Source organism: Mesoplodon densirostris, chromosome 19, assembly GCF_025265405.1.
Source record: "Mesoplodon densirostris isolate mMesDen1 chromosome 19, mMesDen1 primary haplotype, whole genome shotgun sequence".
Lineage (NCBI taxonomy): Eukaryota > Metazoa > Chordata > Mammalia > Artiodactyla > Ziphiidae > Mesoplodon > Mesoplodon densirostris.
This window is the reverse complement of record NC_082679.1, coordinates 10,506,041-10,578,129: the sequence shown is the minus strand read 5'-3', so window position 1 is coordinate 10,578,129 and position 72,089 is coordinate 10,506,041. Positions and strand designations below refer to the sequence as shown.

General features: G+C 45.9%; 2 protein-coding genes and 1 pseudogene across 6 annotated transcripts in view; 1 reads left to right on the top strand and 2 right to left on the bottom strand.

The window, feature by feature from the left end:
- Window positions 1-22,859, bottom strand: part of ZNF180 (zinc finger protein 180) — a 26,651-nt gene extending 3,792 nt beyond the window's left edge. Inside the window, exons 1-4 of one of the 5 annotated variants that reach the window (XM_060084653.1) lie at window positions 22,621-22,859; window positions 19,622-19,711; window positions 5,897-5,971; window positions 1,093-1,219 (exon numbers count right to left, since the gene is read on the bottom strand). In XM_060084653.1, the coding sequence (XP_059940636.1) occupies window positions 1,093-1,219; window positions 5,897-5,971; window positions 19,622-19,672 (253 nt within the window). In that variant the 5' untranslated portion in view covers window positions 19,673-19,711; window positions 22,621-22,859. Of the gene's footprint in view, window positions 1-1,092; window positions 1,220-5,896; window positions 5,972-19,621; window positions 19,712-21,522; window positions 21,576-22,385; window positions 22,488-22,620 lie in introns of those variants that run through there. The other 4 variants (XM_060084657.1, XM_060084654.1, XM_060084656.1 and 1 more) reach the window with 4 other exon arrangements.
- Window positions 8,728-10,743, top strand: LOC132480516 (tigger transposable element-derived protein 1-like; annotated as a pseudogene).
- Window positions 22,860-32,139: 9,280 nt separating the features above from the next.
- On the bottom strand, window positions 32,140-69,457 carry CEACAM20 (CEA cell adhesion molecule 20). The gene is given in 13 exon segments (XM_060083112.1): window positions 32,140-32,233; window positions 32,442-32,556; window positions 34,969-35,247; window positions 38,498-38,776; window positions 40,224-40,517; window positions 41,308-41,585; window positions 42,125-42,269; window positions 45,150-45,208; window positions 47,046-47,053; window positions 53,442-53,718; window positions 53,720-53,786; window positions 60,498-60,776; window positions 69,316-69,457. Coding segments are annotated over 13 exon segments (2,316 nt in total).
- Between the last annotated feature and the right edge of the window lie 2,632 nt (window positions 69,458-72,089).

Genomic DNA, 72,089 nt, shown 5'->3' with positions numbered 1-72,089 from the left:
AGGGGAATAAAAGCTGACAAGAAAGTATGCAATTATATGTGGATTTGTTTTCAGCTGTGGACCTATAACATGAATTGAGAAAGCAAAAGGATGGGATGAAGCAGTAAGCAGAGAACTACCATAGTCCAATAGCATAACAAGGCATTAATATGAAACTATTTCAATCTTAGTGTCGCTGAATAAAAAGACTTTAGATGTCAAATATCTCCATATTCCAAAATAAGATCCCCTATGCAGAATCTATAGAATTGCAAAACAATTTTGCAATCCTTAGCAAAAAAATAGAGGGTCCTTTCTACCTTCTTTAGTGCTAGATATATGTTCACTGAAATAGAAATTAGTGTGTACATTTCTAGGAATTTCTGGAGGCATGAAACTTGCTAGCACAGTCTGTGTTAGTAAGACAAGGTCAAACTACTTCGTGAACCAGGAAAAAATAACGGGGGCACTGTTATCCCAGGTTCCCTAAATGCCTTAGGGGCTAATATGGCCCCATGAATTCCTTTAGTTCCTAGTGAGAGAGGATGAAGATTAGCTCATAAACAGAAGCCTTGGTGGCTATTAGGCCAGGCAATATAAAGTACACTTGGAAAAAGTGGTGATGTATATAGTCCACCAGGAGTGGGAGATGGAGAAATATGCAGCATGCCCTATGGGGATTTTTCAAACAAATCTTCTATACCTGTAATGACTCCAAATGTCTGTTTCTCACCTGGATATGCATGTTGAGAAACTCTTTTTATATACTTATCTCCTTGTTCCAACTAGGAGACTGCATCTGGTTTGAAAAGCTGATAGGGAAAGATACAGGACTTTGGGTATTTGGGCTGGGGACAAAAGAAAATCACTGCAGAATTTGGTCCCAGTCCTTGGCCTTTAGGAGCCAAGAAGACTGCATGAGCTCAAACCCAAGAATCTGTACCTTTGCTACCCTACAAATTAAAACTAAATCTTCACTGGGGAATAAAAAGCACAAATGCAATCTATGTGTGGCCAAAATCATTCTGGCCTCTGAATTCCCTAGCTCTTGATCAATGGAAATGAGAAATCATTTCAATACATAGACTTCATTAAAGGGGACTGTACTCTTACCCCAAGAGGCTAGGTGCCTGTGGTTCTCCAGGATCACATCTCTGTCCAGGGTCCTCTGGGCAGGGTTCAAAGTGCCTTCTTCCTCCTGAGTGAAGTCCACAGTCACTCTATGGAAGTTCACTCCTTCCTAAAACAGGACACACATTCCTGCTCAGTTGGGTATCATTTCCCTCCAATGTTCACAGAGGAAAGGTTTGACAGGTGGAAGAAAGAAAACCTGATGGCCTGGAAATTGTCCTGAAATGATCAACGTTCAAAGGATTCTAGTCAAGGGATACAGGTACCTTCTAGGTGAGCCCCTTTGGGTTTTGGATGCTGGACCTATTTATATAACCCCAAAGAGGAACACCAGCTAAGAACTGACGTAAACTGTTTTCTCTCTTGTTGACCTTAAAGAAAATGCTTATTCTGATTTTTGCATTGGTGAATATAGAATTCCTACTTAGGAATTCCCTCCAAATTCCCAAGAAACTAACAGAACAGGGTCAGCAAACTTTTTCTCTCAATGGTCAGAGAGCAAATATTTTAGGCTTGGCAAGCCATACGGTCTCTATCTATTACAACTACTCAGCTCTGCTGCTATAGCAAGAAAGCAGCCACAGAAAATATATGAACAAATGGATGTGGCTGTATTACAATAAAACTTTATTTTCAAAAAACAGGTGATGGGCCAGATTTGGCACACAGGCTTTACTGATGCCTGAGACAGAAAATGAAATGTGGGCCTTAATGAAAGGCAGTATGTACAGGTTTAGAGCACTGGATATGGAAAAGAGACGTGGGTTTTCTCATCTATTAAGAGCCTATGTCTGAATTTTTTTAAAAAATGTATCTAATCTGATCATCTGTCTATTAATGGTGAGTTCATTCCATTTCTATTTATTAGGCTTAATGATACCAATTCATTGTGCTGTTGAGTGAATTAATTGTAATGATATATGAAAAGCCATTACCAGAGTTTACTAAAAAAAACAAAGGCTGGGAATTATTATCAGGATGATTAGGTTTGAGAAGCCTCAAAAAATAAGTGACAGCCAATGAAACCTTTATCCTGAACTCTTAAGTCTTCAGAAAACATTTCTATCTTGTCCACACTATGAGCTGCATCATAGGACCTGTCATTACTGCCATGTAAAAGGGGTCTCTTGGACTGCCTCCTCTAAGCAGGAAAGAACCTCCTTCTAAGACTTTTGGGCAGGAATTTTGTTCCAAAAAAGTGCTGGAGGTGATCTGTCCTTACCCGAAGACAGCAAAAACCACAGAAGTCAAATGCCACTTGCCAAGGCTTTTTAAATAGATGGGGTGTTCTTAAGCTGTGGTTCATGCATAGGACACAAAGTCCCTGAATCCCAAGAAACTCCATGCAAAATGCTGCTGTACCTTTTTCTAAGTCGTGGCCCATAAATTTCACTAAAATCTCAAAGGTTTTCACAGTTATCCCAAAATGGGATTCAGAAATATCATTTGTTATTTCTCATTATTCATTTTGTGCCATTTCTTCAGGATGGAAGATCTTACAAGGATGAACTGAGTCAAAGAAAATAATCAGAACCACAATGTTGTTTATAGGTAATAACAATTATGTAAATATTTTTAAGCAGCAGTTTGAAGAAATAGAAAGTTCACCCAGAAGAACCTACAAATATATGTGTTATTCTTTCAGGTCATATTTTTTTAAAGATCTTAATAAAACATTGATCTAATACTTTAAAAAAAAGAAAAAGAAAAAGAAATATCACTTGCAAACTGCCCCCTGTGTTGAACATGGATCTATACGTACTGTTTTTCAACCTCCAGTCCATGCTTCCTTTTAATAAACACTCCCCTTCACTGTTTAATGTAGGTCCCTTTAATATCAAACTTCTTCAAATGTTAAATAAATAATACTAGACTAGATTAGCACCCCCTACTGCACCCCAGGCTATATGTTCTCAAAGCTCCAGGAATTTCTATCGTAAGACTCATCACACTTTCTTATCACTTGCATAATGGTCATCTTTGTCACTAGGCTGTAATCCATGAGGGCAGTAACTCCAGAGCTTAGTATAGTGTTGGTGTATAGTATAGACTAATTATATATTTGGTAAATTATTTCAGTAAGTGAATCAATAGTATATCAGTAGACTCTGTAATATATCAAAATAATCCTGGTTCAAATTCTGATGGAAATCCTCTCCTCTCACCTGAATCTCACAAGGCCCATCACATACCCATTTGAAAAGGTCCTTCAGCCTGTGGATACTGGCTGTTTCTGGACTTCTATCCCTCTTATTCTAGTCTTCCTCTCACCTGTCCCCTACTCCCCAGTCCTCAAAATTTCTTCCCAAACCCTTCAACTGTGCCCTTGGGAACTCTTCTTCTATAATGAAATCCGGAACTTCCCTGGTGGCGCAGTGGTTAAGAATCCGCCTGCCAATGCAGGGGACATGGGTTCGAACCCTGGTCCAGGAAGATCCCACATGCTGTGGAGCAACTAAGCCCGTGTGCCACAACTACTGAGCCTGCTCTCTAGAGCCCACGAGCCACAACTACTGAGCTCACGCGCTGAAGCCCGCACGCTCTAGGGCCCATGCGCTGCAACTACTGAAGCCCGTGCACCTAGAGCCCATGCTCCACAATAGAAGCCACCTCAATGAGAAGCCCGCACACCGCAACTACAGAAAGCCCACATGCAGCAACGAAGACCCAGCACAGCAAAAAAAAAAAAAAAAAAAAAGAAATCCTACATCTTCACCAAATATTCTCTCTACATCCCTGTGTTAATAGAAACCTACACTTCCCCCCTGAGGACTCCCTCCTCTGCAGTCCTCACAGGCTCAGGGTGGTCGTGCTCTCCCATCCCAGGAGTCTCAGCATCAGAGGGGGAGGAGGGTGTGTGTGCTGCCAGTTACCCTGAAACTCATGCCATTTACCTCACTTCTTGGAGCTTTGTTGTACCAACTTCTTGAACACCACCCATGCCCCCAACCACTGAAGATTTATAATACCTAGGATTTATCCGCTAATTCAAGAACTTGTACTGTCTTGTCTTGCACAGTCTATAGCATCCACATGTAGAGTTCTCTGGTAATAATATAAAAATAACTGACTTTCATGAAGCACTTACTGTGTGGTGTCAGGCAGTGTGCTAAGCATGTTGCATAAATTATCACTCACTTAATTCTCACAAGGCCCCTTATGATAGAATACCATTAGCGGCATCATTTTTCAGATGAAGAGCTAGAAGGTCAGAGAAATTAACACGTAGGCCAAAGGTTAGTGACTGGGATGCAACCTCAAGTTTCCCTAACATCACAGACTATGTTCTCAGTCATCAACTCATATGGCCAGCCCAACTCCCAGCCCCTCACTCTTAGTGTGAGACCCCATTATCTTGAAATCACCATAAAGTACTCCACCTCTCAAGTCACACACCCAGAAGCGCTCACTCTTTCATTATGACATCAGAATTCTCCACTTTACTTGCTTAATCACTCCCTTTACTCCTCTCATTCTCTGCTGGTTTGGGGCCTTTACTAAAATATCTACTATCACTATCCTCCAGTCTGTAGTCTTTTCCTTTCTGTTTAGCATCCTCTTTTATCTTTCCCATCTTCATTATTCAGGTGAGAGCCTGTGGATCACTCACCTTAATCTTTCTATTTGATATATTCAAAAATTCTCTTTCACATATTACCCTGACCTATGTGGCTTCCACTGAATATAGCCTGGCTACAAAAACTAAACAAATCTGAATGTCAAATCTGCTCTCCATGGAAAGTAGGTTATGGAACACCACAGGGAAAGAAAACCCACAAAAGCAGCTGGATAGAGTATTATTAACAGTCACTATCGGGAATCCCTCTGCGCTCTCACTGCCGAGGCCCCGGGTTCAATCCCTGGTTGGGGAACTAAGATCCCACAAGCTGTGTGGCACGGCCAATAAACATTTAAATAAATTAATTTTAAAAACAGTCACTATCTCAGAATGAGCTTTTCAGACTGACCAGCAACCCTATTATACCTCCTGGAGCAGCCTGTCTCTCATAATCCAAATTACTATTTTAAGCCTTCTCTAGTCAAACATCTCTCCATTCCAAGTCCCACCCACATGCTCAATAGATAATTTCACCTGACTGTTCACAGAGAAAAACACAAGCCTTCAGATAATCCCTCAACCTCATTTTTCTTATATGAGCCCTTCTTCCTCTAATAGAGTCAATGCATTCACATATGCTCTGAATTAATTCCCCTGGCACTAATCAAGGACTCCGCTTTATCACTTTTGTCTTCTTTTTTAAATTATTTTTTTTAATTTTTATACAATTTTGAAAGGTTACTTTCCATTTACAGTTATTACAACATATTGGCTCTATTCCCTGCATTGTAGAATACATCCTTGAGCCTATCTTACTCCCAATACTTTGAATCTCTCACTCCCCCACCCCTCTACTGCACCCCCCTACACTGGTAACCACTAGTTTGTTCTCTGTATCTGTGAGTTCTGCTTTATAGTTTTATCTCCTCTCTCTCTTGACCGTTAACTTCTTTTCCTTCAATTACTCTTTCCTGCAACCATTTAAACCAAACCAAATCCTTTCAAAACTTTAGGGGATAAAAGACAACAACCCTCAACCTCAGATTTCCTTGCAGTTATCACTCTCTTCAATCTTTTATAGATAACCAACTTTTTGTAAAAAGTTGCCCACTCTTATCTCTATTTCCCCATTTTCTACTCACTTCCCAGCTCACTTCAATGTGGCTTCTGCCACCCACCAGCCATGTACATTTCTCGAGGTGAAGAGAGACGCCCTGTCCAACTCACCTGGGATGCAACGGCCAGTGACCCAGCATCGTCTCTCTCGACCTTGACGATAATCTCCTGAGGAAGGAGACAGTCCTGAGAAGGCAAAGCAGATGAGAAAAAGGAAAATAATCAGGGAGCTAAGTCATGGCTCAAAACTCCCACTGTGAGTTGGCTAGGATCTGACAGGCCATCTGTTTTAACACATCCCACCTACCAAACTTCTGCTCCTTCCCACTGGTAAGCTCAAGGTGAGCATGTGGGGAGAGAGAGGGGACATCTGGAAGAGCAAGAGGCATCAGAAACAGCATGATGTCTTTGTGCATCTTCCAGACCAGCCCAGCTACCAGCTGAACAGAGCTGAGTGACCCCAGACACGATGCAGAAGAAAAGAACTGTCCAGCTGGGCCCTGCCTGAATTCCTGGATCACGGAATTGTAAGGAAATAACACATAATACAGCAAGACCAAAGAATGATAAAGACAAAGATCAACAAATTAACTTCATAAAATGTTTGGCAAAAAGTACCACCGATAAAGGCACCACCAGTAAGAATCTATGCTGTTAAGATTTCCTCCAAATCAGAAAGAAAGAAAAACAGACAAAGGAAAATGCACGTGCAACTCAACTATGAAGAAATAAAATGGCCAGTGAATATACAAAAAGATGCTCATCTCTTTCAATCAGATAAAATCACATCTCTATTTCTATGACACCTCTATACATTAGAGACCATTTAATTCACACCAATAATTCCAATTACAATTCAACAACACATTTTATTCCAGCCTTCCCACTTTCTATATTTGTACCTTCCTTCTCTGGGTCCCATTATCCTATTTATATTTACTTATCTGCTCAAACCCCTGTATGTAACCAATATCCCAACCACATGGACTGTTTCTTCGGCCTGTTGCTAATGACTCCTGCCCTGGTGGTCCACGGGTCAAGAGTTTCATATACTCCTAGTGGAAGTTTAACTTGATACAACCTCCCTGGATTGGCAATATATTTCTTAAAATAACATTTTATTTTGAAGTAGTTTAAGACTCACAAGAATTTACAAAAACAGAACAGAGAGAGTTCCTGTGTACCCTTCACCCTGTTTCTCCCAATGATACTATCACACATAACCACAGTGCATTGTCAAAACCAGGAAACTGATATCAGTTCAACATTTTTAACTCAGGTACCAACTTTACGCAGATTTCATCCATTTTTACATATACTCTTTGCTTTTATTTTTGTTTTTTTAATGGCAATATTTTAAAAATGTAATATCCAGTAAGTCTTCTTGATAGTATTTCCTTAGGAAATGACAGAAAGTACACTTAGGGACTTCCCTGGCGGTCCAGTGGTTAGGACCCAGCGCTTTCACTGCCCTGGCCCAGGTTCAATCCTGGGTCAGGGAACTAAAATCCTGCAAGCCATGTGGAAGGAAGGAAGGAAGGAGGGAAGGAAGGAAGGAAAGAGAGAAAGAAAAGGAAGAAAAAGAGAAAGAAGTAAAGAAAGAACACTTAGATGTATATACAAGAAATCTCATTAAAGAGTTACATTATCATAGCAAAAATGGGAGGGGGGATTAAGTGTCCATCAGTAAGTGCCTGGTTAAATAAATTATGCTTCATCCAGATAACTGAATATTATTCAGCAGCCAAGAGAAGAAAAGATAGATTTGCATGGATTGATGCATATAAAGGACAGAAAGATGTCTATAATATATTGTGGAGTGAAATAATTAAGAACCGTATATAGACCATGAATAAATTTTTATAAAATATAAACATGCCCAGAAAAGTCCGGAAGGACAGTCTCAAAAGCATTAAAAGCAGTTATATTTTGGAAAAGCAGAATTTAGGTGCAGGTTCACAGTCTGTGTTTCAACATGGTATCCATTTTTTAATGACATTTCTTTTCCTTAATTCAGTATTTACCAAACAGCAAAAAATGTTTCCCTCTTGAAAAAATCACTCTGAAACAAGATAATTCCTTTGTGGCTTCCCAAAGTTTTTACTACCGAGTACAATGACTCATCCTGTCAAATGACACTCTGTTCAAGGACAGGCATACTTTTTTTTTTTTTTTTTTGGCCTCGCCACGGCTTGCAGGATCTTAGTTCCCCAACCAGGGATTGAACCCACGCCCTCAGCAGTGAAGGTACAGTCCTAACCACTGGACTGCCAGGGAATTCCCCCAGCATACCTCATTTTATTGCACTTTACTGCTCTTCACAAATATGCATTTTACAAACTGAAGGTTTGTGGCAACCCTACATCAAGCAAGTCTATTGGTGCCATGTTCCCGATAGCATTTGCCCACTTCATGTCTATGTGTCACAGTTTGCTAATTCTCAAAATATTTCAAACTTCTGCATTATTATTATATTTGTCATGGTGATCTGTGATCAGTGAACTTTGATGTTACTATTGTAATTGTTTTGAGGTGTCACAAACTGTGTCCAAATAAGAGGGCAAATTTAACCCATAAATGTTGTGTATATTCTTTTTTTTTTTTTTTTTTTTGCGGTATGCGGGCCTCTCACTGTTGTGGCCTCCCCCGTTGCAGAGCACAGGCTCCGGACGCGCAGGCTCCGGACGCGCAGGCCCAGCGGCCATGGCTCACGGGCCCAGCCGCTCCGCGGCATATGGGATCCTCCCAGACCGGGGCACAAACCCGCATCCCCTGCATCGGCAGGCGGACTCTCAACCACTTGCGCCACCAGGGAGGCCCATTGTTGTGTATATTCTGACTGCTCCACTGACCAGCCCTTCCTCCATCTCTCTCCCTCTCCTCAGGACTCCTTATTCCCTGAGACACAACAATATTTAATTAGGCCAGTTAATAACCCTACAATGGCCTCTAAGTGGTCAAGTGAAAGGAAGAGTCATACATCTCTCACTTTAAATCAAAAGCTAGAAAGGATTAAGCTTAGTGAGGAAGGCATGTCGAAAGTTGAGACAGGCTGAAAACTAGGCCTCTTGCGCCAAACAGTCAGCCAAGGTGTGAATGCAAAGGAAAAGTTCTTGAAGGAAATGAAAAGTGCTACTCCAGTGAACACGCGAATGACAAGAAAGAGAAAGTTTTATTGCTGATATGGAGAAAGTGTAAGTGAACTGGACAGAAGATCAAACCAACCACAACATTCCCTTAAGCCAAAGCCTCCTCCAGAGCAAGGCCCTAACTCTCTTGAATTCTGTGAAGGCTGAGAGAGGTGAAGAAGCTGCAGAAGAAAAGTTTGAAGCCAGCAGAGGTTGGTTCCTGAGGTTTAAGGAAAGAAGCCACCTCCGTAACATAAAAGTGCAAAGTGAAGCAGCAAGTGCTTGATGGAGAAGCTGCAGCAAGTTACCCAGAAGATCTAGCTAAGTAATTCACGAAGGAGGCTACACTAAACAACAGATTTTCAATGTAAACAAAACAGCCTTAGGTTGGAAGAAGATGCCATCTAGGACTTTCACAGCTAGAGAGGAGAAGTCAATGCCTGGCTTCAAAGCTTCAAAGGGCAGACTGACTCTCTGGTTAGGGGCTAAGGCAGCTGGTGACTAAGTTAAAGCCAATGCTCATTTACCACTCTGAAAATTGTAGGGCCCTTAAGAATTATGTTAAATCTACTCTATTTGTGCTCTATAAATGGTAGAACAAAGCTTGGATGACAGCACATCTGTTTACAACATGGTTTACCAAATATTTTAAGCCCGCTGTTGAGACCTATTGCTCAGAAGAAAAGATTCTTTTCAAAATATTACTGCTGGGCTTCCCTGGTGGCGCAGTGGTTGAGAGTCCGCCTGCCGATGCAGGGGACACGGGTTCGTGCCCCAGTCTGGGAGGATCCCACATGCCGCAGAGCGGCTGGGCCCGTGAGCCATGGCCACTGAGCCTGTGCGTCCAGAGCCTGTGCTCCGCAACGGGAGAGGCCACGGCAGTGAGAGGCCCGCGTACCGCAAAAAAAAAAAAAAAAAAAAAAAATTTACTGCTCACCTGAGAGCTCTGATGGAGATGTACAATGAGATTAATGTTTTGATGCCTGCTAGCACAAGATCCATTCTGCAGCCCATGAAGCAAGGAATCATTTCAACTGTCAAGTCTTATTATTTGAGAAATGCATTTCATAAGGTTATAGCTGCCATAGATAGTGATTCCTCTGGTGGATTTGGAGAAAGTCAATTGAAAACCTCCTGGGAAGGATTCACCATTCCAGATGCCATTAAGAACATCCGTGATTCATGGGAAGAGGTCAAAATACCAACATTAACAGGAGTTAATGTTAACACGAGTTCCTGCTAATTAACAGGAGTTTGGATGAAGCTGATTCTAACCGTCATGGATGACTCTGAGGGGTTCAAGATTTCAGTGGAAGACGTAACCGCAGATGAAGTGAAAACAGCAAGAGAACTAGAATTAGAAGTGGAGCCGGAAGATGTGACTGCATTGCTGCAATCTCATGGAAAAACTTAAATGAATGAGGAGTTGTTTCTTATGGATGAGCAGAGGAAGTGGTTTCCTGAGTTGGAATCTATTCCCGGTGAAGATGCTGAGAAGATTGCTGAAATGACAACAAAGGATTTAGAATATGACATAAACGTAGTTGATAAAGCAGCAGCGGGGTTTGAGAGAATTGACTCCAATTTTGAAGGAAGTTCTACTGTGGGTAAATGCTACTCAACAGCACTCCATGCTATGGAAATACTGTTCGAGAAAGAAAGAGTCAATGGATGAGGCAAACTTCATCGTGGTCTTATTTTAAGAAATTGCCACAGCTCCCCGAACCTTCAGCGCCCACCACCCTGATCAGTCAGCAGCCACCAGCAGTGAGGCAGAACCCTCCAGCAGCAACAAGAGTATGACTTGTTGAAGGCTCAGATGATGGTTAGCATTTTTTAGCAACAGGTATTTTTAAATTAAGGTACGTACATTTTTTTTTTTTTTTTTTTTTTGCTGTACGCGGGCCTCTCACTGCTGTGGCCTCTCCCGTCGCGGAGCAGAGGCTCCGGACACACAGGCTCCGCGGCCATGGCTCGCGGGCCCAGCCGCTCCGCGGCATGTGGGATCCTCCAGGATCGGGGCACGAACCCGTGTCCCCTGCACCGGCAGGCGGACTCCCAACCACTGCGCCACCAGGGAAGCCCAAGGTATGTACATTTTTTAGACATAACGCTCTGTCACACTTAAGAGAAAACAGTATAGTGTGAACATAACTTTTATACGCACTGAGAAACCAAAAAATTCACATGACTCGCTTTATTTCGATATTCACTTTACTGCGGTGGTCTGGAACTGAACCCGCAGTATCTCCAGCATATGCCTGTACGCTCTGTTCCTTCTTAAATCTTCAAACACTGAGAAATAAGTACAGTTGACCCATGAACAACATGGGTTTGAACTGCCCGGGTCCACTTATATGTGAATTTCTTTCAATAAGTACAAACAGTACTACCCAACCCTTGGTTGGTTGAATCCATGAATGTGTAACCACAGATGTGGAGGGCCAACTACAGGACTTGAGCATCTGAGGATGTTGGTATACATGGGGACTCCTGGAACCAATCCCTCTCGGATACCGAGGGATGATTTTACTGTTGATTCTTGATTATAACTCAGTTATCATTCAGTCTCAATCATAAACTAAAAGGAGATAAACTACTGTACTTTTCACAGGTGTGCCAATTTCCCTCCCTTATCAACCTAGATAAAATTTCACCATTGCATTAGGAAGGGTCATGAAAAGTGGCTGGCTTAAAGTCAGAAAAGGATTTCTCCAAGCCTAAAAACACCTCTCTATTAATTCCTGGGCAGGTACTGAGGGTAACGCTGAGTATTTAATGAACTGGAGTTGTCGCATTGTAAAGGTGGCCCAATGTGAAAGCTTAACCGCTAATTGCCTGCATTACTGTTGAGTACAAATGCCAGGATGGTTAAACTGCCTTAAAATGGCTGCCTGAGCATTACAAAATAGCTCCAAAGGCCAAGGAACAAAAACATACAAATCTAACTCACAAGGCTAAAATAACAACAACAAAATTAAAGATAGCCCCAAGGAGCCACAAGTTTTGACCCCAAACTGCTAACAGACTCAAATATCATGGAAACTCGGCTACTAAGAGAAATCGCATTCTAAATGTGTGACAACACCAAAGGTGTCTTTTCTTGCTACAAAAGTGGCAGACGTTGAATTCTAACAACTTAAGGGCCAGAAGTTAACTCATCCTATAATCTAAAACTACCTGGGAAATGAGAAGTTTCTCAAGAAAGGAAAACCTAGAAACACTGGACTGTATTTTAAATTATTACATCATCTTTCACGGTTTTTGTTTGTTTTTAACATTTAAGACCATTTAAGAAACAATGCCAAGAACTGAAAAACTTCATGTTTCTAACTCAGGAGGTACTAGTAAAGACAAAACCCCAAAATGCTCCTTATCTGCCACAACTGCTAAAACAATTTTACTTGGGGAATATGGATGCACCTTCTCTTTAATCAAAACTGTTTTCAACATCTTTTGATTTAAAAGTTTTCACAAGGAAAACAAAAGGGAGATCACTTCTGCTCACGGTCATCTCTGCACCAAATGTCCTTCCCTGCCACCAGCCCAGCAGTCAATTCCGCTACTTTGCTTTCATTTCTTTGCATCACACATATATTTATACCTTTTTTAAAAAATCCAACTTCCACTAGAGCGGGCTCCATAAGAGCTGAGCTCTCCTCTCTCCTATTCACCATGGTTTCATTGTGCTTCAATCAGCACAGTCATCACTCAGTGTCCTGGGGGGGTGGTTCCAGGACCCCCACTGATACCGAAATCCACTGATGCTCAAGTCCCTTATATAAAAGTGGCGCAGTGGGCTTCCCTGGTGGCGCAGTGGTTGAGAGTCCGCCTGCCGATGCAGGGGACACGGGTTCGTGCCCTGGTCCGGGAAGATCCCACATGCCGCAGAGCGGCGGGGCCCGTGAGCCATGGCCGCTGAGTCTGTGCGTCCGGAGCCTGTGTTCCACAACGGAAGAGGCCACAACAGTGAGAGGCCCGTGTACCGCAAAAAAAAAAAAAAAAAAAAAAATGGTGCAGTACTTGCAAATAACCAACATATATCCTCCCGTCTACTTTAAATCATCTCCTAGATTACTTATAATACCCCTATTCAATGTCAGTGCTATGTAAATGCCATGCAAATGTGATGGAAATAGTTGCCAGGCAAGCAACAAATTCAAGTTTTGTTTTTTGGAACTTTCTGGAATTAAAAAAAATTTTTTTTGATCCTGGGTTGGTTGAATCTGCAGAACCCTAGGATATGGAGGACCGACTGTACTGACACGTAGTAGCCACTTCATAAACGTGTGTTGACAGTAAAACAACCACACGGAATGTGCTACCTGAGCCTTCACATTGTCCTTTGGTCCCCAAAGGCACCAAGTCTTCGCTGAGTTCAAGTCCCTCCTCTGGTTAGAAGAAAGCTCTGTTGGGCGCCCTTTCTTCTCAGAAAATTCAAAGCATCAGCCTCCAGAACCTACCTCCAACTTACTCTCTCAAACTAAATGCTCAAAAACCATGTTGTCGGGACTTCCCTGGCAATCCAGTGGTTAAGACTCCAACGCTCCCACTGCAGGAGGCCTGGGTTCGATCCCTAGTCAGGGAACTAGGATCCTGCATGCCGCACAGCGCGGCCAAAGAAACAAAACCAAACCACTGTGTTGTCTCAAAAGTATGTGAACACACACACACACACACACACACACACACACACACACACACTCCTTCTATCCACTTCGGATTACCAACCATTTTAGGAATGTCTCCTGTATTTACATCTTAGCTCCTGCGGTTTCCTTCAGGTAATACCTATCATTTGCTAGTGTGTTTAACAACACACAGAGCACTTCAACACAGACTATCTCACACGATTATCTAAACTCTTTTGAAGAAGGGAGTGACATGTCAGTTTTACCCACACAGAAATAAATGGTAGTAAAGTTTCGTAAACTCATTGAAGTCCATGGAGTTCACCAGAGAGGGTCCAAACACTGCCTGATGTGAACTCCTCCCCTTTCCATGGCCCCATCACTCAAAATCTGATCATCCATGCTCCGGAGCAAATGCCACCTCTTCCATGAAGCATTCCCAGATAGCACAAAGTCTTGTCTCTTCTTCCCTTAGTTTCTTAGCTGTTTTTTTTTTTTTTTTTGCGGTACGTGGGCCTCTCACTGTTGCGGCCTCTCCCATTGCGAAGCACAGGCTCCGGACGCGCAGGCTCAGCGGCCATGGCTCACGGGCCCAGCCGCTCCGCGGCATGTGGGATCTTCCCAGACCGGGGCATGAACCCGTGTCCTCTGCATTGGCAGGCGGACTCTCAACCACTGAGCCACCAGGGAAGCCCTCTTAGCTGTTTTTATTGGACCCTAACTGTACCGGTAAAATCATTCTCCTCGGATTAATTCCATGTCTATATACCTGGGTCATGAATCCTAAACTGTAAAGAACTGTATATTTTTCACCTTTGTATTCTCCTCAGTACTGACCAGGAGGACAATGTGAGTTGTCTGAATGTGACAAGGCTAGAGATAAGTACACAGTTTTGGATATATAACTGGAATGAAAAGCCTTTACCCCCACTTCTGTGTGCTCTGGAGCATTTTAATTTTTATTCTTTTTCACTATTTACAATTTATTTTATTCTACAACTTTATTGAGGTATACCTGACAAATAAAAATTGTACATAGTTACGATTTTTTTCATATGGTCAGAACACTTAAGATCAACTCTCAGCAAATTTCGAGGACACAATACAATATTAACTTTAGTCACCATGCTGTACATTAGATTCCCCAGGACTTACTCACCCCACGTAACTGACCCTTTGCAACATCTAACCAACATCTTCCCATTTCCCCCACTGCCTGGCAACCACCACTGTACTCTCTGCTTCTACGAGTTGGACTCTTTTAGGTTCCACACGTAAGTGAGATCATGCAGTATTTGCCTTTCTGTGTCTGGCTTATTTCACTTAGCATAATGTCTTTCTGGAGCATTTTAAAAAGTATCCCTTTTGTTCAACAATCACCTCTCCATGTAATGAAGAAAAGGCTTCCTTTTTCTTTGTGTACTTTACAGAATTGGAATAGGAAGTAGCCTGTTGACTTCCACGTGGAGAAGAGTTACAGGCAAAAGATAACAACCGTTCTCTCTGCGACATGAGTGGAACCATGTGTGACCCAGGGCCGAGGAAGAGAGACAAGCACAGCCCTCATGGAGTGGCCTGTCCCCTTCACAGTGAACCCTTGCTCAAATCAGTCCTAGGACTATTTGCTACTCGCTCTCCTGTAAACAAGAGTTGACCAAACACACCTAACTCAGGGGGCGGGGGGTGGTTCTTGGGGGAAAAAAACAAAGCTTCCAGTCAAATCACAGAATGATTACTGAACTCAATTCTCCAAGCTTTGTATTTGGGAAACTCCTACATCTGTGAGGAGGCTCAGAATATTAACTCTAATAGGCATCGCAGGAGAATTTCCCTCCTTGGTGTGTTAATTTCTCTTATCGCCCACAAGGGATGTCGGGCAGAGTTCACCTTTCAGCTCAAGGGAAGTGATGTACAGGGTCCATTTGGAGGGCACAGAGTTTCTTAATTACTAATTTGAGAGGGAGTAATAGCAACCCCTACTCAAACCAAAAGCTGAAGGTTCCCCTGCCTGATTTTCTCAGAGATCCTCCTGACGGGAGGATCTCGCTAGTTCTCATGCACACGAAAATTCTCTCTCCCATCCCACACCATTATCTATGAAAAATTCTCAACTTTCCTCAAATGGACAGAACAGACCCTCCAGCAAGGGGTCACCAACTCATCAACAACCTGCCCGGCTCTGATGCTGAAACTGACAGGGAAAGAGCGAGGCTCCGCCACCACCCTGGCAGGACCCTGAAGGCAGGCAGGGTTCAGAGTCGCCTCAAGGTCGAGTTACTTCCAGGTATGTAAGTCACTGAAACCTCTCAGGTGATGTCCCAATAGAGTCTCTTCTTGAGTGTCCCTCATTCAAAGCCAAGACTTGGGCTCCCTGGTTGTCTCTCCCTGCCAGGGCTCTGCTTACCGTCTCCAGGCCCAAAGCACCCGTGCGTCTTCTGATAACGATTAAAATGAACTAGAGGCCGTTCAGAGTTGAGAAGTGTGGAAGCCAGCCTCCAAGGTGGCCCCCAGTGACCGCCGCGCCTCCTGGTATTCACAGCCTTATGTAGTCCTTGCCCACCTGGTACCAGGGTGGGTCTGTGCGACCAGCAGACTACAGAGGAAGTGATGGTGTGTCATTCTGAGATCAAACGATAAAAGACACGGTGGCTTCCATCTTGGCTGTGTGCAATTAAGCGTGCAAGCTTCCGCTCCCCCTCCCCCCCTTCCTCTCTCTGTCTCTCATCTCTCTCAGATCATTTGCTCTGGGAGAAACCAGCTGCTGTGTTGTGAGCAGCCCCTCGGGAGAGGTCTACGTGGTGTGGGACTGAGGCCTCCCGCCAACAGCCACGTGAGTGAGCTTGCCAGTGGATCCCCTACCCAGGCAAGCCTTCCAAAGGCAGCAGCCCCAGCCAACAACTTACTGCAGACTCATCAGGGACCCCGAGTGCCAGAAACATCCCGATAAGCTGCTCCCAGATTCCCGACCCTCAGATACTGTGTGAGATAAAAAATGTTGGTTGCTTTAAGCTGCTAAGTTTGAGAGATGCAACCAGAGATAACTAATCCAAGAAGGAAAATGTTTTTGCTTTTTCTATCTAGGTAGCCTTTCCATCTGTGAGAACTAAGGCATCTTTCTCCCCAGCACCTCACACAGGGCCTTACATTGGTTAGCCCATCGATAAATATTTGATGAAAGTAAAAATCATAATGAGTAGATTGCTAATTCAGTTGTATAACATAGAAGATGGTGAAAGGACCATTTTCCCAGAAAACACTTGAAGTTACTAGCTTAAAGTACAGTACCAATGGTCACATCAAAACTCATTTTACCTGTACTTTTGATAAAGATGTGAATGCAAATGTATGTAAATTTATATTTGCCTAACTTCTCTCTCTGAAACTCTTGTGTACGTGTACAAGGAATCATTTATATAAGCAAAAACATTTATAGCAGTGCTGTCTATAACAGCCAAAAACTGAACACTAAATATCCATTAACAGTAAACTCATAAAACCTGTGGCATATTTAGAAGTTGAGATCTGGGCATTAGGGGTACACACTGGTATGAGAATGTCACTGCTCTCAGGCCCTCACAGTGGACAGAGACAGGGAATATATATGTGTATATCTGTGTGTACACACACACACACACAGAGGCACACAACATCTGTATGTATTTCTACATCTACATATACTGAAAACCAGGAGCCACCCCAATACCTCCAATTCCACTGATCACCACCAAGTTCATTCCAAAGTCCTCTCTTTCCACAGCTGACGGCGAGAACCCTGCTTCCCACTGATTGATAGGGACAGAGTAAAGGGACAAAGTAGGTAATTAAATAGTTAATGCTACTAGGGGATTGTAAGTAAAGAAGGAAGTATGGGAGACCTCTGTAAGTTAATGATCACTCAAGAAAACAGGTTTGCTTAACCACAAAACCAAGTGGGCTCGCTTAGCAACAAAACCACGCAACATGAGACATGCCCCCAAAAGCATGAGACATGCCCCCAAACAATGAAACAATGGTGGCATGAGACCCACTGCCTGCCCAGTGAGCTCAGTAAGTTAATGATTCCTAGGACATGCTCCTCTGTGTGCACTAAAAACAAAAAAATGAGGAAAAGGTGGCATTATACTAAAACCTGAGATGATTTACTATTTTTAGCATATGTACTGCCTTTTTTGCTCATTTCTACTGCGCCATGACAGTCCCGGTTTGACCATGTAGGGACAAGAAAACTCCCCTGCCCGACATGGAGGAAGGTCTACTCAAGAGTGAGGAAGATGGGGCTTCCCTGGTGGCGCAGTGGTTGAGAGTCCGCCTGCCGATGCAGGGGACACGGGATCGTGCTCCGGTCTGGGAAGATCCCACATGCCGTGGAGCGGCCGGGCCCGTGAGCCATGGCCACTGAGCCTGCGCGTCCAGAGCCTGTGCTCCGCAACAGGAGAGGCCTCAACAGTGAGAGGCCCGTGTACAGAAAAAAAAAAAAAGAAAAGAACGAGGAATAAGGTGGGCTTTTCCCCCTCCCCACTTTTCCTCTGATTATAAAACTGTAGCCCACTAAATTTGGCGGGCACGGCACCTTCTTGCCTGCCCACCTGTAAGCCTCACAGGCGTCCTGTTCTAATCACTCCTCATCTCTTACTTTGCCTCCTGCTGAACTCTTTCTGCGCTGAGACATAAAGAACTGGAGCTCCAAGAAGCCCCAGCAAAACGCCACCTAGCGGTTTCACCATGACCCTTATTTGATTTGTTTATCTGACTGACCCCCCTATAAGTAACTAATCTCCCACTTCCACCGCCACTGCCTCTCCTACACAGTTCTCCTCGGCCCACCTGGGCTCTGCCGCCCCACACGGGGCCGGCCTCTGCCAAGGGGCCCTCGTCACCCGGCCTGGGCTCTGACTCTGCAGGCCAGGTGGCCTCTTCTCAGGGACTCACTCTCGAGTCACTTGGCCTTGGACTCCGTGTGGATGCCCTCGCCTGAGCTGATACTCCACGTCGAGTCACCCTCACATGCAGATGCCCTCAACCTGCTCAGGCTGTGAAACGCCACAACAGGATGCACCCCACCTCCAACACGGGTGCCCGTCTCACCCGGCTCTGGCTCGGACACCCTAAGCTGGACCACCCCTTGCGTGGACACCCTCACTGCACTTGGGCTGCCCACACCGGGGCATCCCCTCTCTGGATGCTCTTCTCACCTGCGCTGACCCTGTCACCCCAAACCAGAACCTCCTCCTCCGTGTGGACACTTACCTCACCCCACTGGGTCACTGACGCCCTCACACACGGATGCCGTCGTCACCCTGATGAGGCTGTGCCGCCCCACAGCAGGCAGCCCCCCCTCAACTGCAGACGCCTACCTAGCTCTGCCCCACCTAACAGCTTCAGGATTGAACTGTCCAGGAAGGGAAAGGTGAAATTCTAATGAAACATCTTTAAGAAATGAAATGTTCTCAAAGAAAATGCTTTAAATCATTAATTTCCTAACCTTAAAATGTGTTGTACAGAAGTACAAAAGTATAGATAAGTAAATAAAAACATAAAGTCACTGGGAATGTAACTTACAGATAATCTTTGTTAACTGATATATTATAACGTATTTTCTATGCACATGCAAACTACATCCTTTTTTTAATCATTTCAAAATGCTATTTACTTAACGTAGATCATAAATATCTTTTTATCCTAACAATAGCTACAGTGAATTCCATTTCATGGTCTTTTACTAGAACTCATTTAACTCTCCTCTTGCATTGCACGTTCTCAAACATTCTTTCCAATTGCTTATTCTCAAGCAAAGCTGCGAGTCGCTGGCCGGGTAGGGTAAACACTACCCTAACGGCTTTGGATACAGGATGCCAAATTCCTTCCAGAAAGAGTTATTTGGGTTAAGAGGGTGAGGAAATGCAGGGAGCCCCATAAAATGTATAGTGTGTGTTAGAAGCCTGCTGATCGGGAGGGACCAGAAGCCCCCAAAACACTGCAAAGAGAGCTGGACAGTGTCCCAAACCTAGGGGATCAGGCTGTGGGGCATGGGTGGGGACAAGCTCTGGGTCTCCCAAGGGAAGGGAAGCTCTACTCACCTGCGCACTGGCCTTCAGGGGTTCCGGGGGCTTCTCATCCCGCCCTTCCATGCTCTCCTCCAGGCACGGGCAGGGGCCTGAGGTCCTGAGCTGCAAAGGGAGAAGCCCTGAGCACAGCATCTTCGTGCAGGTCCACTGTGGCTCCCCGCTCCCTGGATTAGTCTCTGCTTCCGGGATGCAGTACCCATGGCAACTGTGCTTCTAGAGGCTCCTGCCCAGATAGATTCCTGCCTGAATAGCTGTGCTTGCACCTAGAGTCCCTCAGTTCCTATCCCAGGCCAAGGCTCTGCAGCTCTAGCCTGCAGCTCCTCCACTGTCTGGGGCCTCTGGACCACCTACCTGGAAGCCCAACACATGTCCAAGTGTGGCCTTCCGTCCATCACCAAAACCTGCAGCACGAATCAGTCCCTCCCTATCCCACTGGATCCTGGGACCCCTACAAACACCCAACACATCAAGGACCCCCTGGTGTGCACCCGCTACCCCCAATCTGAATCTGCAGCCCAAAATCAGCACTTCCTCCTAAGGCAAACAGCAGGGCTCTGGGCTTGATGGCTCAAATTCCATGCGTGACTAATTGCATGAAGTTCATGACGTAGCCCCGCCTCTCCCAGGATCCACTGACAAGCCTGACCGACCCTCCAGCACCTGTCCGGTGGATTGCCTCTCACTTCCTGCTCAAACAGCCAAGTGTAAGCACAGAGCTCAGCTGCACCCAGGACCTGGTCCGTCAACCATTCTAGGGTGGGCGGGCTCCTACCAGAAGAGCGCCAGTCCAGATTCTCCCCCACCCCAAATCTTCCTGGGCCCCGAATGTGTAATTCTGATCTGGCCCCTCCACCAACTTGGGTGTCCTCAGGCCTCAGTCGGAAACAAAGCCGACATGGGACCGGGGGCTGCCCGACAAACACCAGCACCTGCCAGCCCCTCCTGGTCCCAGAATGTGAACCTCAGTTGTCTTTGTACCAACTCGATGTTTCTGGGTCAGAGACTAGAACAGCCCCTGGCAAATCCCCCCCTCCGCACGCCATCCCTGCCCCATCTCTCCCTCGTAGCCACCCCTCAGCCCCACTGGATTCTCACTCAAACAGTATAGCGTGAGATCACAATGCAGCTGTACCCTGAACCCGCACCCAAACTGCTTCCCCCACCAACCTCCCCAGGGCCCTGCTTGAGCCGCACCTGCCCAGATTCCTCCCAAACATCTTCCTGGGCAGCTGCAGCTCAGGGAGATCATGTCTCTCCACCAACCTGGGCATCATCAGGCTGTGAGCGGGGCGCCAGGGGCACAAAGACCCCAGCGCCCTCTAATACCCACCTCCAGCTCCTCCTTTCTCATCCAAGTACCTGCTCATGTGCACAGAGGGCACGTGGCACAGCCCTACCCCTCTGCAGCCCAGTATCTGCAGCTACTCCCGCCACCCACCTGGACAGCCTCAGGCAGTACCAGGGTCCTAGGACTGCCCATGTGCCCATTCTGCCCAAATGCCAGTGCGTGTGCAGAGCGCGGCCTTGGCCCTCCCAAGTTCAGAACCCAAAGCTCCAAACTGGGGCCCTCAGGCCTCTACTCCAGCAGCCACCGCACAGGGGCCACCCATCAAGGTTCCCTCCTCCTGCTGGCATACCCACGCACGCAGAGCAGGCTCACACCCAGAATCTGCATCCAGGACCTGGGCCCTCGGCCAGCCTGGGGCACTGTGCAAGTTCCCGCTCCTGAGACAAGAAGCTGCATTTCCCAATCTGTTCCTCAACCTCCCTGGGATGCCTCAAGTACCCACCAGCCCCTGTGAGGGTTCTCAGGTCCCCAGCCTCACTGCCTGCTTACTGCCATAACTTCAGAACACCCAAACAGTAACTGGAACAGAGAACTCCAGAATCAGGCCTACGACCTGGGCACTCACCAGCCTGGGGGTTCTCAAACTCACGACAGAGCAGCTCCTGTGGGAACCAGGTCCTTTTGCTTCCTCCAACCCAAATGTCAACCCCTGGGTGCCACCTAGCATCCAGCCCCTTCCAGGTCCAAATCTGCAGCCCAGACTCTGTTCCTCTACCACCTGGAGCATTCTCACGCCTGCAAGCTAGGCAGCCCAAGCAAAGGTCCTGGGAACACCTAACTTCAAAATCATGCTGGCAGCATCCTACTTCCTTCCCAAACAGCTGTCAATCTGATGGCAGCGGTTGCAGCTTGTCATTCCTGGGCTCCGAATCTGTACCTGCCACCCAGTGTCTTCACCAAACTTGAATGTCATAGGACTCTGCACTCTCCTACGTGGGTCCCAGGATCACTGGTCCAAGTTCCTGCTTTCCATTCAGACATCTCCAACATGTGTAGGAAGCCCTCTGCTTAGAACCTGCCTCTAGGCTCTGGTCTCTCCGTCAACCTAGGAGTCTGCAGTCCATCAGCCAGTCTCACGGCGGGGGGGTCGCTGAAGTAGCGCTGCCTCTCCTAAAACAAGAAACTGCAACTCCCACTTAGTCTGTCCACTACTCAAGGCGCCCGCAAGTCTGCAAAAAGAGTGGTGTCTGCTCCAGGGTCCTAAAGTCAACTACCCAGAATCTCACCTCCCATCTCGTGTTTCCTGCTCAAACACCTGCTCAAGAGTATAGGAATAATGACAGAGCCCCTCTCCTCCGAGAACCAGAATCTGCAAATGGGCACTTCATCAACCCAGTCGTTCTCAGCTCCTCCAGCCTCGGATGAGGGGGAGGCAGGGTTCTCAGGATCTTCCCCCACACCCGTGCATACAGCCTGTCCTCCACCAACCTGGGCATCCCCAGAGCATCCTAAGAGCAACACCCGACCAGGTACCCGCACACGTGCGCAGAGCAGTCCCGTGATCTGCAGCGGCCCTAGTATCACCACCAACTTCTGTGACCCGAAGCTGAAGCACCGCCCACGCAGGTCCCAGATCGCCCACCCACACTCGCCATCCCGGCGGCCCGCCTAGACCCTGCGCATGCGCGCACGAGACACCGGCGCTGCCCCGCCCCTCACCAACCTGGGCGTCCACCGGGTCGAGGGCCAGGCAGGGCCTGTCCCAGCCTCAGTGACCAGCACGGCTCTACGGCAAGACGAGCTCGGTTAAGCAACTCTCTGCCCCGATTCTGCACACGACAGACTCGGGTTAAGCTACTTCTGTCCCCTCCCCTAGTCAGCATCCGCAGGGCCACTGGGCTTAACCTCCGAAGGGCCGAGGTGCGCGGAGAAAACATCCGCGCGCGGGACAATGGCTGCGCTTCTGGCCGAACCCGGAAGTACGTTTGGAGTCGGCGAGCCTGGACTACAATTCCCAGAAGGCTCGGCGGCGCGGGCGGTGATTGGGCGGGGTTCCAGCTCCTCAGGGAAGGTGGACACCCGGACGCGGCAACACAGGAAGAGTTAGGGTTGGGGTCCCGGCTGGGGGCTGAGAGTGTGCGTGTCCGAGTTTTTGCTGGGCGCCGAGACGAGGAGCCAGATCGGAGGCCGAGGCCAAGACACCGATGCGTGGGGAGTGGCTGGCTTGGGAAAGGCCGGCCCTGGGCTCGGCTTGACGTCCAGGAGTGACAGTGAAAACGGGATCCGGAGGGAAACGGCGGGGACGCCCTCCTGGGCGCCTGCTGCCTTTGTCAGGCGCTTTGCGCTCACCATCTCCTTTGGTCCTCGTGGGCAAAGATAGTTGCTACAAACCCGTTATACAGTCCAGGGAGCTCCTGTCAAGCCCTTCAAGAGTCTGAAATGTTTTTGTAGTCGATAATAGTAAAATAGTAAGAATTCTTTTTTTTTAATTGAGGGTTCTTTTCCCCCTACCTATAAGGACTTAAGGATCTGTTCCCCACCTCTTTTCTTTTCGCCTTCATCTCCTGAGCATTTTCCTGGCTCAGTTCCAGTCACGCTGGCCTTTACACTTTCTCCAACAACTCCAGCAGGCTCCCACTTCAGGACCTTAGCCTGTGCTGTTCATGCTGCCTGGCAGGCTCTTCCTCTGAGAATTCCCCCACCGTCTGGTCGTTAGGCGAATGTCACCTCTTGAGGCATTTCCCCCACCAACCATTGTAAACTTGCAAACTCACTCTTCACTCCCCACGTACTCCCTCCTCCCCCCACCGTTATTTGTTTCCCTAAAGAACTTTTCACTAACGTAGAATATATTTTAGATGTTTTGTTGTTGTTGTTTTTGGTTTTGTTTTTGGTCTATTGTCTATCTGCCTTCACCACGAGACCGTGCGCTCCGTAAGGGAAAGGATTTATATCTATTTTGATCACTGCTGTATCCCCAGCACCTAAGGTATCTAGCACATAATAGCTGCTCAACAAATATTCTGTTTTGAATAAAGGTTCCTGCCCCCCCGTTAAACACTTTTAACATCTTATCATCGCGTTAACCAGCACAATCACCCTGTGAGGAAATTGTGATGGTTATTTCCACCCCATCAGGGAGGAGGCTAAAAACTGGAGCCCGGCTATATGAAAACAGGGTATTTTTAAGCTTTTTCTTTTAATGCTGTCAAAGAACTCCTGTAGTTTTCCTCACGTGAATCTGACTTTTAACAACAAAAAATTATTGCTGTTTGAAATGTAATCTCTACCCCGAAGTTTTTTTATTGTGGTTGATTTTTTTAAAACAATATTTATTTTGTATCTGGTTAACCTACTGAAATGTTATGAATTCTTACAGTATTCCATTTGATTCTCCTGGCTTCTACAGTGAGACAGTCATCTACAGATAATACTTTCATCTCTTCCTTAACAGTATTTTAAACCAGATATTCCCTTTTACAGAAGATGAAACTGAAGCCCAATAATATTAAGTACATTACCTTTGATTGTATTGTAAGGGCAGAGCTGGTATTTGAGTTCAGGAAGTCTGACTCTGGAGTCCATGCTCTTAACTTTTACATTATTTTGCCCCTTGCCTACACATCAATATCTTTCCTCTACACAAGCAATGCTAAGTTTGCAAACAAGACAAAGGTTCACATTTATTCATAACAGAAGCAAAAAAAAGTCTTACAAATAAATTTAGTAAGGTGTATAGAGACATTAGAAGAAAGCTTCAGAACTCTGAGAGAGATAAAAGATGTACAAATGCCACATTACAATGGTTGTGTTGTAAAGGTGTCAAATTTTGCAGAATGATCTACAGATTCAGTACAAATAGGACAAAATCACAATGGGGTGCTTTTAGTATTAGCTCATCTTCCTTCTTTTCTGTTCACTTGTTTGTGTGTGTTTACTTCAAGATATTCAGACATTAAAGCATTAGTAATATATAACTTAAAACTGACTGTCTTTTGTTTGGTCTTTTTTTTTTTTCTTTCAAAATGAACAAATGGTAATGTTTACTTCCAGGAGCACCCAAATCCCTGACCTAACCTGAATATTATAGGGACTTTGGAACAGCCACTACTGTGGAACAGGAACTCCTTCTACAAAGATGCCCAACTAACACAGAGATTTCTCTCTCAGTTGTTTGGGAATTGGCTGAGACCCAAGTTTCTTACTGAGGTTCTACTGGCAAGGAGTTGGGTGAGGACTCAACATCTACTGAAGAGCAAGGAGGTTGTAAATTCATTTGCTTTAAAGATAAAGATAAGGGAGAGGGGGAGTGTGACCTGTCCTTAGGATATTCGGGAGGAAAGCTGGGAAGAAGTCCTCAGCAGGAAAAAAAAAAAAAAAAAAAAGGACAGTCCTTTTCCTTTGCTTGATCCTCTACCTCAAATTATAAATGTTGGAGGGACCAGTGCTTAGTTTGTCAGCCCCTAGTCTTCTCTGTGTTATCTAGTCTCTTTGGGATCTGTAGGGGGAAGGGTTAACTCAGCAGGCCTGAGTTGCTCAAACCCTGCACATTCCCCCAAAAAGGCCTATTTCAAAGGACTAGTTCTTGGTCAGCTTCAGGGAACTGAGCTTTTATAATGTTCTATCTGGTAGAAGTGTATTTGCGTGCCTGTACCAGTTTGTCCAGATAGTTATACAATGTGATCTATAGTGAACACACCTCCTTTCCTTCTGGGGGTCGGGAGCTTCAGTGACTGACCCCCTGTAAAATCCGTGGACATTTAAATTCAGGGTGAGCCTTCCTGGTTGGCAACACTTCACATGTGTTGTCACATATTGTGGAAATCCCCATGTGACTCCCCAGAGAAAGGACCCTTGGAAGCTTATGCGTGGTTTCCTCCAGACTCCACTTCATTTGCACCTTTTCCCTTTGCTGATTTTACCCTCTGTCCTTTTGCTGTAATAAGCCATAACAACGAGTATGACAACTTCTAGGTCCTCTGAATCCTTTTAGCAAATCATTGAGCCTGAGGGTGGTCCTGGGGACCCCCGACACAAGATCTCATCTAGCCCCATAACTTCAAATCCCAGTGACAAGCCCTGCTCTATCTAGACTTTTATGAACATTTACCTGCTTGATTCTCCAACCGATGCTTGACATGTCAAATCAAATTCTTGATTTCCCCTCTCTATCCCAAATTCGCTCCTCCCCCATTGTTGCTTCAGAAAGTGGTCTGCCAGCCATCCAGTTGCTCTGGCCAGAAACCTGGGGGTCATCCTTGACTCCTCTTTACCTTTAGCAAATCTCATTCTCACATCTCCATCCTTGAGTCCCTCAGGATTCTAAGCATCTCACGTCTACGCCTCCCCAGGTGCCTCATTCCCATGCTTCATTCTATGTTTTTTCTTGTCATCTCTTAATAGCTCCTGTTCCTTATCCTCTACCACGATTTGAAAAGGCACTGCTTGTCTGACCCGTGCATACATCCCATGCTCTACTCTGGCTGACTCAGACTCACGCTTCTCCCTTGGTTGCTGTGTCCATCAATAGTCTTTGCCCCTGTTTGGGACGCAGCGAATACTATAGCATCCCCTGCTTCTGGGTATCAGAACTTGGCCCTCTAATTCTAGGCTGCTTTTGCCTTGTTTCTATTGCTTTTAAAGAAACATGAGCCAAAAGCTTAAGATTTGGTGGGAGTTAGGGTCCAGAGCCTGAAAAACACATTGAAACAGAATGTCACAAGGTTTACAAAGAGAATGGCTGGAATATAATATGTACGCAATAAATGTCGTTGAATGTATGATTAAGCATGGCTTCTCTAGGATTTCTGGAGAAAAGATCTCTGCTTCTGTTAGATGAAGGGGTTGATTTGGCAGTACATGTTGTGTTCTGGATTCACAAGCACCTATTACACAAAGAGAAAAGGTAAGTTCCATTTCTAGGTGGGCTTTCCTGGGCTACTTGCTGTAGGAACCCAAACTTTCTGGTATTCTCCTTCCTCATCCTTGAAAATTCTGAAGGTCTTCCTCCTTTCTCATTGTATGTCAGTCATGCTGGCACCTCTCCATTCCTGAATGGCGCACACTTCCCCACTGTGGAGGACAGACTCTAAGGTGACCCCCATTATACTCACCTTCTGGTCTTCATGCCCTTATGTAATCTTCCCCTTGAAGGCAAGACCTATGACTTGCATCTACCCATTGGAATACGGCAAAGGTGACAGGATGTACATGCTTACATGTATGTGATTCTGTCCTGTAAGAGCATGACATCTGTCATGGCTTCGAAGAAGCAAGATGCAGTGTTGTGAGCTGCCTATGCAGAGGGCTACTTGGTAAAGTGCAGCCTCCAGCTGACAGCCAGTAAGAAACTGAGGCCCTCTTTATGACAGCTTGCAAGGAGCTGAATGCTTCCAATAACCATATGAGCTTGGACGTGGATCCTTCCCCAGTCAAGCCTCAGATGAGACCTGAGATTGGCCAACACCTTTATTTCAGCCTTGCAGAAGACCCATCTAAGCAGTGCCTAGACTCCTGACCCAGGAAACTGTGAGATAATAAATGTGTGTTATTTTAAGCCACTAAGTCTGTGGTAATCTGTTATACAGCAACAGATGACAAAGACATTCACTTCAGGGCCTTTTCACTTGATGCCCCTCAACTCAGAATGTTCTACTCCAGATGCTTTGCATTGTTTGCTCCTTCTCATCCCTTCAGAATGTAGCAGACACTGAGGGGGCTGACCTGACATTCTTCCCCATATCTTCTCCCTTGCCTGCTTCTATTGAAGAGACTGGGAAGGATAACATCTCATTTTCTCAGCTTTCCTTGCAAGAAGAAATACCATGTGACAGCATTCTGACCCAAGGAGATACAAGAGGAAGTGCATTGGGTAAGATTTCCAGGAAGAGCTTTTGTTCTACTGATAAAAGGAAACAAACGCGACTCCTTTCCCCAGACCCTGATGAAGAGAGGGACCTAGAAGGCTATATTTGTACCAGTTCACAGCTAGTTGGAGAGCTGACAAGTGTCAGCACAATCCATACAATGGCTGGAGTAAGTGTGCTTCTTCTCTGAAAAATCTGAACCTAGAAAACTTTAAATAGTAATAGAGGATGTTGTCATACATAATCTGAAATTATAGAGGAGTAGTGACCAGGAAGCTTGTGTAGGAATTAAATCTGGACCAAAGAGAATGGAACAAATTCATTGATCAGCAAAAATGAGCAACCATAAGAGAGAGAAACTTCCTGATTCCAGTCCCCATGAGGCCCACAAGTAATTTCTGACATTGAGTTATCTGAGATTCCCCACTGTTCTCTCAATTAATCCACACTTTAATTAATCTGAACTGCTTTCAAGGGGGTTCTTTCTCTTTTTAAAAAAATTAATTAATTAATTTATTTATGGCTGTGTTGGGTCTTCGTTTCTGTGCGAGGGCTTTCTCTAGTTGTGACGAGTGGGGGCCACTCCTCATCGTGCAGCGCGGGCCTCTCACTATCACAGCCTCTCTTGTTGTGGAGCACAGGCTCCAGACGCGCAGGCTCAGTAATTGTGGCTCACGGGGCTAGTTGCTCCGCGGCATGTGGGATCTTCCCAGACCAGGGCTCGAACCCGTTTCCCCTGCATCGGCAGGCAGATTCTCAACCACTGCGCCAATAGGGAAGCCCTTTCTTATTAAAAAAAAAACCCTAAGGGGCTTCCCTGGTGGCGCAGTGGTTGAGAGTCCGCCTGCCGCTGCCGGGGACACAGGTTCGTGCCCCAGTCCGGGAAGATCTCACATGCCGCGGAGCATCTGGGCCCATGAGCCATTGCCGCTGAGCCTGTGCGTCCGGAGCCTGTGCTCCGCAACGGGAGAGGCCACAGCAGTGAGAGGCCCGCGTACCGCAAAAAAAAAAAAAAAAAAAAAAGAACCTTAAGATATATAGGGCCTCCCTGGTGGCGCAGTGGTTGAGAGTCCGCCTGCCGATGCAGGGGATACGGGTTCGTGCCCCGGTCTGGGAGGATCCCATATGCCGCGGAGCGGCTGGGCCCGTGAGCCATGGCCGCTGGGCCTGCGCATCCGGAGCCTGTGCTCCGCAACGGGAGAGGCCACAACAGTGAGAGGCCCGCATACCGCAAAAAAAAAAAAAAAAAAAAAAAAGATATATAGACATTCACATCTTTTGAGAATGGTTCATCTGACAGGTAATAGAGCAGAATGGAATGTGATACAATGGAGTGAGATGGATTAAAGAGGAATGAACAAGAAATAGAAGGGTGGGGGGGTGGATTGGGAGTTTAGGATTAGCAGATGCAAACTATTATATATATGTATAACTGAATCACTTTGCTGTACACCAGAAACTAACACAACATTGTACATCAACTATACTTCAGTAAGATCATTTTTTCTAAAAAGTAGAAATAGAAGGGAAGAGAGTGCAATGAAAGGAAATAGAAAACAATGAAGCAGAATTGAATGGAAAGGGAAGGTATGAGGACGGGGAAATGAAGAGATAAGAAAGAAGGAAATGGAAAGAAAATGAAGTGAATGGAAAAGAAATATACAGAATGAGAAGAAATGGAACGTGGTGGGATGAAACAAAAGCCAATCAAATGGAAATGCAAAATGGAAACAAGTAGGGTACTGACTAGAAAGGAGTGGAATAGTAGGAAATAGAATGAATGGAGTGGATTAAATATGTGGCTGGAAAGAACAGGAACGAAATGGGACGGGAAGGAAAAGAATGGAAATGAAATAAAGTGATGGTATGGAAATGGAAAGTGACAGGAATAAAATAGACAGTAATGGAATGTGGAAGAAATGAATGGGGTGGGATTAAAAGGAAAAATAGAAATGAATAAAATGTAATAGGGAGGAGTGGGAAAGAATGGAAAGGAATGAAAGAAGAAAGAGATGAACAGAACACAATGAGATAAAGCAGAGTGGAGTGGGATGGAATGCAAAGGAATGGCATTGAGTGGGGTGGGTGGGAAGTGATGACAAGGATTGGAATGGGAAGAAATAAGAGGAATAAAAGAAATGAAAAGGAAATAAGAGGAATTTTATGGAAAGACATGGAGTGGGGAGGAGTGGAGTGGAATGGAATGGAAAAATAAAACTGGAATGGAGAGGAAATAGCTGGAATTGAGAAGGAAATGAAGTTAAATGGATAGAAAGGAAATGGATGGAGTGAAAATAAATGTAATGGAAATGTGGGATGGAGTAAAATGGAGTGGATTGGAAGGGAATGGAAAGAAATGAACCAGAAAGTGATAGAATGGAAATGGGTGGAATGGGATTGAAAAGAATTTTGAAAGGAAATCTCTTGATAGTTTATCCTACAGATTCTTTAGCAAGGAGGAAAAAGCAAATTAGTGGCAGCTCTCCATCTGTCCAAAGACTCAGTGTGACATAAAAGTACCTCATATTTTGACTCTGTTTTCTTTTGGTAGAGTTGGGACCAAGGGATGCAACGCAAGCTTGGGCGATGGCTTCCTGGAGCCACGAGAATAGTCCCCATGGACTGTGGAAGGTGATTCCTTCTTGAAGTGAACAAAGAGATCAGTTAGGGACCACAGGTACAGTTTGCCTTAGAATCACAGCAACTGAAAAGTGCCAACTTTCACCCTTCAGAGATCCAGAGACAAAGAGATTTGACCCGGTTCTTACAAAGGATCAGAAGCAGAAATAGGTTTAGGACCCAGGACCCTACCCCTGGCCCCGAACTCTTCCTTCTCACCTGGCTACCTCTGCAATCTCTACTCCAAAACTTCCTTTGCACCCCATCACTTGTTAGGCCAGTGCCACTTCATTTGCAATCCAATTCCAAGCACTGGAAGTGGAAGCAGCACAGTATAGGAGCCAGAGTCCTAGAATCTGACCCAGCTCCCTGTGAGGCTTTGAGCCACTTTTGCCTCATTCCTGGCCCTGCAATGCTCAGTGAAGGGTCTAGACAAGATGACTTCTCAGACTTGTCAAATATAACATTCTCAGATTGTATTCCCTTGCAGCTTCTTTAATAAAATCAAGCTGGGCCAACCTACCTCATAGAACTGCTCTGGAGGGTCTAGTGGCAGCACCTGGGGGAAAAGAAAGTAGTGAAGAGGTCATGGGGCTTGGGATAAAGGCCACCCCTGGAAGTTCTTGGAAATAGCTTAGGCCTCAGAGGCAGTTACATCCCTTCTGATTCCCAGAGGGGGTCCAGGTTAGGCATTGTCATGTTGAAGAGAAAGAAGACAAGGAGAAGAGATGAAAAAGCCATGGAAGGTCTTGAGATCCCCAGAGAAAGCAGAGGAGATGCAGAGAGACCCAAGCTGCCACTGGGCATCCTCAAGGGCATATGCCTGAACCCCACCCAACCCCAAGAGGTAGGACTGTAACAGCCCTACTGGGCTGGGAAAGGGCCCGACAGTCGGGGGAACAGAAAGGGTCCCTCTGGAGCATTACCCACCTTTTTGACTTGGATCTGGCCTTGAGTGTCGGGTACATTGGCATACATAGGCATGCACCAGTCTAGAGAAAGTGAATGCCAGCCCAAGGCTGGAGTTAGGAAGAGATAGGAGGGAAGGGGCAATTTGCCCAGGTCACTTCTATCCCCAGGGTGTGGCTGAAACCTTCCTTCCTTTCTCCCCAGGACTCCCCATCACATCTCCAGTGATCTTAACCCAGGAATGTCCTGGAAATCCAGTTCTGGGTTAGATAAGGCTGTTTGATGACACAGATGAGGACAGAAGTCTAAGACTTAGCCCCAGTTGTACCAGGGTCCTCTTTAGCCTGGGTTTATCATATATCCTCCCTGGCCTTGGTTTTCTTCTCTGTAAAACTGAGCTGAAGTGGAGAGTCTCCAGGGGACGTCCACTTCATGAGCCCATCATACCAGAATCGTAGGCCAGACATGACAAAGATGTTTCGTTTTGCCTTTGGTCAATTCCCATCCATCAGTAGCAGGTGACAGAGGCACTGTGTTGACATGGACTTTGAGACTGGTTTTGAGTTTAGCAGGGAGGAGTGTTGTGGATTCTCTCTGTTTATAGCGCTCAATTAACAAAGTTTTCTGAGAGTGTGGAAGAAAATAATGGCAGCACGTTGCCGTATTTGCGTTATGGCTGTTGGAACCAATCTCATCCACTTTCCAGATGGGGACCCGGAGACTCTAAGAGTACAGGGCTTGCCCGTGATGTCAGAGTGACTTGGGGGTAAGCTGGGGGCAGAGGTCTGGGCTCTCTGCACCAGCCTCTTCTCCAGACCTCACTGCTGCCCTGGGCATCAGCTATGGAGTCACTTACTGCGACCGGGCTCTGCAAGGTGACCCTCTTCAGAGGTGGGTGTCGTGACCTCATAGATGCATTCCTCTGTTGTTCTCCTTGAGGGCCTGAAAACCCAAGACCCTCGTTCTTCTGTGCCTCTAGTCCTTGCCCATCTGCACAGGCTCCGCCTATATCCCAGGTACATTTTGGTCCATGTGCCAAACCCTCTCAATTCCCCACGTGCCATGGATGCTGCTCAGCACCGAGGTCAGGAACACTTCTGCCAGTCAGGTCCCCTGTGGGCCACACCCCCTATCCCATTCCTAGGTTTACCCTTTGGCAATTCTGATGTAGAGGAAACAGCCCAGCCCTGCGGCCAGAGCAATGACAGCCGGGATCCCGATGATAATGCCAGCGATGGCCCCTTCAGAGAGGGATGACCCGGGACCTGGGCAAGGAGAGAGAATCAGGACCTGGGCATGACACACCCTCATCCCTGTCCCCAGCCCCATTCCCAAGTTTGTGGCTTTATCTCCACTTGATAATTTGATGAGCACTTGTTTTTCAGCCATTGGGAAGCTGAAGTTTGTGGTAGTAATAGAATCATTTCTGGAGTCAAACAGCCTAAGTTCACATCTCAGCTGGGTGACCTTGGCCATGCCATGCTACTTAACCACTCCGTGTGTCCGTTGGCTCTTCTGTAAACAGAGATAATATGAAGCCTATTCTATATGGATGCTGAAAAGATGAAACATATATGTATTCATGTTCAATATATGCAATGTTCAGTATGTTCGATGTAGGTGAAGTATTTAGACCTACAGGGATCAGTCAATGTTGGTGTGAAGATGTTACTAATTAGGATGATGGATCAAATATGGCCTTCAGGGCTTCCCTGGTGGCGCAGTGGTTGAGAGTCCGCCTGCCGATACAGGGGACACGGGTTTGTGCCCCGGTCCAGGAAGATCCCACGTGCTGTGGAGCGGCTGGGCCCGTGAGCCATGGCCGCTGAGCCTGCACATCCGGAGCCTGTGCTCCGCAACGGGAGAGGCCACAGCAGTGAGAGGCCTGCGTACGGCAAAAAAAAAAAAAAAAAAAAAATGGCCTTCAGAGAGAAAGGGGCTTTGGCAACCAGAGACCTGGCTTTCCCCCGAGTGAGTCACCTTTGACTCTCTGGGGCCCTGTGGACACAGACAAAAGTAACTACTCTTCCTGAGTCTCATTTCCTCATCTGCAAAGTGGGGGAAATGGTACCTACTGCATAAGGATGTTGCAGAGATGAAATGAGACCATGAATGCTCATGCCTGGCACTCAGTGACTGATTAATAAATGGCAGTTGTTATCATGAACACTGGCCTACTGTTTACCCATCCCACTTTTGCCCAGAGCCTTTCTCAAAGGGGTGAAGTCCAGCCACAGGAATTAAGAAGGCAGCCACGCAAGGGTCAGGGGTATGAGGAAAAGATTCTGCTTTGGAGGGGCAGGAGGGGGCTTCCTAGATGCCTTAGGAGTTCTTTGTTTTATTCTCTGAGTATCCATTTCTTTAAATGTTAAACAAGCATAGTAATCTGTAACCCTACAGGCTTTTGAGAAGATTAAATGGGATCCCATGTAAAAGTACCAGCACAGTGCCCGACACTTAGGAGGTGCTTTATAAAAGGCAATGATGGTGATGATGATGATGATGATAGAAGCTGCCATCTACCAAGCTCTAAGCTCCAAGACCCCTTCATACATGATCTAATTCAAACCCTACAACATCCCTGTGAGCATCAAACAAACTCACTGCTTCCTCCTTTGAGCCTCTGTTTCTCACCCATCACATGGTCTTAACAAGACCAGAGCGTTGTTCTGAAGACTGAACGAGGTGATTTGGAAAGCTGTATGGGGCGCTCTACTTTGCAGACAACTAAGAGCACTGCTCCTGTGGGAATCCCCTGGCAGTCCAGGGGTTAGGACTCCTCGCTTCCACTGCAGGGGCCCGGGTTCGATCCCTGGTCGGGGAACTAATATCCTAAGGCCAAACAACAACAGTAACACTGCTCTTGAGATGGCCAGCCGGTTTTTTAAACCCTAGTGATGGGGCTTTAGTCTTTAAGTCTCAATCTCTCCTGAACATTGGAAATACCAACAGGCCTGCCTCATAGCTGACTGGCAAAGAGTACCCAAGAAATGTTTGCTGATAATATATATGGAAAGGCTTGCTTCAGGGTGTGACACTGGCTCAATAAAGAACAGTTTTATTTAGCAAACACAATATGCCAGGCACTGCCATAAGAACTTTACAAATGTTAATTAATCTTCAACAACGCTTTGATGTAAACACAACTAATATGTTTGTGTTACAGACAAGGAATCAGAGGCCCAGAGAGGTTAAGTAGCATGCCCAAGGTCACACAGCATTGGGATGTGAACAGCGACTGGCAAACAGCAACACTGTGTTGTCCTCTCAAGAACTCAAGGCAGAAATACAGGGGCTCTCTGCCAGTCACACCCAGGTTGTTATTAATATAATTCCTGACCCCACCTATCAGCTCACTCCTTCTCTCATTGGTGATCTCCCTGACTCACTGTACTTCTAAACAATTCTGAAAGGTAGGCATCATAAACCCCATTTACAGATAGGAAAACTGAGGCTCAGAGCAGCCTGGAGAGTTTGCCAGGGCACACAGGTAGGAAGTAGAGGTTCTAGAGCCCGAGTGTTAGCAGTTAGGACTCAACGGCTGTGGATTAGGAACCTGCCCTTGCAGGACAGTCATTGCCACACCCCAGCCCACGGTAAGGGAAGATCAGATTGCTGAGGCCAGCATCAGGAAAAGTCACTTGGACCCAAGGAGAAGGTGTACCTGAAAGACTCACCTATCACTCTGACCAGGACTGAGGCAGAGCGGGCCAGGTGGGTGAGAGAGTTAAAAGCTGTGCAGCTGTAAATCCCTTGGTGTTCCCACGTCAGGGCCTCGATGACCAGCTGCTCCCCCGTACAGACACTCGTGGAGGGTTCAAGGGTCCAGTGAAACTCAGCATCCGGCTGGGATTCAGCCCAACACTGCAGGGTCAGGCTGGAGTTGAGCTCCGCCTTGATGGTGCTGACCACCTTGGACGCCGACCCCCTGGTGATGTCCACCCGATCAGGGCCATCTGTGTGCAGATCCCAATGTTATGCACCCACCCTCCACTGGCAGGATGCCCTATTTCATCCCATTCAATTCCACATTGGAAGTTCCGCCTTTTTTTTTTCCTTCTCAATTCTAACTAAGGGAATTCCAGGCTGTAGCCTGGAAAACAAGGGCTCTTCAACTGCTGTTGAAAGGAATCTCAGCAAGAGAAGGAGAAAAAGCTCCCCTTTCCTCCTTAGCTGCCAAGCAAACAGACTGTATTCCACAACATGGAGGGGGGAAAAATTCAAAACAAAACAAAATTAAAATCAAAAACAAAAACTCTGCCATTGCAAAAGTGAATTCTAACAAAGGAGCCTTATAAGACATTCAGGCTTCAGAAATTGTTGCTGTGTCCTGTGAATGTAGCCCCTAACTTCCAAAATGTTTACAATTCTGATGAAATCTCTTAATAACAAACAGCGCGGTGACAATATCTAAATTTACATCTCCATGTATTCACAAAGGTAGAGATGCTTGTGGATTTTCTTTGTTAAGCCAGAAGGGGACCAATGGTACTTGGCTCTCCTCCCACAGACATGAAGGAAACAAAGGAAATGGCTGTTGGATTTCTCATGCAAACCAAGAGTTTGAGTCTTGTCTTATTGAAATTAATGTGAACTACTGGAAAGAAGGAGGCAAAGAGGTTCTAGTTGGGACATTCCAGGAGATGAGGAAAATCTTGCCCTTGTCCCTAAATATCCTTTGAATCTGTTCATTTCTCTCCATCCTAACCCCATGGCCATCAGGATCCCTCATTTGCCCCCAACCTGGTCTCCCCATCCTGGTCTCAAATCCTGCACACAGCAGCTAGAGGTGTCTTCCTAAGTACAAACTTGACACTATCCTTCCCCTGCTCAGAACCTTCCACAGCTCCCTAGGGTCCTTGGGACAAAGCCCATGGCTGATGAACTCATTCACAAGGTCCCTGTAGACCCCTCCAGCCCCACCACTCACCTCTCCACACCTCCCACTTTCAATCCTGGAATAAGATCCTACTTGGATAGGGAGGGTGGGAGGGAGGGAGACGCAAGAGGGAAGAGATATGGGGATATATGTGTAGCTGATCCACTTTGTTATAAAGCAGAAACTAACTCACCATTGTAAAGCAATTATACTCCAAGAAAGATGTTTAAAAAAAAAAAAAAAGATCCGACTTGGATATTCCATTGCATCAGAGTCATCGCATACTCTCTTCCTTCTCTGGAATGCTCTTCTCCTGAGTCTGCTCTACCTAGCTAACTTACGTGTCCTTCGGGTCTCGCGGTAGACACCACCTCTCTTGGTGAGCCTTCCCACATATCTCCCAGACTGGGTGGGGGCTCCCTTTGGGTTCCCCAAATCTCTGGTCCCATGGCAGGACCTATCACACTGTATTTTCTTTGCCTGATGATTGATCTCCCAATCCTGAGTAGGCTGTGAGCTCTGAAAGTCACAGCTCTCATCAAGTGCCTTACTTGTTGCTCAGCATACAGAGAGAACAAAGTAGACATTTTTGGTTTCATGACCAGAGTTGGAAAGAAAGAGGAGAGAGCAAGAAAGGAAGGGAGGGGACTTCCCTGGTGGTCCCGTGGTAAAGAACCCGCCTTGCAATGCCAGTTCCATCCCTGATGGGGGAACTAGGATCCCACATGCCGCGGGGCAGCTGGGCCCACGCGCCACAACTACTGAGCTCACGTGCCTCAACTAGAGAGCCCACATGCTGCAACTACAGAGCCCACGCGCCCCGGAGCCTGCGCGCCAGCACGACAACTAGAGAGAGAAAACCCGCACAACACACCTAGAGAGGCCCACGAGCCGCAAGGAAAGATCCCACATGCTGCAACTAAGACCCAACACGGCCCCCCACCCCGCCAAAAAAAAAGGAAGGAAAAGAAATGTATTTAAGCCATGTCTCTCTATGCCCCTGCTGTTTAATGTGCACATGTAAAGTGGACCCCTACTTTCTCTCCCTGCAGAGACCTCTTCTCCCCCCGTCTTCTCGAGCTCAGTCCACGGCTTCTTCATCCTTGGAGTCGCTCAGGCCAAAAAACCTCTGGAGTCATTCCTGACTCCTCCCTTCCTCTCTTGCTTCAGGTCAATAAGCAGCAGATCCTGTGAGTTTGATATTTAAATATATTCATGGCGGACCACTTCTCATCACCTACAGTTGCCTCTGGCTCAGCCCCGTCATCTCTTGATGGATGACTGTGGCCACCACGAGAGGGTGCCTCACAGACCTCCCATGGTAAGAGTGTGATTGGCCAAGAGCCCAGCTGCTGTAGCCCCAGATTCACTCCCAGGCCTTTCCTGGGATGCATCCTGCCAGTACCTGAGTGTGTCGGGGAAACTAAGGCAGACCACTTCCTGGGAGACATGGGCTCCCCGAGAGTCTTGACGATGTTCCTTAGACTACATGGCAGTCCACACACTCCCATCCAACCCTCTCTCCCTTTCTTCCTCACTCGGAGTCAGGCTTAGATCTCAGTCTGATGGCCCTCCCAGCCTTTTTAGGTTCCCTCCCTACAGGAGCATTCCCTTAATAAAATCCTTGCACGTATCGCCTCATTCTGAGATCTGTCTCCATGGACCCAGACAAACACAACTGTTTCTACTCTATCACCTGGTCCCTCTCCCCTGCTTCCAGCCCCTAGACAAGGGCCAGAGAGACCCTGTGCAAACCCAAGTCTAATCCTATCTCTCCTCTGCTCAGAGCCTTCTGTGGCCCCTAGTGTCCTCACCATGGCCCACAGGACCCTGTGTGGTCTACCCCACTCTCCCAGCTTCTTCTGTTCCCATAATTGACCTCTCTGGTCACCTGGGCCTCCTTGAATTCCTCTGACGTGCCAAGCACAGTCCCATCTCACGTGCTGTTCCCTCCCCTGGAACTCACTTCCCTTGTCTAGCTGCACGGCTCACTCCCGGCCTCCTCCTCCAGAAACACCCCCTCCTCTGGGAAGCCTCCCCTGACCACCCCAGCTAGGACTGCAACACCTCCCCAGTGTCCCAGCCTTGCCTGTCTTTCGTGCCGCCTCTAGTGCCATCTGACACACCAGGAATCTCCCTTGCTTAGCTGTTTATGGTCTGTCTCCCCCACTAGAACGTAAGGTCCATGAGGGTTGTCTTGTCCAGTGCCCAGACATGCCTGGCACAGAGCAGGTATTCAGTAATTATGGAGTGAGTGGCTGGAAGGAAGAACTTAAGCAGGGGAGGGAGAAGGGAGGAGGAGAAGGCCCAGGCTCGGGGCGACTCACAGCTGATGTTCAACTTGAGGGGGTCACTCCGCACCCGGCTGCTCCAGTTCCAGACCTCACACTCATAGGGCCCTGTGTCATTGCGCTGAAGGCCATGGATGACCAGGGTCCTGTTGTCAGCTGACAGCACCAGGTGCTTGCTGGGCAGAAGGAGCTGGCCCCACAGGAACCACTGGACTGCAGCTCCCTTAGGGGTGGCCTGGCAGGTCAGGGCCACCAGGCTGGCGTTCTCTATGAGAGTCTGGTTCGGGGGCATGATGCAAGGCTTGGTCAGCCTTTCTGGAAACACATAGAGAGACAGGATGGGGTCCAGGGTCCCTTTGTCAGTCTCCCACCCATATGGGGCCCGCAGAATTTTCCAGGGATGTGTGTGTATGTTGTGGGTGGTGTGTGTGTGTGTATATGTGTTTTGCATATGACTGTATTGCGTGGGTGGTATATCTAAGTCTTTTGTGTATGAGTGTGTGTTGTGTGACAATTATGTGAATGTGTTATGGGTTTTGTGTGTATGGAGAGTGTGTGGTATGTGGATGTGTTTTGTGTGTGAGTGTGTGCTTTGTGTCTATTTATATGTGTGTGTTGTGTGTATATGTTTTGTGACTGTGAGGTATGGTGGTGTATATATAGGTACTTTGTGTGCAAGTGAGTGTGTATTGTGTGTGTATATATTTTCTGTGTATGAGTATATGTTATGTGTCTGTGGTATGTGTATATATTGTACTGTGTGCATATATGCTTTGTGTATCACTAAATTGTGTGTGTAGTACAGTTATGCATTGTGTGTGTGTTCTGTGTCATTGTGCATGTGTTGACGGTGTTGAATGCATGGTATGTGGGGTGTTTTCTGTGTTGTACATGAGGATGTTGAGTGTCTATGATGTGTGTTGAGTGTCTATGATGTGTGTGTGTGCGTCTATTGTGTGCATATTATATTTTGTGTGTATGTGTTTTATGGGAGAATATGTTGTGTGTCTGTGGTATGTTTGCTCCATATGTGAGATATGTGTCTGTGTTTTGTGTGTGAGTATTGTGTATGTGCTGTGCATATGTGTGAGTGCATGGTATGTACATGTTGTGGGTTTGTGTGTATGGTATGTGTATGTGTTGTGTGTCTGTGATGTGTCATGGACTGTGTGTTTCATGTATTGTGTGTATCTGTTGGGTACGTGTTATATGTATCTTGTGTGTGTGTTTTCTGTGCTTTTGTATGTTGTGTGTGTGTTGTGTGTGAGTTGTATGTGTCTGTGGTGCACATGTGTGAGTGTGCTATGCATGTGAGATTGGTTTTTTTTTTGGCCGCACTGTGCAGCATGCGGGACCTTAGTTCCCTGACCAGGGATCGAACCTGTGCCCCCTGCAGTAGAAGCGTGGAGTATTAACCATGGGACCAACAGGGAAGTCCCCTGCATGTGTGATTGTTATTTGTGTGTGTGTCCCTATGTGTGTATGGGGTCTGTGAGTGTTGTGTTAGTGTTTGCATGTATAGAGAATCGCCTCCCCCACTTCCAGAGAATCAAGTGACAGACGCCCCACAGAGAGCCTACAAGGCCTTGTAGAGGATGTGTCAAGCCAGGACCCAGGTCCTTGCCTGTGGCCAGAGCCACGATCTGCCACCAGCCACATGGGAAATCCCCACTCCACTGGGTCCTCCTCAAACTCTAGGATATTGGTGTAGCTCTGATTCTCAGAGAAACAAAGGAGAGAAATATAGGGAAAAGAGACTCACCAAGGACATGGAATTCAAGAGTAGCCTTGTGGGACAGCTGGGTGGCACTGTTGGACACCAAGCAGCTGTATGTGCCCTCGTGTTCTCTGGACACGGCATAGATGATAAATGTGCTTGCGGTGAGAAACGAGCTCGTGATGGGCTTCGAGTCATTGGGGAAAAACCATAAATAGTCAGCGGGTGGGAGAGACTGAGTTTCTACCGAGAAGGTCACGTTGCTGCCCTCTATCACCTCAACTGCCTGCCCGTTGGGTACACCGGACTCCACCTTGATTTTGACGGGGTCAGGACCATCTGGGAGGACAAGAACAATTGTAGCAGTAATAACAGCATCAGTGACAGCTCTCTTGGGGGGACCTAGACAGTCAATAAATATTAATTTTTCTCTTCTCCCCACTCAAGCTCTGGAAACATTACAAAGGAGATGCAAGAGTCTGACAGTGATGACATGTCAGCTTCATCCCCGGATAAAGCGGGATTGGAAGAAATATCTAAAGCGTGTCAGCAAATGCTCTTTTCTCACCACCACCTAGGCAGTATTTTGGATCAGACATCCGAAAGTTAAGCTCAGTTTTAGGTATGTCAAGTTGGACATTCCCAGGAGAATCCAAGTAGAGACATCAAACAGTTATACATCTGGAACTAAAGCATGGACAAGTCCGCATTCAGATGGTATTTAAAGCTGCGAGACTGGGGACTCCCCTGGTGGCACAGTGGTTGGGAATCCGCCTGCCAATGCGGGAGACACGGGTTCCAGCCCTGGTCCGGGAAGATCCCATATGCTAAGGAGCAGCTAAGCCCGTGCGTCACAACTACTGAGCCCGCGCGCTGCAACTGCTAAAGGTTGCACGCCTACAGCCTGTGCTCTGCAACAGGAGAAGCCACCGCAATGAGAAGCCCGCGCACCGCAACAAAGAGTAGCCCCCGCTCACCGCAACTAGAGAAAGCCCGCGCGCAGCAACGAAGACCCAACACAGCCATAAATTATTTAAATAAATAAATAAACAATAAAGCTGCGAGACTGAATGAGATCACCAAGGAAGTAGGTGCTGGGGAGGGGCTGGGAGAATGGAAAGGGACTCACAGATCACAACCAGGAGGGTGGGGTCGCTGCTTATGACCTGGAGGACACCCCAAACTTCACACTGGTAAGTCCCGGTGTCTTCCCGCTGGACAGGGAAGATGGTGAGGGTCTTGCCATCTGTGGACAGCTGCATGCGCTCATGGAACACCAGGGGCTGATTGTTGGAGAACCAGTAAATGGTAATGTTGACATCTTTGGTGTCACAGTAGAAGGTCACATTTCCCCTGTGCTCTATGGCTGTGCCCTGGCTGACTGAAACGGTGGGCTTGGCCAGCGATTCTACAGAGGAAGAAACAGAGAGAGGGAGACAAGAGGCAGAGACACAGATAAAGGAAGACCAAGCAAGATGTAGTCACAGAGGGACCCAGAGAAACAAGGGTGGATTGGAATTGCACGCAGACACCCTGGAGCTCCATGACTGGGCTCAAATGCTGGATCCACTTCTCATTCTAGGTGTGATCTTGGGCCACTCACTTCCCCTCTCCAAAGCCCATTAAATGGGATGGTACAAATAAAATGGAGGGTCTGGGATATGACACTGGGTCATGCAAAGAAATCAAGCTTGTAACATGGATGACAGCCAGGTCCCCCTACCCACTTCTTAGCCAACCTTCCCCACCCACAGCCATGATAGGCACAGCCCACATCTTTACCACGCCCCCCCCCCACCCCCAGCTTCGACACAAATGATCGGACCAGTTGCTGCTGAGTGAGTGAGCCAATCAGGTTTGTCATGTTGGGATTTGGGGCATGGAACCCTGATGGGCGCTTGAGGTGTGGAGACAGAGATCAGAATGGCAGCCTTGTTTTCTGTGCCCTGAATCTACCATGAGTCTAGGGTGACCAAGGGGTCCCAAATATAGACGGAACAACATCCTTCTCACTTTGGGTGACTTCAAGCAGGTTGGCATCAGGGGTGAGCTGGGCTGCAGCTGGCAGGCTCCACACGGTCAAAAGTGAGGCTGGAGGGGAAAGAGGAGGCATTCAGGGAGGAAGAGGTGTGCTGGGGGTGCCAGTTATGGTCTTCCTAAGTGGAGGGAGGTCTGAGGTCATGGATGGGGCCCTCCACCCCTAGAGGCTTGACTTCTACCCATTACTTATTGGTCGTGTGACTTGAGGCATGTTTTTATCTTCTCTGAGCCTCAATTTCCCCAGCTGTAAAATAGGAATAATATCATCTGCCTCCTAGGATTGTTGTGGGTGGGAATGAACACGGTCAAGCTTTAACTGGGTCTCCTGGGGGTTACTGTGCCCTCCCCAACGATGCCCACTCCGTGGGAGATGCATGGTCGGCCTCCCCCTTCCACGGGGAGGTAAACAAATGCTCAGATTGGTGCAGTCACTTTCCAAGACCAGATAGTAAGTGTCAAAAGCTAACTGGAACCTGGCCTGCCAGCCCTTAAAGACTGCGCTCTCAACGCCGTTCAATTCCTCTGGTCCAGGGATGGGCACAGAGCCAACCCCTGATAAAGGGGAACTTCTCTTATTATCTTCGATGGGAGAAACTAACCTTTCGTACTTCCTCATACTTGCTCTCAGGCAGAGATTTCCCTTGCACAGGGGAAGAAAAGGGAACAAGGTAGTAGGAGCTTCCAGTTTTCCATGTGGCCATTTTGCACACAGTTTTGTGGACACTTAAAGACGGTGGGCATAGATGGGGAGCTTCAGCTCCAGCAGCCATGCCCGTGTGCAGCTGACCTTGACATTCCCCCCTTGCCCTAACCATCAGCCCAATTAACAGAGGCTGGCAGCTATGCCCTTCTCTACCCCTCAAATGACCCCAGTGTAGCCCAAGCACTACCCCATCCCCTGCTCAGTCAGGTTAAGGGCATGGGCTCTTAGTATATTTGGGAGCAAATATGGACTCTGCTGCTTACTTTCTCTATTGTCATGGGCAAGGGGCTTTCTCTTTGTGAGCCTCAGTTTCTTCAACTGCAAAATGGGGAGAATAGTAGAACTTAGTTTATCAGGTTATTGTGAGGTCTGATATCAGATATGACAGTTCATAGTAAGTGTCAGTCACTATTAGTATTATTGTTTGTTTGTTTGTTTGTTGGCTGCACTGTACGGCATGCAGGATCTTAGTTTCCCAACCAGGGATCAAACCCATGCCCCCTGCAGTGGAAGTGCAGAGTCTTAACCACTGGACCACCAGGGAAGTCCCATAGTATTATACTATTGTTATTATCACTATTATTATCATTATTATTTCCTGTGCTTGTATTTCTCTATCTTCAGTGCTATTAGAGGTAAAGCCCATAGGCTCAGAGCCTGACTCCCTGGGTTTTGAATCCCACCTTTGCTGTTTATTTGGGCAAGTGATGTCCTCTGTCTGAGTCTCAGTTTCCCCATTTGTAAAACAAGGGTAATAATAGTTCCCGCCTCATAACTGTCATAGGATAAATGAAAGAATGTGAGTGAAAGCATCAACAGTGGGCCTCATCATACCCATCTGAAAGGGGAAACTTCTCTCTCTGCAAGTCCTCCACCTGGACCCTTTCCCCCGCCCCCTCCCCAGAGGGCCCTGCCTTCTGTCTCTCCAGGAGGAGGCAAATTTCAAAGAAAAACCCACAGATGATGGGGCTGATAAATGTCAGACCCCCGTACCCAGGAGGACTGCAAAGCCCCTGCAGCCTGCCGGGCTCAGCCAGGAAGCTCCGACTGGAGGGAAGAGCTGGTCTCAGGGCCACACAGCAAAGCCAGGCTGAGCCCTCACCTCTGCATGCCACACATTGCAAAATCACGTCTTTGCCTCCAAGATGCTTTTATAAAAGTTGAAGGATAGTTGATTTACAATGTTGTGTTACTGTCTGGTGTACAGCAAAGTGATTCATACACACATACACACACATATACATGTTTATGTATAGTATATATATATATATATATATATATACCCACGCATATACATATATGTATAATATATATACACACATATACGTATATATACACACATATATACATATATATGTATAATATATATACACACGCATATACATATAATATACACACGCATATACATATATATGTATAATATATATATACACACATATACATACATATGTGTTATATATTCTTTTTCAGATTCTTTTCCATTATAGGTTATTACAAGATATTGAATACAGTTCCCTGTGCTATATAGTAGGACCTTGTTGTTTTTGTCTTTTATACATAGTAGTGTGCATCTGTTAATCCCAAGCTCCTAATTTATCTCTCTCCCCCTGCTTTCCCCTTTGGTAACCATAAATTTGTTTTCTACATCTGTGAAGCTGTTTCTGTTTTTTAATCAAAATATTCTAGTTTCTCCCTTTTGCCTTAGATGCCCTTTAAGCATAAATTTCACATCCATCCCCCGTCCTGATGCGTGCCCTGGCCTCTCAGGGCTGGCACATCCTCTCTCTGCCTGTCTTACTCCTATCTCTCTGTTATGCTCCGTTTCTGGGTCTCTGTCTGTCTCTCCTGCCTTGACTCTTCCTGAATCTATTTCTCTCTGTGCGTCTTTGAAGAGTTTTCTTGCTCTTTATCCTTTGTCTCCCTCTCTCCTCTCTGCCTCTCCCTGTTTTTCCCTCTGGTGCAGTTTCTAGTGTTATTTTCACTCTATTTCTGTCTTTCTCTCTGATTCTATCTGGTTCTGTGGTTCCGATTCCATCTCTCTGTACATATGTCATTGTCTTTGCCTCTGTCTCCCTTTGTCAATCTCTTCTGTATTTGTGTTTATTTCTGTCTCTGTCTCTATTTCTGTGTCTCTCTCTGTGTCTCTTTCATGCACATGTACACACACACACACACACACACACCCGCCCCACCCCCCGCGCCCCTCATGAAGGGAGCAGGGTACTCACCTGAGAACAGAATTCCTGCCCAGCGGTGGCCCCATAGGTCAGCGGACCCCATGGGCTCACTTCAGGGCACCAAGCTGACTGTCCCCCCGGCTTGTGCACACAGATGCCGTCCTCACTCCAGCTGCGGCCCCTCCAGCTCCCCTCTCTTCCCCTCTGCCCTGCTGCAAACTCACAGGCACTTGGATGACAGTGGCTCCCCGGACAGACTTTGGCTCCACCTCCACCCTCCACCCAAGGGCTCACTTTCCTCCTCCCAGCACAGAGAGAACAGAAGCCCCGGGAAGCCTGGGGTTTCCCCCAAGGTGGGGAAGGAAAAAAGAAAGCCCCGCCCTCTGGCCCTGGATCCCCTTGAGAATTATGCCCCTTGCCACCCCCAGCCCCCCTCCTCACTGTTTTTTCCAGGATGAGGGAGCAGCCAGGGGGAGGTGGTGTCAGGGTGGGACAATTCAAGAATGTTTAAGGGACCAGGAACTAAGATTATCATTGTCAACAGCTCTAACAATAAAATCAATAATGGTGGCTCCTGGCTGTCAAGAGCTTAACAAAACAGTGCCAAGCTCACTATGAGCGCCTAGAAATATTAAATGAGCTGAAGTGATGCTTGTGAAATGGAATCCTGGTCATAAACAAAGGCTCTGGAGTCAGAAGGGCAGGATGGCACAGAGCAAGCTGGGCGGGGAGAGCCCCAAGGGGTGCCTGACTCAGCCTGTGGGGAGGGGGCAGGGAAGGCTTCCTGGAGGAGGAGACATCTGAGCTGAGACCTGGAGGACATAAAAAAGGCTCAGTATATGACAGTTAATTCTTCTTTTTTAGAAAAAAAAATCCCTTTGGGCAAGACAAGCTGTCGGGAGCATGAAAAAACCCAAGACTGAACGTAATCAACCAGGTCAGGGAACTACCTTTAATCCATTTTTTTTTACCTTTGTTCGTTCATTCATTCATTCATATAACAGATATTCCCCGAACTCTTCCTCTGGGCTGATTCCTGTGCCTAGTAGTGTCAGGACACGGCAGTGACCAAGAAATCCCCAGCCCTGCCCGCACAAACTCAAAGTCCAGCAGGGGAGACAGACCTGTCCCCAGTCAGTGATGACTCAGAGTGGGCAGGGCTGGGGTGGGGGAACCCAGAGTGGGTGCCTGTCCCAGCCTGAGGATCAGAGATGGCTTTCCGGAGGAGGGGGCATCAGAGCTGAGACCTGGAGGATGCAGGGGTGAGCCAGGGGGTATCTCTGGTAGGCAGAGGGAGCGGCATATGAGAAGGTGCTGAGTTGAAGGCACAGAAGGAAATTCAAGTGGTTCCAGAAGAAAGGGAGTGAGAGGGTAGGTGGTTCAAGACAAGGCTGAGAAAACTCTACAGTGATTACACAGGGCATGAGGGGCAGCTTGGCATGGAGGAAAAGAGATCTCGGCTTGCCCAGCTGCCTTGAATTGCTGCCCCTGTTTGGATCTCATTCATGTCACAGGCAGTCACCAAGTATCTGCTCCAACGAAGCATGAGGCTGAGCAAACCGGCTCTGGAGCCAAACTGCAGGGTTTGGAATCCTGGCTCCTCCACTTGCAAACCGTGTGGCCTTGGGCACCTCAGTTCCCCTCTCTGGTGGCCACTTTCCTCAGCTCTAAGGTGGAGATGGTAACAGTTTTACCTCTTCGAAAGCTGTGGCCTGAGTTCTCCATGCCCCAGCTGCGGTTTGTTTAGAAAGTTATGTCACCCCATGTGTGTCAATGTTCTCATCTGCAGACTGGAGATAAACAACAATCTCCCCTCGTAAGAAGCTTGTGAGGATCAAAGGAGTTAACGCTGGGAAAGTACCGGGAACAGCGCCTGGCACAGAGTAAGCGCTCAGTACATGCGAATCCCCTCTAGGTGTTCTGACTGTTGCGGGTTGTAAGACTCACAGCAGCCCCTGTGAGGAAGGTATACACTCAGTCATTCAACACACACTTCCTGAGCACCAATTGCACCTGCTCTAGGCTCTGGGGAGAACGCAGGGGACAAAACAGACAGAAAATACTGCTCTAGTGGGTAAAGAGACAATAAATAATAAGCATAACAAGTACGTAAATTATGTGGGATATTAGAAAATGATACATGCTACGGAAAAATGAAAAGTAGAGTAGGGTAAGCGATAATATTCCATCTCATTTAAGAACACTGAAGCTTACAGAGTTGTGATGACTTGCCTGATTCAGGCCAGGAATTCTGGTCTACCTGGCTCTTAACTTCCATGAGTGCCACCTTCCAAGGTCCCAATGTGGCTTCTGGAGACCTTCAGTCCCATCTCCTCTGTACACCCAGATCCATCAACTCCTGTGACCCCATTACCCCAGCACACTCCCAAACTCCATGGCTCCTGGGCTGAGGGCACCTGGTGTAGACAAGTCGGCATTCAAGGTCTCCACCATCCATCCTGGTCCTCCCCAAAAATCTGAGTCTTCTGATCACCCACCCACTCCTCAGCCAGGCTTCTCTCCCGACTACCTCTGCTCTGTCCTACCCGCCCTGGGGCCCCCTCTCCTCCTCCCCTCCGCCCCACCCAAGAGGACACAGCTGCCATTGGAGTGGGCTTCCTATATCTGCCCCTTCATAAGGAACAAGGTTTTCTCTCCCTAAATCCCCACCTACCCACACCCCTCCCCATGGCAGGTTCTGTCTTTTCCTGCCCCTACAAGAAAGGACTTTCTGTTTCCTTCCCGTCGCACAACTTCCACTTTCTTTCTAACAGGTGAAAATAAACCCAGGTCTTTCCCGCCTCCACACGCTCACCTAACAGTCTCAGCCGGGCAGGCTGGCTCCCGGCTGTGTCTTCCCATGCGCGACTTCTGCTGACCTTCCAACCCATATTGCCACCCTAGGGCTGCCCCCCACCATTCACTCAGCAAAGATTTATGTGTCTCTACTAGTGCCAGGCACTATTTTAGGTGCTTATTGGGAGCTCAGCTCGGTACTCTGTGATGACCTAGATGGGTGGGATGGCAGGGGAGGTTAGGAGGGAGGTCCAAGAGGGAGGTGATATATGTATACATATAGCTGATCACTTCGTTGTATAGCAGAAACTAACAACATTGTAAAGCAACTATACCCCAATAAAAAAATCATAAAAATAGATACAAATACTGTATCAAGTTCCCTGTATAAGTATCACAATGCTTTAAAACCGATCCTTCACTAGGAAAAAAAACAAGCCAATATTGGTTAAATTGAATAGAATGTGGCAACCTGCCAATTCTGAATAGCCACTCCATGAAAACAGGTTAACACAGGGTATTAGAAAGGGGAGAGATATTTACCGGTACAGCGTTCTGGAATCTCTCCGTTTTGATTACAAAAGCAGGCCTCACAATATTGATTTCATATAATATGCATCATTTGCCCAATTTTAAGTTTGTCCTAATTAGATGATAACATGTACTGCTTTTAGCCACGAAATATAGACCTCAGCTTTTAAAGAAATTGCATTTTATGCAAGGATGGGGGAGGGATGGAGGGAGACAAACAATAAGCAAGATACATAATAACTGAATTATCTATGATGTTAGAAAGTGATGGGGATCCCGGCAAGGGAGTCAGAGTGCTGGGGTGGGCATGCCAGACGCAGGACTAAATCGGGTGGTCTGAGTCGGCCTCATACAGTATCGAGAACAACCTGAAGGAGGTGAAAGGGTGAAACACACAGACGTCTAGAGGTTCCTGGGAATTAATTAACTTCTGAAAAAATGGAGGCAGGGTCCCAAGGAGCCATCCCCTGCTTCCTGCATTTAAACAACCATATGAGTTTCTTACTGCTGCCGTAACAAATGATTACAAACTTAGCGGCTGGCAACAACACGAATTCATGATCTCACAGTTTTGAAGGTCAGGAGTCCAGGTTGGCACAGCTGGTTTCTTCAGCTGAAATCAAGCCATCGCTGGCTGGTCTCTTTTGTAGAGGCTGTGGGAAGAATCTGCTCCCAAGCTCACTCAGGTTGTTGGCAGAATCCAATGCCTTGGAGCTGTGAGACCAAGGTCCCCATTTCGCCAGGTATCAGCTGTGGGCCACTCTTAGCCCCTGAGGCTTTTCCCCTGTCCTTGCACATGAAGCCTGCGTCCCAGAGCCAGCAGCACACAACAAATCTCTCCCACGCTCGGACTCTCTCCACTTCCCTTTCCGCCGCACCTCTCCACTGTTTCCAGCTAGAGAAAATTCTCTGCTTTGAAGGGCTCGTGTCATTCAACTGGGCCCACCTGGGTAATCCAGGCTACTCTTCTCCCTATCTTGAAGTCCATAACCTCAATTACACCAGCAAAGTCCCTTTTGCTATGTAACAGGTTCATAACATATTCACAGACTGGGGCATGGGCATCTCTTCTGCCTACCACAGTGATGTGGTGTGAGGGCAGGATATCTACAGTTGAGGCAGCCATATTGAGACCATGAGGTAGCAAGCTGGGGAGGATATTCAACAAACTAAGGATGGAGGGATGAATGGAAGGATTTCACTGAGGCCTGGGACACCTTGTAAAGTAACAGTTATGGGTTTTGCCACTGTGAGCCAGGTTATCTTTTGTTTGCAGTGGAATGCATCCTAACTGGTACCCTGTCCAGTCACCATTGGAAATGTTTATTGGAACTGCTTACCTTGTGATGAAAACCCTGATCATTTAGAAGCCTAGAGTTCATGGGGTTTGTGCCCTTTGTCCTAGAGGATAATAAAACTTGTAAAACTTACTTTGAGAAGAGGCCTACTCAAAATGATTACTCTGTTTAAAAAGAGATTCCTGTCTAGCTCTCATCTATTCTATATGAAGAAACTGAGGCCCAGAGGGAAGAGTGAAGTTTTTCTCCAGGGTCATACAGCTGAACACAACTGGTGCTCAACACATGCTTGTTAAATAACTCTCAAGCCCACCCCCCTGGCTGCTCAGATACCAGTCTCCACTCCCTGCCCCTGACTACCCCCTGTCAATCCCTCTGTGGGCTCCTCTTCCTCCGCTGGAGCCCTGAGTCTGGTGGACCCCAGGACTCACACTCCTTGGCTTTCTACCCTTCTCATTTTATACACTCCCCTCTCAAGACAATCTCATGCACTCCTAAAGCTTAAATCACCACCCCCAGGGGCTTCCCTGGTGGCACAGTGGTTGAGAATCTGCCTGTCAATGCAGGGGACACGGGTTCAAGCCCTGATCTGGGAAGATCTCATATGCTGCGGAGCAACTAGGCCCGTGAGCCACAACTACTGAGCCTGCGCGTCTGGAGCTTGTGCTCCGCAACAAGAGAGGCCACGACAGTGAGAGGCCCATGCACCGCGATGAAGAGTGGCCCCCGCTCGCCACAACTAGAGAAAGCCCTCGCACAGAAATGAAGACCCAACACAGCAAAAAATAAATAAATAAATAAATAAAATAAAAATTAAATTAAAAAAAAAATCACCACCCCCAGTGTGTTGAGTCCCAAACTGACTTCTCCGGTCAACTCCTCTTTCTCAGCTTCACACTCATCTATCTGCTGGATGCTGGATGTCTCCTTAGCACCCCAAGCTCACTATGTCCAACGCTGGCCTTGCTGTCTGTATTTACCATGTCTTTTTTTTTTATATATTCTGATGCTTTGACATCTTGGAGCTTTTGGGGGGTGGGGGAGGACTTGAATCCTGGGAGGACTGCCCCTCCCAGGGCTAGCCAATTCCTAGAGATATTAAATAACTTACTCACAAGCAACTTTTTCAAATGCAAACCAACCAAACCAGAGCCCACACCTGAATCACCTCCTTTATCATCTGTCACACTCCAGGCTACTATCCACCTGCCCTAACCACCCTGGGGCAGGTCCCAGACAAGGAGGGGCAGCCTCTATGCCCCCAGAACCTACTGAGATTACTCCAACTAGCCCATCCTAAACCTGCTTACTCTGTCTCCCCCATTTCTTCCTACAGAAACCGCAGTAAAGAACCTTGCTCACAGTTCCCTCTGCCTCCTGGCTGACCCTGGTGCTTCCCCATGTAGCCCTCATGGTGTAGTGTGCCCCCTCCTTTTGTGAACTGTAACAAACTACCTTGTCAATGGCAATTGTCTCCAGATCTGTTGGCCTTATGGAACCTCAAATTTCCAAATGAACATACTATATATTAAAACAGGGTCTTCCCTCAAAAACTGCTTCTCCTTCTGGCTTCCCATCTCAGAAGGTGGCACTGCTCTCTATCCCATCACTAAGGCCAGAGATGGAGAAGTCTCATCAGTCCTCCCTCCCTTGTGCCTCAGGATGCATCACCTCCATCCCGTCCCTGTGGTCCTCGCCCTGGTTCGTTCTTTATCATCTATCCTCCTGATTGTTACTGAGTCTCCGGAATGGCCTTTTCATTTCCCCCAATCCATCTTCAGCATGACAGGCTAGAGAATATTTAAATGCAAATATTAAAATGCAAATTAAAAAACTACAAATAGAACTACCATATGACCCAGCAATCCCACTACTGGGCATATACCCTGAGAAAACCATAATTCAAAAAGAGTCATGTACCAAAATGTTCATTGCAGCTCTATTTACAATAGCCCGGAGATGGAAACAACCTAAGTGTCCATCATTGGATGAATGGATAAAGAAGATGTGGCACATATATACAATGGAATATTACTCAGCCATAAAAAGAAACGAAACTGAGCTATTTGTAATGAGGTGGATAGACCTAGAGTCTGTCATACAGAGTGAAGTAAGTCAGAAAGAGAAAAACAAATACCATATGCTAACACATATATATGGAATTTAAGAAAAAAAAATGTCATGAAGAACCTAGGGGTAAGACAGGAATAAAGACACAGACCTACTTGAGAATGGACTTGAGGATATGGGGAGGGGGAAGGGTAAGCTGTGACAAAGCGAGAGAGAGTCATGGACATATATACACTACCAAACGTAAGGTAGATAGCTAGTGGGAAGCAGCCGCATAGCACAGGGAGATCAGCTCAGTGCTTTGTGACCGACTGGAGGGGTGGGATATGGAGGGTGGGAGGGAGGGAGACGCAAGAGGGAAGGGATATGGGAACAGATGTATATGTATAACTGATTCACTTTGTTATAAAGCAGAAACTAACACACCATTATGAAGCAATTATACTCCAATAAAGTTGTTAAAAAAAAATGCAAATCTGACCATGTCACTCCTCTATTTAAAACCCTTCCAAAGCTCTCTGGTGCCTTTAGGGGTAAGAACAAATCACCGGCAAGGACTTCAAGACCTTGCATGATACAACCCTGAGTCTCCAGACTCATCTTTCACTCTATTCACCTCTACTCCTATTTTTCTGCGTTTCCATGATCTGTCTTGCTACTTTGTGCCTCTGGACCTTTGCACAAGCTGCTCTCTCCACCTAGAACATTATTATCCCTAACCTTGTCACCTGGTTCTTCCAGATTCATCTTTCAGGTCTTCTTTACCAGGAAGCCTTCCTTGACCCCCAGGCTTGGTCAAGCACCCCTGCTGGGTTTCCTCCAGCCTCCTAGATTCCCCCGTATCAGCCCTGCCCACTCTGGGCTGCCACTGTCTTGGGACAGGTCTGTCTCCTCCACTGGACTAGAAACCCCAGGAGGACAGGACCAGGAATCTGCTTTGTTTTCTGTTGCACACTCCAGATCTAACGCAGTGCTTTGGTGCACAGTCAGCCTCTAAATATTTTCAATTTATTGAATAATTAAGAGTCAATCAAACATCATGCGTTAATTAGCAATGACAACAGCTATCATTTACCATGCTCCTACAATGTGCCAGATACATTTTCAGGTACTGTAAATGTTTGCATTCATTCGACTCTCCACCAAATCCTATAGCGTAGGTTTTATCATTCCCATTTTAACAATAGGGAAACTGAAGCTCCGAGTACAAAAACCACTTCCCCAAGGCCACACGCTCATTAATTCATACATTGAACACATATTTACTGAGGACCTCCTTGGGTGCTGAAAAGAGATCCGTGAGCTAATCTCCCACCCAGTGGAGTTTGTATATTGCTGATGGAGCTAGGGTTTCACGTCCTGCACATGGGGTTTGCAAGCTTTCCTAAATGCCCAGCTGGATCCACTGCTGGGAAGTCGGTAACATGTCTCATAATGGGATGGGGTACCTCTGGCCTGGAGAGACTTAAACAGGACCCCCAACCAATATGAGGTCTTTATGCCAATAATACAAGTCCCCTGCCTTAGGGCACACACCACCAACTTGGCCAACAGAACCAGCTGGGCTTCAGCCCCTGCTTCACTCCTCAGCCACGCCTCTGTGGCATCCCCACCCATCCCTTAGCAAGGCCCTCAACGCACAACTGACCTTGACGAGAATGGGGTTGCCGACGCCGCTGGTGGCTCGGTTCCAGCTCTCACACGGGTAGAGCCCCATGTTGTTCCTCGTGATGTTTTGCAGAGTCAGTGTCCTATGGTCTGAGGACAGCTCCCTGCAGCCTCCAGTGAAGAGATTCTGGCCACTGACTTACCACTGGAGGGCCACAGTGCTCCCTGGGGGGAAGCAGTGCAGGCTGATGGATTCCACATCCTCCACTGGGGCTAAGTTATTGGCTGTGACACTGGGCTGGGGAAGTGTCTCTGCAGGAAAATTAGGAAGAGGTAGAAATGTTGAGTCCTGACAGAGCATAGGCTAACCTGTCCACCCAATCACCTGTCCATACATCTGTCCATAAGTTCATCTGTTTACCCACCAGCTCAGCCATTCATACATCTATCCACCCAGTGGTTCACCCTTCCTTCCTCCCTCCCTCCCTCCCTCCCTTCCATCCTACCCATAAATCCACTGTCCCACTGAGGCAAAAAAGATACAGCTTGAAACCATGTACAAGCCCCTGTGTCCTTGTCCTTTGAAGTAAAAGCCTGACTCAAGAGTTAATGATTGGAGGGACTTCCCTGGTGGCGCAGGGGTTAAGAATCCGCCTGCCAATTCAGGGGACACAAGTTCGATCCCTGGTCAGGGAAGATCCCACATGCCGTGGAGCAACTAAGCCCACGTGCAACAGCTACGAAGCCTGCGCTCTAGAGCACGTGCCGCAACTACTGAGCCCATGAGCCTCAACTACTGAAGCCCACGCGCCTAGAGCCCGTGTTTCGCAACGAGAAGCCACCGCAATGAGAAGCCCGCGAACCACAACGAAGAGTAGCCCCCACTCGCCACAACTAGAGAAAGCCCCATCAACGAAGACCCAACGCAGCTAAAAAAAAAAAAAAAAAAAAAAAGAAAGTAATGATTGAGAAATGTGAGGATGTAGAAACAAAGAATAGCTGTTGACTGGGGAACTGGTAACAAATTAGACTCTCAACAAGCCACACTGCAGAATCACCAAACTCCCAGTTCCCTGAAAGAGATAAAGGCCTGACACACATTCCTACTTTGTTGTTACAGGAAGCAGACTCCACCAGATGAAAACTGCCGGCCGCAAGCACGTAGACCCCAGACTGGTTGAAACCAGAAGGTTGATGATGCTTGAAACTTCACCTTGATGCCAACCAATCGGAGAATTGTCCACGAGCTGATCATGCCCTGCTCCTTGAACACTAGAAAACTCCTCACGACTGTTGCCGAAATCTCGGCTTCTCTGTGCACTGATGCCGAATAGAAATACGGAGACAGAGATTTTGGAGGAAGAAAGAGATGGCTTTATTTTTCTGCCAGGCAGAAGGGAAGACACGGCAGGCTAGCGCCTCAAGAACTGTGCCCCCGCCCCGCCACTCTGGGAATCGGAGAAGATTTTATATGCGGGGCTCGAAGTCAGGGGTGTATGATAAGGATCAAAGTAGTGAAGGTCTTGCATTCTTCTTCTTCTTGCATTATTTCAAAACAGTCACAGCTGGCGTCAGGCAGCCCGGTAACTGGGTCCGTTTGTCTCAGTGTTATAGGTCTGCGACCTTTTTTCTGAAATGCAAATGCTACAAGGGGTGATTTGCTACAAGGGAGTGCAGGATGTAATTCACATAGTGTTAAAGAGTAATAGGTTAGCTTTGTGAATTACAAATCTAGTTGCAGACGCTACACATTAGTAACAGTTTAAAAAAACAACAAAAAACTAGGAGTGATGAACTCTTTCAGGCCCGGTTATGTTTCTTCTCTAGCCTGTTCACCGTTCCCTTTATTTTCCTTGTTCTCAGGGGAGGCAAAACTGCATGTCTATTTTTGCTGCAACACTACCTCCTCCAGGGTGGGACACACAGTTTTGAGGGCATTAGCCCACTGTGGCCCCCTTTGCCTGGCAAAGCAATACAGCTACTCTTTTCTACTTCACCCAAAACTCTTGTCTCCGCATTTCTATTCGGCACCAGTGAACAGAGGCCAGGTTTTGGCAACAGACTGGGCCCAAGGACAGTCTCCTCATGTATAGGCATTAGACAAAAAAACCAAAAGCACCTCCTTGTTTTGCACTGAACGGGATCATGAAGCATGGAGGGGATGGCGTCAGCAACAAGAACATAAATTAGACTTGGATTAAACTTTGTGACACCTGAACAGGGAACCATGACCATAAAAACCTGCAGAGCATGGCCGAGCATGCGCAATAAAAATGCACGGGCTGCAAATGACCACCCTACAACCTTCCACGTGCGGAGCTTGACTAGTCAGGAAAAACTTAAGGGAGAATGGCTCTTAGAGCTCCCGTGCAGTGGCTTCAGGAGCCAGACCCGCAATAGTGGAAGCTGGTGTAACCAGGTGCCATCAATATCCCACCCCATCCTCCCAACAATGAATATCCCACCCCTAACTGAAAACACCTCCACCCATTCAAGGAACTAAAATAAAATAAAAAGGGGGGTCAGAAAGCCCCTTGGGTGTTCCTCACAGGGGAGGACGCCCACATTCTTCTCTCAGTGCGTGCTTTCGCTTCTTAATTAACTGCTTCTTTGTTTCTCTCTATGGCTCAGCCTCTAGGTGTTTTTCCTTTGTACTCCTCAGCCAAATTCTTCTGGAAGAGTAGAACAAAACCCTGGACATCTAGTTCAGCCTCTGCCCAGCACCACCATCCATCTACCTGCTCGGCCGCCCACACATGCTCCTATCCATCTGTTGCCAGAATTGCCACCAGACCCTTGCCCAAAACCCACCTACCCCTCCCTTGAACAGGAACTAACATAATAGCTTTAAGTCACTGGGTCTGGACACAAAGAAAGGAAGCTATAGGAAGAGAAAACCAAAAACCAGATAGAACCAAATAAATTCATCTAAGCGATGTTATTATTTGCAAAGCAGAAATAAAGTCACAGATGTAGAGGACAAACTTATGGTTACCAAGGGGGGAGGGGTTGGGATGAAGTGGGAGATTGAGATTGACATATATACACTACTATGTATAAAACAGATAACTAATGAGAACCTACTTATAGCACAGGGAACTCTACTCAAGGCTCTGTGGTGACCTAAATGGGAAGGAAATCTAAAAATGAGTGGATATATGCATACGTATAACTGGTTCACTTTGCTGTACGGCAGAAACTAACACAACATTGTAAAGCAACTATACTCTGATAAAAATTTAAAAAAACAAAAACAAAAACACAGAACCGGATGAAAGTAAGATGGTGAGGAGTCTGACCTCCAACAGACCCGAGTCTCATTCTATGCTGAATTTACTACATTAGCAAACTAAATGACACACCTACCCCAACAGCCATGACCAGAAGGCATAGATCAAAAAGGGACAGTAAAGGGGTAACACCCCCGTTCCAGGAGAGCCCTGCCTCTTTCCCAGAAAACTACTGCCTATGCCTCCCCATCATTAGTCTCACTCCTCCCAGCACTGTCCTTACTCCTTAAAAGCAAATCCCTCCCACCCTCCCAAGAGGGAGGGGATATGGGGATATATGTATACATATAGCTGATTCACTTTGTTATACAACAGAAACACAACATTGTAAAGCAATTATACTCCAATAAAGATGTTTAAAAAAATAAAATAAAATTCATTTAAAAAAAAGGCAAATCCCTCTCACCATTAAGGTTAAGAAGTTGATTTGTGAACTAAGTTCTGGCTTCTCCAGTCTCTGGCTGTTGGATAAAGCTTGTGCTGCTTCAATCTCAGCTTCGGTTTCCTTTTTTGGCTGTGCAAGCCCAAATGGAAAAAGAATCTTCCCCACTGAGGCGGGGGTCTCAGCCTGGTTAGAGCCCAAGTGGGGGTCCATATGACCTAGTACAGGAACACATCTATTCATTCATTCATTTATTTATTCACCCACCAATCCATCCATTGATCATCCCTTCTATATACTTACTTAATAAATAAACACTTCTGGAATACCAAATACACCCCAGGCTCAGTGCTAAGTGCTTTACAGATATAATCTGATTTAATCCTCACACCTATACTTCAGGAGGGATGGGTTTTAACCCCATTTTACAGGTGATAAAACTGAGCAAGCAATAAGAAGACCTTTCATATATCGAGTACATACTTTGTACTAAATACTTTATACGTGTGACCTTGCTTGACCCTCATAACAACCCTAAGAGATCAGGGCTATTAAAATCGCCTTTTCGTTAATGAGGAAACTGAGGCTCAGAGATGCACCTTTCTTTCATCCGTGATCGACATCACACCCAGGGTGACTTTCCACACAGCTGAGATGCATCCTTTGTGTCTTCGCTGAACCACACGGATGCTGAGATGCGTTGTGAAATGACATTCTTTGACACTCCTAAGTCACAACCACGACATACAAATAAATGAAGGATCTCAGAAGGTGAAAGTGCAATAAGTGAGAAAAAAATTATTTATCCCCAAATGACTCTCATACCAACATTTTTTAAAAATCTGCACCTGGTAAATTCTGGTCTTCTCGTGTGGTACAATGGTCAACCTCACCCCAGAAAGAAGGTGGAGGACAGATAACCGGATGTGATGCCTTCTTGATTTTATATATTTTTAAGAGATCAGAGAGTGCTGTCTCAGAGATGAAACATTTCTGGAAATTTAAAAACACGGAATAAACATGAAATTGGAGGTCAAGCAGAGCAGCCTTGAATCTTAGGGCTGGAATGGCCCTTTCAGACTCTGAAGTTAGATGATTTTGTCACACAAATGGGAAAAGAAAGACCAGACAAATCCCACAAGGGTGGCCTATCTGGTCTATGGCTGGGTGCTGCCCGAGCTGGTTGCCCCGTACCCATTAAGGAAATACATAGTATATAAAAGCTGCACTGCACATCAATATGTATTGTTCTAAAGCAGCATTCATGAAATTTTGTTAAACTAAAAAAGCTGGTTGCAAAACAGTATGCATAGTACACTCTCCTTTTGTAGCAGAAAATGCACGTGTCTTTATTAATTTATAGGAATAGGAACAGGGAAAGAATCTGTCAGATGATATACCAAAGTATGAGCAGTGGTCACCTCTGGAATAGTAGGGTTTTCCTCCATTTTCATTTCCTTTAAAAAAGTATCTCCATTGTCTACTTTTTTTTGCACTGAATATATAGTATGTGTTCAATAAAGAAACAGTCCAGGGAATTCCCTGGTGGTCCAGTGGTTAGGACTCCAAGCTTTCACTGCTGAGGACCCGGGTTCAATCCCTGGTTGGGGAACTAAGATCCCACAAGCTGCACAGTGCGGGCAAAAATAAAATAAAAAAAAGAAAGAGTCCAAATGTAGGATGTAATGTGGCTCTATATTAATTAACATAGATGGATTTTGAAGATTAGAAGATTAAACTTTAAAAACAAATTAAAATGGTAAGTAGAGTATGATACTATTTTTGTTTAAAACTACATATATTTGAATGTAGATGTGAAAATAGGGGGATTATAGGAGCTATGTGGTTGTCTCTGGGAAGCTCCGCTGTCTACTTTACATTTTCTACAAATAATGTGCAATTTACTCAAAATATGAAAAGGTGGCATGTGATTTTTTTTTTTTTTTTTTGCGGTATGCGGGCCTCTCACTGCTGTGGCCTCTCCCGTTGCGGAGCACAGGCTCCGGACGCGCAGGCTCAGTGGCCATGGCTCACAGGCCTAGCCGCTCCACGGCATGTGGGATCTTCCCGGACCGGGGCACAAACCCGTGTCCCCTGCATCGGCAGGCGGACTCTCAACCACTGCGCCACCAGGGAAGCCCGGCATGTGATATTTTTAAAAAGCAGCCCCTACCAATTACAAGTCACTTTGTTGGATTAAGAATGTAAAAACTTATTTTGTATAACATGGGTTAGAGAAATCTTGCTGAATATATCGATAAGTGGAACAGCCAAGAAAAGAATCCTAAAAACAAAAACAAAACAAACAAACAAAACTCTATTAACAAAGTCCTGGGCAAGGAATGATTTCTCTCTTGGTTTCTTTTTCTTTTTTTAATTTTGGAGATTTCACCTTTAACTAATAACCCTCAACCCTGGCTTCATACCTTAGTCCATTTGTGCTGTTATAACAAAACACACACTGGGTGGCTTATAAACAACAGAAATTTATATCTCACAGTTCTGGAGGCTGGAAGTCCAAGATCAGATGGCTGATATAGCCAATATAGCCAATACTCCTGACACTATGAGATACTGGGCAAGATCCTCCCCTTTCTTTTTTCTTTTTTCTTTTTGTTGTTATTAACTCCTTTCTTATCCTTGGTTTCCTTGTTTGTAAAATGAAGGCTCTCTGAAAATTCTTTCAGTTCTGCAAATATATATATATATATATATTTTTTTAACGGTACACGGGCCTTTCACTGTTATGGCCTCTCCCGTTGTGGAGCACAGGCTCCGGACGTGCAGGCTCAGCGGCCATGGCTCACAGGCCTAGCTGCTCCGCGACATGTGGGATCTTCCCGGACCAGGGCAGGAACCCGTGTCCCCTGCATCGGCAGACGGACTCTCAACCACTGCGCCACCAGGGAAGCCCCAGTTCTGCAAATATTTATGCTTTGGGGTCTGGAATTTCTGGGAGATTGGAGTCCTGTGACCTCCACCCGACTTTGGACTTGAGATAGGGCTAGTCTGAAAGTCCCTAAATGGGTACATGGTAAAGGCTCGATAAACACCTGTTAAATACATAAATGATTAATGAACTTGTAGAATGTTAATAATAAGCACCTCATGAGCACTTAGGTGCCAGGCATTGTTCTACGTTCTTAATATGAACTAACTCATTTAATCCTCACAATGACCCAAAGAGATAGATACTATTGTGAGTCCCACTTTGCAGATGAGGGAACTGAGGCACACAGAAAGGTGAAGTAACTTACCCAAAGTCACCCAGCTGAGAAATAGCAGAGTCAGGATTTGAACCCAGGCAGTCTGTAGAGCCCCTGCTCTAAGCTATAAACAGTGGATGAACCAGTGGATGGTTGAGCGGGAGGTACTGTGTGGGTCAGAGGTGGGTCTGTTATGGGGCAGGGAAACCCAGACTCACAGGCCACGTCAACCATGAGGGCTTCACTGAGCCTGGATCCCAGGTGGTTCCTGGCCCCGCAGTGCTGGGTGCCAGGGTTATTTCGTGTGACTGTGGAGATGGTGAGGGCCCTGCCATCCCTGGGGATTGCTGGTCCATCTCCTTCCCGAATCACCTCGAGATTTTGAAACCACCAGACTGTCACATCACTGTTTGGGGAAACGCACGTCAAATTCAAGGAGTCCACGTGCTCCACTGGAGCCAGGTTCTGGGCTGCCATCCAGGGCTGCTGCAGGTTCTCTGGGGAGGAGAAAAGAGGAACAGAGGGTGACAAGTCAGGAGGGGATCTGAAGCTCCAGGAATTATCAGGAGCAGAAAATACCCTGGGGCCTTGGAAACACCCCACTGCTGGCTTTGCCGGTCCCAAGATAAACATGCCTGGTGCCAGCCTCTAATGGAAGCACACACACACTCATAGACACATGACAAGGACTCACCCACTCCACTGCAGTGGCTCTTAAATGTGTGAGGATCCCAATCCTCTCCCCAGAAAACACGCGCACATGTATTTGCATCTAATTTCAGGTGTTGTGGGTCACCCTGAGGACCTGCTTTGGAGGTGAAAACTCCTAACACTTAGATTATAAATGAGTAAAAACCTCTCTCTGGCAATACAGATCAAAAACTTTAAAACATATATACCTTTTGACCTAGTGGTTCCACTTTTTTTTTTTTGCAGTACGCGGGCCTCTCACTGTTGTGGCTTCTCCCGTTGCGGAGCACAGGCTCCGGACGCGCAGGCTCAGCGGCTATGGCTCACAGACCCAGCCACTCTGCGGCATGTGGGATCTTCCCGGACTGGGGCACGAACCCACGTCCCCTGCATCGGCAGGCAGACTCTCAACCACTGCGCCACCAGGGAAACCCGGTTCCACTTTTGAAATGAAAACTTGTACAAAGAATTAGCTATAAAGATATCCTGGGCAGCATTGTTTGTAAAAGGGAAAACTAAAAAGAGTCCATTTCCAATGAGGACTGTATTTTTTAAAATGAGCCACTTCTATAATATCTATAAGAAACTCATTTCAAATATAATCAAATATAATCCTTCTGAAAATAAAAAGATGGGAAAAGATATAACATGCAATTGTTATTCATAAGAAAGCAGGAGTAAGGTACAAACTTCCAATGGTAAAATAAATAAGTACTAAGGATGTAATGTACAACATGATAAACATAATTAACACTGTTGTATGTTACACATGAAAGTAGTAAAGAGAGTAAATCCTAAGAGCTCTCATCACAAGGGGGAAAAAAAGAAAGGAAGATTGGCTATATTAATATCAAATAAAGTTGACTTCAGAGTTAAGAAAATTACCAGGGACAGAGAGGGACATTACAAAATAATAAAAGAGTTGATCCACCAAGAAGACATGGCAACTGTAACTGTGTACACACTAAACAGCAGAGCCGCAAAATATGTGAAGAAAAAGTTCATAGAATTGAAGTGAGAAGTAGATAAATCCACAATTATAATTTGATATTTCAGCACCACTCCCAACAACTGACAGGACACCTAGACAGAAAAATCAGCAAGAATATGGAAGAACTCAATATCATAAGGATCGATATTTGCATATATTGTGAAATGATCACCACAACAGTTCCAAAACTTTTTTTTTCTTGTGATGAGAACTTTTAAAATCTACTTTCTTAGCAACTTTCAAATATGCAATGCAGCATTATTAACTATAGTCACCATGCTGTACATTACATCCCCATGACTTATTTATTTTCGGTTGGAAGTTTGTACCTTTTGACCACCTTCACTCATTTCGCCCACCCCACCCCTCACGTCTGGCAACCACCAATCTGTTTTCTATATCTGTAGCTCAGCTTGAAAAAAATTTTTTTAGATTCTGTGGAGCCCTACATCAAGGACACAGGACCAAAACTCCGGAATTAACCAAGCCCCCATAGCAACCGTTGCCATGGGCTCTCCTAATCTAAACGGGACAGCCCCCGACTCCACAGTAGGTAAAATATTCACCATGTAGCAACCCTGTAGCATCCTGACCAATCATCTAATGCCACCCTGCCAGCAGGAACTGTCTTTGTCTTAAGGCTGTAAAAGTTGGCTTCTAGGGCTTCCCTGGTGGCACAGTGGTTGAGAGTCTGCCTGCCGATGCAGGGGACACGGGTTCGTGCCCCGGTCCGGGAAGATCCCACATGCCGCGGAGCGGCTGGGCCCATGAGCCATGGCCGCTGAGCCTGCGTGTCCGGAGCCTGTGCTCTGCAACGGGAGAGGCCACAGCAGTGAGAGGCCTGCGTACCGCTAAAAAAAAAAAAAAAAAAAAAAAAAAAAAGTTGGCTTCTAGCCCACAAAGGGGGTTGGCTCTCCCTGGTCTATCAGGAAGTGGGCCCGCTGTATTTGCAGCGCCCCTCACTAACTCTGCTCTTCGTTCTCAATAAGCTCACTCTTTTCTAAAATACTTCGTGTTTGGAAATTCTTTTCCAACCCGCGCTCGGACCACAACAGATTCTAGATATAGATGAGATCATATGGTATTTGTCTTTCTCTGTCTGATTTATTTCACTTAGCATAATGCCCTCAAGGTCTATCCACATTGTCACAAATGGCAAGATTTCCTTCTTTTTTATGGCTGAATAATATTCCATATATATCACATTTTCTTTATTCATTCATCCATCGACGGACACAGGTTGTTTCCATATCTCGGCTATTGTAAATAATGCTGCAATGAACACTGGGGTGCATATATCTTTTTGAATTAGTGTTTTGTTTTCCTTGGATAAATACCCAGAAGTGGAATTACTGGATCATATGGTAGTGCTATTTTTAATTTTTTTAGGCACCTCCATATTATTTTCCATAGCGGCTACACCAATTCACATTCCCACCAACAGTGCACAAGGGCTCCTTTTCTCCACATCCTCACTAATGCTTGCTATTTTGCATTAACTTTTCAAACCAGCAATCCTACTCCTAGGAGATTAGCCTGAAGAAACACTTCCAATAATGTGAAAACACATGTGCAGAAGGTTATTTGTTACAACATTGTTTATCATTGCAAAATGTTGGAAACTACCTAAATGCCCAAGCATAGGATAGCTGTTGAATAAATTATGGTACCTCTACACAAGGGAGTACTATGCAGCTATTAAAAAAATGAGGAAGAGCTCTATGAACTGACATGGGGTGATTTCCCAGAAATTCTGTAAAGTGAAAAAAAGCAAAATACAAAGAACATTTATAGTATACTATATGCTGTTTAAGAAAAATGAGACAAAAAGAAACATACACATATCTGCTTATTTTTACAAAAAAATATATATAGGAAAGATAAACCAGAAGACAATGAAGTTGGTTACCCATAAAGGTGGAAAAGGTTTGGGAGGGAGGGACAGTTCTTTGGGTACATCTTTATGTGTAGTGTTGATTTCTGGAATCATGTTACTATTCTACATATTCAAGATATTAAATCAATAAGAATTGGAAAAGGGAGAAATAAAACTGAAAAGAAAACTAAAGCAAATAAACTTAGTTGTATTTCAAATGAATATCAAAATCATACTGAGGAGAAAGAAAGGGAGGAGTGGGGGGAGAGACAACCCAAGTAATTTGTGAATATATTATTTGTCTATATACACACACTTTTTGGCAGAACTGCAAATAAATTCAGAAATCTTTTTAGTAGGACTTTTTTGTAGTGGTATAGGTGAAGCAATTCAAAAATATTTTAGATGTATTATAATAAGAAAATTATTATATTGAACAAATAAGAAAATGTGTTAATATTGTTGGGAGCCAGCGTTCTCACTGTGGAAGAAGAAACATACAAATATGGGATGGGGGAAGGTAAGAAGGAACCTGGAATTTGAGGTATTGTTGTAAACTCATGATTTTGAAAATATGCATAATTTTGTGTATATGTATGCATAAGTGCACTTGTATATAATGTATGTGTATAGGTGTGTATATGTGTATGTATGTGTGTGTACATGCATATATTTCCTAGCTCTGTTCTCCGAAATGTCCTAGAAAGAAAGACATCCCAGTAGTAATGAGTACACCCTGATGCCATTCTCCACTAAAAGGAACCAGGGCTCCTCCCCGCAAAATGGCTGATCCAGGACTGAAGCAGGATATGGACATGAGCCTGAAATATCTTATGTCAGAAACAAAAGAGGTGCTAAAACTGGGGGGCGGGGATGACACAAGAAATATTAAAGAGGCTCCTACTGGCCAAATCTAGAATATTTTAAGCACCAAAATATTAAATACAGTGATAAGTTATAAACTATTAAAAAATAGAAATTCATGAGTCCATACTGATGATAGAGATGATAGCAATAGAGAGAGAGATTAGATGGATGGATGGATAAAGATAGATGGATAGATAAGATAGAATGGATAGATACATACATAGATAGATATGTAGATAGATAGATAGATAGGATGGATAGATAGGTAGATAGATAGATACATAGATACATACATAGATAGGTGGATAAATACATAGCTACATAGATAGATGATAGATACATAGATAGGATGCATAGATAGATAGGATGGAGATAGATAGACAGGATGGATAGATAGGTAGATAGATAGATAGATGATAGATGGATAGATAGATAGGATGGACAGATAGATAGGATGGAGACAGATAGATAAGATAGATGGACAGATAGATTTAGATTGATGATACACAGGTAGGTAGACACACCGATAGATAAGAAGGTAGGAACGTAGGTAGATGTTAGATATGGAGAGAGAGAGAGAGATGATAGACGATAGATAGGAAAGAGGGGGAGAGGGCTCTTGCTTACAGAAGAATTCCAAGTGCTGACTGGTCAATGTGGAAAGAGTGCTGGACTTAGAAAACCACCTTTGCAATCCTCTTAGTAAACACCTCCAAAGCAAGAATCATCAGTGGATGATAAATCCCGGAGGGAATTTTGATTACGGATAGGATATGGTCTTAAAGTATCTTTCCACAGAATGCTTTTTTGTGGCAAGGGAGGAAAAAGAAAACAGTATTCATGCAGTGGTGTAAGTGGGCAAAACCTTGACTGGGTGATCAAAATTACATCAACAATGATGGACAGACGGACATGCCCTGAGAAGAGCACAGCATCCCTCATGCAGTATTCAAGATCAAGAATGCTCTGCTGCAGTCTAATCACGAGGAAACGCTGGACACACACAAAATGAGAAATTTTCTATTTTATAAAGGGGGAGGAATGTTCTTCAAAAATTCAATTAAAGATGAAGAGAGGCTGTGGGGCAGAAGACCTAAATAGAAGTTTCTCCAAAGAAGACATACAGATGGCCAACAGGCACATGAAAAGATGCTCAACATCGCTAATTATTAGAGAAATGCAAATCAAAACTACAATGAGGTACCACCTCACACCAGCCACAATGACCATCATTAAGAAGTCCACAAATAATAAATGCTGGAGAGGTGTGGAGAAAAGGGAACCCTCTAGCTTCTAGTTGTTCTCTCCCTGAGGAACTAGGGCACTGTCACTCTTCTGATAATGATGTGTGGAAATGTAAGTTGGTGCAACCACTATGGAAAACAGTATGAAGGTTCCTCAAAAAACTAAAAATAGAATTACCATATGATCCAGCAATCCCACTCCTGGGCATATATCCAGACAAAACTATAATTCAAAAAGATACATGCACCCCTATGCTCAAAGCAGCACTATTCACAATAATCAAGACATGGAAACAACCTAAAAGTCCATCGACAGATGAATGGATAAAGGAGATGTAGTATATATATACAATGGAATATTACTCAGCCATAAAAAAGAATAACGCTATTTGCAGCAATATGGATGGAACTAGAGATTATCATACTAAATGAAGTAAGTCAGAAAGAGAAAGATAAATACCATATGATATCACTTATACATAGAAGCTAAAATATGACACAAATGAACTTATGTATGAAAAAGAAACAGACTCACAGACATAGAGAACAGACTGTGGTTGCCAAGGGAGAGGGGGGTGGAGGAGGGATGGATTGGGAGTTTAGGGTTAGCAGATGCAAACTATTATATATAGAATGGATAAACAACAAGGTCCTACTGTATAGCACAGGAAATAATATGCAATATCCTGTGATAAACCATAATGGAAAAGAATATGAAAAAGAATATGTATATACACACTTTGAATCACCTTGCTGTACAGCAGAAATTAACACAACATTGTAAATCACCTATACTTCAATTTTTAAAAAAAGAGAGGCAGTGGAAAATTTCCAGATTAATGAAGGCCAAAGAGAGGAGACACAAAATGCAGTACCTGACTGTAGACTGGGTCCTGTACTCCCGTACTGGTTGGGGTAAAATATGCTAAAAAGGACTTTATTGTGTTGATGGACAAAGTTTGAATATGGATGGGCTATTAGATTAAAGTATTGCATCCCTGTACAGTTATGAAGTCCATAAGTGTGCTTATGTAAGAGATATCCCTGTTCTTAGGGAATACACACTGAAGTATTTAGGGGTGAAGGGTCATGATGTTTGTAACTTGCTTTTAGATGGAGTCTGGGGAAGGGGAGAGACAGAGACAGAGACAGACAGCACAAATGATAGAGTAAATGGGGGTAAGTATTAACAATAGGTGAGTCTAGGTGAAGGATATATGGACACTCTTTGTATTCTTTTACATTTTTGCAATTTTTGTAAGTTCCCCTACACCCTCATCAACCATGCCTGGGAGTGCTCACTTCCCACGCCCCTGACAACATTGATTGGCATCACACTTAAATTTTTTTTTAATTTTATTTGATGTATAGTTGATTTACAATGGTGTGCCAGTCTCTGCTGTACAGCAAAGTGACTCAGTTATACACATATAGACATTCTTTTAAAATATTTTTTCCATTATGGTTTATCACAGGATCTTGAGTATAGTTCCCTGTGCTACACACTAGGACCTTGTTGTTTATACATTCTAAATGTAATATTTTGCATCTACAAACCCTAAACTCCCCGTCCATCCCTCTCCCTCCCCCGACCCCTTGGCCTCTGTGTCTATGAGTCTATTTCCACACCTTAAAATTTTTTAACAGTCCTTATTATCAAAAAGAAAAGAGATAAAAAGTGTCAGGGAGGGTGTGGATAAAAGGGGACCCTTGCACACTGTTGGTGAGAATGTAAATTGGTTCAACCATTATAGAAAATAGTATGGAGTTTCCCCCCAAAATTTAAAATAGAACCACCATATGATCCAGCAATCCCACTTCTGGGTATCTATCCAAAGAAAATGAAATCACAATCTTGAAGAGTAATCTGTGCCCATGTTCACTGCAGCATTATTCACAATAGCCAAGGTATGGAAAGGGATGGATGGATAAAGAAAATGTGGTATGTATATATATATATGTATATATATGTGTATATATATGTATATATATATATATATATATATATACATATATATATACACACATACACACACTGGGATATTCAGCCATAAAAAAGAAGGAAATCCTGACATTTGTGACAACATGGATGAACATGGGGGACATTATGTCAAGTGAAATAAGCCAGACACAGAAAGACAAATACTGTATGATCTCACTTATACGTGGAATTTAAAATAGACAAATTCATAGAACCAGGGAATAGCATGGTCGTTGTCAAGGGCTGAGGAAGTGGGGGAAATAGGAAGATGCTGGTCAAAGGGTACAAACTTTCAGTTTTAGGATGAATAAATTCCGGGGATTGAATTGCAGCATAGGGAATATAGTTAATAATATTGTATTGTATATTTGAAATTTGCTGACAGAATAGATCTTAAATATTTTACCACACACACACACAAGGCATCTATGTGTTAATGTGTCGTGTTATGGATGTGTTAATTTGATTGTGGTAATCATCTCACAATGCCAATGTCATATTGTCATATATGTCAATTATACCTCAATAAAGCTGGAAAAAAATTTTAACAGCCTTGTGGGTGAGGAATTGTATCTTGCTTTATTTTGTATTTCCTTTATTATTAGTGAAATTGAGCATTGTTTCATAGCATTATTTTTTTTTTTTTTTTTTTTTTTTGCGGTACGCAGGCCTCTCACTGTTGTGGCCTCTCCCGTTGCAGAGCACAGGCTCCGGACGCACAGGCTCAGCGGCCATGGCTCACGGGCCTAGCCGCTCTGCGGCATGTGGGATCTTCCCAGACCGGGGCATGAACCCGTGTCCCCTGCATCGGCAGGTGGATTCTCAACCACTGCGCCACCAGGGAAGCCCCATAGCATTATTGACCATTTATATTTCTTCCTCTACAGACCTATTATCCAAATCTTGCACTTCCTTTTTCTACTGCAGCATTTTCCCTTTTGTTTACTTGTGGGGACTCTTTATATATTGTATATAAAGGATTTTATGTGATAATTATGTAAAATTAAGTATTAGTACAGGGAATGATACAAAATAATTCCTCAGAAAAAGAACATGTTAAGAGTGTGTTACCTTAATAAAGGAGAGGGTGTAATATTATATTACTTATGTGTAATAACACTTTGAGGCAGTACTCAAAAACACGGGCTTTAGGGTTAAGCAGAGACTGGATTCAAATCCTAGCTCCACAGGTGCCACTGGCCATGTTGTTAAGCATCCTCGAACCTCAACTTCCCTGTTCATAATCTAGTCTAAAAGTTGTAGTGAGGGGCCCATGACCTCCTACTTCCAGAGGGTATAGAATAGCATCAGGTACACAGAAAGCACTTAATAAATGCTTGCAATTGCCAGTTGTGCCACCAGAGAGCATTCCCACCCCCACCCCCACCGCCAGGAATGCCCTTACTAGAGACAAGTAGCATAGCATAATGGCCACTGGTCCCATCCACAGAGATGAGCTGCAGGGTGTAGATTCCGTCATCTGACACTCGCACATCAGTGATGGTCAGGGAACCATCAGCACTGCCCATCTCCTGGCTGGTGTGGGCTGGTCCTGGAGTGTGGCCATGGTTGGTGAATTTAAAATTAAGGATCCGGGTATACTGGGAAGTGGTTGCTCCTCAGAACCAGTTGTAGGAGATGAGATTCAAAGGGCGCCCCTGGACAGATAGGGTGATATTGTTCCCTTCCATGGTCCGGGGAGGGATGGAGGTGACGGTCAACTGGGCAGACACCTGCTTGCAGCAGGAGCTCAGAAAGAAGGCTGAGAGAGGAGGGAGATGCTTAGCCACATTCAACACTAAAATCAGCCCCTCTTAGATTCTCACTCATAGGAGTTCGACACCTAGAGAGGGGAAAGCATGTGCCAGGGCCCAAGGCAGCATAAGGTTGCTGTTTTGAGGGCACAGCAGAAAGATCAGTGGGCCTGGAACTGAGTAAAAGAGAGGGAAGTAGGTAAGGTCAGAGGATGCTACTGGCATTTTTGGCAAGACAGTCATTCATCAGGTAGGACTGTCCTGTGCATTGCAAGTAGTTCAGCACCTCTGAGCCTCCCTCCAAGGCATTGAGACAACCAAAGAACATCTCCACACATTGTCAAATACCCACCAGCGGGGCAGTGTTAGCTCTGGTTGGGAACAATTCATTTAGGCACTTGTAGACCATCTTAAGAATTGTGTTTCCAAGAGACTTAGGAAACCACTGGAGACTTTTGAGCTGAGGGGTAACACGATGTGCCTTCTGCTCTGAAATGATCCTTCTGGCTGCAGAGTGAATTGATTTCGGAGTCTGAGGGTAGAGTTGCTACATTACTCAGCTCCACAGAGTGAAATGCCATTCACATTACAGTTAACACAAACAGTACTGACAGCACGGGTGCAGGGCACAACTCATGTGGCCATACGTGGCAACTCCAGGCAAGGCAAAAACAGGGGAGACCAGTTAGGAAGTATCTGCAACCACCCAGGCAAGAGACATCAGTGATTTGGACCAAAGCGGTTGCAACAATAAAACTGAGAAATGGTGAGATTGGGAATCTGAAGCCGATAGGATTTGCTGGCAGATAGGATGTGGGGTGTGAGTGTGAGACTGAAGTCAGAGATGGCTCTGAGGTTTGGGGCACGAGCACCTGAAAGGATGGAGGTGCCACACCCGAGGCGTGAAGAGGCAGGGGGACTTAGGAGCTTGGGGAAGAGAATCGGGAATTATGGTCCTGTAGCTGTTACCTGTGAGACAGAGCCATTTCCGAAGCCCACCACCTCTGCAGGGGCCCTCCCAGGGGCCAGCCACGGTTTCCTGATGCCTCAATGGTCTGATGGCCTCAGGATGTCCATCTGTCTCCTCGGTCAAAGAGTCCAGGCCTAGAAGAAACGCCAGAGGGTCTGAGAAGCCCCTCTCCCCTGCAGGGTCCTTGGTTTTCCCTCATCCCCAAGGAGAGCTCATCAGTCCTGCTCCCCGAGTTCCAGCCCTGTTCACCCCAGATTTCCCAGTAAGAGTTAGAAGTACCCCAGGGCCTTGGGGGTTTGGGAATCTGGAAGGGGCAAGGCAGGGTCCACTTGCAACAGGCTGGGGTCTCATCAACTCTGCAGATTCCTCTAGGCTCTGCAACATCCCAGCTACCCAGGTCCAGTACTGCCGAGGTCAGAAAGAGCAGCTTGGCACTGCATTTGCTGACAAGGCTTGTGGCCTTGTGCCCCCAGGGCAGGCGGGGTAGCCTCCGTTGTCCCAGAGGTACCACTGGTGTGGCTGGCATGTAGTGTTGGCCCCGCATGGCGTTGCAGCGCTGTTGGCACAAGCCTGGTCTCGGTTAATTTTTCTTAGGCGCCTGCAGCCTGGTATGGAGGTGCTGACATTGGACAGCCTTGAAGGCCGTGCACAAGAGCCTACCAGAAAAAGTGATAACAAGAGAAAGGTAGAGGTGGCCTCTTCGCCTCAGATTCTGCCTGGCAGCAGTTTCCAGGTTCAAAGGCCTAGAGATGACAAGGGAAGCAACTTGCTTTCAAATTGGGACTTCTCTCGTGGTCCAGTGGATAAGGCTCCGTGCTCCCAATGCAGGGGTCTCGGGTTTGATCCCTGGTCAGGGAACTAGATCCCGCATGCATGCCGCAACTAAGAAGCCCACATGCTGCAACTAAAGATCCCACGTGCCACAGCTAAGACCCGGCACAGCCAAAATAAATTAAAAACAAACGAACAAACAAAAAACCTTGCTTTCAAATCACCTTGACCCTGGGTTTTCCAAGTATGCAGGCTGCTTGGGAAGCAAGGTGAAGCTGCAGAGAGGGTTGACAAATATTATTACCTGATCAGTAGGGGAGAAAACAAAGGAAAAAATAAGTTTGAAAACCACTGACCTAGAATTTTTAAATGATAGCATCCAGTACTGGCAAGAATAAGGAGAGGGTACTTTGGGGCAAGCTTTCTGGAGAGCAATTAGGCAAGGTGTGTCCACAGCCAGGAAAACGTGCATGCTCTTTGAACTCACAATGCCTCTTATAGTTATCTTAAGACAATCATTCAAGAAATATGAAAATAGTTACTTCTGGGCTAATCATAAAAGTATTGTTTATAGCAAGAAAAAAGTATGGAAACTACCTAAACAGAGTATTTGTGAAAATATACTGTGGTAAACCCATTCAATGGAATATTTTGCAAATCTGAGGA